The sequence below is a fragment of the Anolis sagrei genome, chromosome 1 (genome assembly GCF_037176765.1).
Source record: "Anolis sagrei isolate rAnoSag1 chromosome 1, rAnoSag1.mat, whole genome shotgun sequence".
Lineage (NCBI taxonomy): Eukaryota > Metazoa > Chordata > Lepidosauria > Squamata > Dactyloidae > Anolis > Anolis sagrei.
The window spans coordinates 71,061,294-71,133,382 of NC_090021.1; the positions used below are offsets into that span (position 1 = coordinate 71,061,294).

Genomic DNA, 72,089 nt, shown 5'->3' on the forward strand with positions numbered 1-72,089 from the left:
ACTCCTGCATATAAGTCTGCTCCCGTGTATAAGATGACTCCCGTGTAAAAGATGACCCCTGACTTTTGAGAAGATTTTCTTGGGTTAAAAAGTAGTCTTATATTCCAGAAAATACGGTACTTTCCCTGAACTGTTCTTTGATGTCAATTTTGAAGCCAATCCAAATAATAACCTAAAAGAGAATTCTCCTTCCAATTGCAAATGTTCTGTCATTTGGAATGGTGCTCAGTCAAAAGATTTGTCTACTATGGAATTTTTGTCCAGAGTCTGTAGATAGAATCCCATCTCAGTGTCATGCCCACAGACCATTCCTTTGAATTGTTCCATTGTTGTAAGCTTGATTCACATTTTATAATCAGAGATGCTCTCAGTCAATATTTGCAATATTTGAAGGGGAAAATCTATACCTGTAAACATAGGCACATCACTATTGTAGTGATTTCAGCTAGCACTGCGCTTAAGAGGTACATGCACTAAACCAGATCAGCCAGGACAGAGAAACAAGTTCCTCAGATTGAAGGCAAAGTAACAGAGATTTATTATGACCAGGAAGGATGCAAGTACAAGACAGAAAGAATGACAGCTCGTGGTTGATCAGTTCAAAGAAGAGATGCCATTTGGGAAGGCACAGTCCATGAGGAAATAATGATTTGGATATGCTGATGAGTTTCTAATTAACTCAAGAGTCTGGTTCCATGTGAGACAAAGGTGCAAGACAAAGGTGGTGATTGTAGACCAGTGTTTCTCAAAATGTGCTCTTCCAGATGTTTTGGACTTCAACTCCCAGAAATCCCAGCTATCTTACCAGATGTTAGGAATGGTGGGAGCTGACACCCAAAACACCTTGAGGAGCAGTTTGAGAAAAGCTGTTGTAGATAACCACGGGCTTTGCTGATGGCATAGAGAGTTATAATGAATATACTACGCCCCCTCTCCTACAGGAGCAGTAGATATTCAGCTTTGAGTTAAATGGACAAATCTCTGGATCTTATTTTGTTGATAAAGAGGATCACCAATCTACATACACATACAAAGATTTTGTTAGTTATCTGGCTTGAGAAATAGCTGGAGGGATCCTGGCCATCATCTCCTTTCCCAAGGGATTATGTAAATTGTGGGCACAAAGAGCTGGCTGCCTCAAAAAAGGTTTTTTTGATACAGGTTTATACTTAGGGATTGGCACAGTACATAAGAAATACAAGTTATACAGAAATAATTAAACTGATACATTTTATTAAATGGTTAGATATGATAGAGGATATAGCTGCTGGGTTGTTGTAGTTTTTTTCGGGCTACATGGCCATGTTCTAGAGGCATTCTCTCCTAACGCTTCACCTGCATCTATGGCAAATATCCATATATAGCTCCTGCTAGGTCCTTTCCAGAACCTCTAGCAATTCAGCACTTCACAACTTTGGGTCTGCGGGAAATGTTTTAATATAAAAAAGAAAATGATCATATTATTTGCTTGAAGTCTATTGATGAACTATATATTTTTTGGTATGTGTGTATGTGCCATGGCTTGACAACACTATTACCAATTATGGCACTTTTGTGTAAGTACGCCACTGTGTGTTCAACATATCCATACACCACCTTTCATCTGCTAAATAAAACGTGAACCTACCCTTCAAAATAGATGTTAAAGGGAGGTCATATATGCATATAAATATCTTGGTTTGGGACTCATTTTGTGAGATTCATCTGGACTGTTCTGTAGTCAGTTGACCTCTGAAGTTTTAATAACTTATTTCTTTCTTTGATAGCATACCATTTTCTCAGTTTTGTTCCAAACATTATTTTTCTTGACCCAGTGTTCCTGCAGAGGTTTGGCATTTATGTTTTACTTCTTGATATTTGTAAAAAAAAATTATAGATCAATATCATTTAGCTTCTTTTCCACAATATTGCACAATATTCCAAAGTATGTTGTTCTTACCTGAAGATAATTTCTTTAAAAAGTCAATACATGCATGTGATCATGATAAGTATTGGTATGTCCATGTGTCATTCCTCTGTATTTTCTGGATCTTTATGTCCTTTTCCCTGTTTGATTTTTTTAAAAAGAATCTCTATTAACCTTCAGTCACCTACTTTTCAGTTGCTTCTTTTAACTGTTTTGCTCCCATTTCTCCCCTTTGTCCTAGCTTACCTAAATTGCAGGCTGAGTTCAAAGTGCAAAACTATTGAGTTAACTCAGCAAATGGGAGAGGAAACTCAGGCAAAAGCTAACTGCTGCAGCTCCTCTTAAATTGTGTTTTCTTCCTCATGAATAACTTTTGCCATCTAGACCACACTCTAGTGTTGCTTGATTGCACACATGTACTGGTTTCCATCTGTATAGTCTTGATGGGTATGATGTAATAGATTCCAACAATGGTTTTACTCTAGACCGAAGGATCATCTTCCACAGTATATACTAACTAAGATGCTACCATTTTGTTCTGAAGAAGCATGAGTTCCCACAATACAGGTACTTAGGTTTTGCCAGTAGTTAGTTATCACTTCTTCAATTACTCATTTCGCTCCCTGGCCAGTTGTACTGAGAATCTAAATCCCATGAAGATATCAGATTCTATCTAATTTTGAAAATTAAGCAGGATCAGTTTTGGGTGGAAGACACCAATAAATAGCAGGTGTTTTATGTTATTTTTCATAAAAAAGAATTGGCAAGACCACCTCTGAATATTACTTACCTAAAAAAGAAACGCTATGAAATTCATGGAGTTGCTATAGGCTGATAAATGATCTCAAAACACATGCACACACAAGTTATAATGATTTCCTGGGTTCTCTCAAATGTTTTCTTTTAATTGAGACAGTTTGCTGAGGTGATCCTGTAGTGGTTTCAAGGAGAAATTTTCTCTTGTCTCAATTTCACTGATGCATTATAGTACTCACACTCTGAAAGAAAAACAAAAATGAGATGAAGAGAAGGGAACATATTGTTCCAATTTGTTATTGAATTAAATAGAAAACCACTTGTGGGAGTGGGTAAAGAATGGCAGCTGCTGCTGGGAATTGACAGAAAAGAGTCTGCCAAAGCAGAAACACTATTTGGTTGTTTTGGTTTGTTTAAAACACCAAGAATGGTAGAAATTAATCCAATCAATCTCCCAACATTGTGGCCCCACCCAAAGGACCTCTCAGTTTCAGAGGGGGTCAGTGGGGAAATGCAGAAGTCAAATTAAGGTAAGTAGGGTAGTGTGGTGTGGAATTGCAAGCTTTTATCTGTTTGATGTCAGGATAAAGAGATCTAGCTCACAAAATCTCTTCACACATACCTGCAACTTTGAAGGATTTGGTGATACTAGGCATGTGTGTGTATATGTGTCTTCAGAGAGCTAGTGTGCTGTAGTGATTTTAGCATTTGGCTATAAGTCTGGAGAACAAGATTTAAATTTCTGCTCAGTGGAAACCGACTGGATGACCTTGGGCAAGTCACACTCTCTACACCTTGGAGAGAGCCAATGGCAACTTAGTCTCCCAAGAAATCTTGCCAATAAAACCTTGTGATAGGGTTTCTAGTAGTCAGAAATTACTTGAAAGCAGATGGCAACGTGTGCCTTCAAGTTGACTGGTGACTTACGGTGACCCCCATGAATTTCAGAAGGTTTTCTTAGGCAAGGAATACTCAGAGGCAGCCTTGCCAGTTCTTTTTTCAGAAATATAATTTGCAGCATCCAAGTACTCACCAAGACCTTCTCTGTTTAGCTTCCAAGATCAGATAGAATCAGATACTGCAATGATACTGCAAGGCATACGTTTCAAAAGATCACAAATGATTTTCGAGCTCTAGGAGCAAAGCTAAAAGAATGTAATGTACAGGTGGTCTTTTCATCCCTCCTCCCTGTTGTAAGACACGGACCCACAAGAGCCAGAAAAATAGTACAGGTCAATGACTGGCTTAGAAAATGGTGTCAGGAGGAACGCTTTGGCTTCCTCGACCATGGCCTGCCTTTCCAGGAGGATGGCCTACTGGCAAGGGATGGGGTGCATCTCACACAAGTAGGAAAACACCTTTTTGCTCACAGACTCGCAAACCTCATTAGACGCACTTTAAACTAGGTCCACCGGGGGAGGGGGACAACAGCCTTGCGAACACTACTTTACCCATAATGTCTGGGAATCAGCAGAAGGCTAAACGGAGGGCTGCACAAACACAACAAGGACCAAGTACCAAAAACACAATAATCCCAATTAAACAGCTCAAGGGAAGATCCCAGGGGCTCACATGTCTTTACACTAATGCACAGAGCATGGGAAATAAACAAGACGAACTCCAACTTTTAGCACAACACCACAAATATGATATCATAGGGATCACTGAAACCTGGTGGGATGACTCCTATCGCTGGAATGTAGATATCGAGGGGTATAACCTCTTTCACAGAAACCGAACAAAGGGGAGAGGAGGCGGAGTAGCCTTATATGTCAAAAACTCTTATGCTTCAGAAGAGATTCAAGACAGCAATCTGGGAAACCAGCTTGAAATCATCTGGATAAGAATCAAGGGAACTGGGACTCAAAAAGATGTCGTTGTAGGCGTCTACTACAGACCCCCAAGCCAGGAGGAAGAACTTGATGAAGTCTTCTGCCAACAGTTGACCAAACAGGCACAGAAAAGAGATGTAGTAGTCATGGGCGATTTCAACTATCCCGATATTTGCTGGAAAACAAACTCGGCCAAGAGTACAAGGTCCAACAAATTCCTCGCTTGCCTGGCAGACAATTTCATGGTCCAGAAGGTAGAAGAGGCAACAAGGGGATTGGCTACTCTTGATGTCATCCTAACAAATGCGGAGGACCTGATCGATGCGGTCGAAGTGGAAGGATCCTTAGGGGCAAGTGACCATGTGCTCCTGCAATTTGAGGTACAAAGGAAGGCCGAAACTAAGACAAGTCAAACCCGCATTTTGGACTTTAGGAGAGCTGATTTCCAAAAAATGAAGGAAACGCTGAGCAGCATTCCGTGGACACAGATACTAAAAGACAAGGGAGTTACGGATGGATGGGAATTTCTCAAGAGTGAAATACTCAAGACGCAATTGCAAACCGTGCCAACAAAGAGAAAAAATAGGACAAGTGCAAAGAAGCCAGAATGGATGTCCAAAGAACTTCTAACTGTGCTAAGACACAAAAGAGACATGCACAAGAAGTGGAAAAAGGGAGAAATCACCAAAGAAGAATTCAAACAAATAGCCAACACCTGTAGGGAAAAGGTCCGCAAGGCTAAAGCACAAAATGAGCTCAGGCTTGCCAGGGACATTAAAAACAATAAAAAGGGCTTCTATTCTTATGTCAGTAGAAAAAGGAAAAACAAGGAGGCGATAGGACCTCTTCGCGGAGAAGATGGGGCAATGCTGACAGGGGATAGGGAAAAGGCAGAACTACTGAATGCCTTCTTTGCCTCGGTCTTCTCACAAAAAGAGAGTCTTCAACCTCAGCAAGATGGAGTGGATGAGGGATTGGAGGACATCCAACCCCAAATTGGGAAAGAAGTCGTCCAGGAATACCTGGCCGCTCTTAATGAGTTCAAGTCCCCAGGGCCAGATCAACTACACCCCAGAGTATTGAAGGAACTAGCGGAAGTCATTTCGGAACCATTGGCAACCATCTTTGAGAGTTCTTGGAGAACGGGAGAAGTTCCAGCAGATTGGAGGAGGGCCAATGTGGTCCCAATCTTCAAGAAGGGAAAAAAGGATGACCCAAACAACTACCGTCCGGTCAGCCTCACGTCGATACCGGGCAAGATTCTGGAAAAGATTGTTAAGGAAGCGGTCTGCAAACACTTAGAAACAAATGCAGTCATCGCTAATAGTCAACATGGATTTATCAAAAACAAGTCATGCCAGACTAATCTGATCTCTTTCTTCGATAGAGTTACAAGCTGGGTAGATGCGGGGAATGCCGTGGATGTAGCGTACCTGGATTTCAGTAAGGCCTTCGACAAGGTCCCCCATGACCTTCTGGCAAGGAAACTAGTCCAATGTGGGCTAGGCAAAACTACGGTGAGGTGGATCTGTAATTGGTTAAGTGGACGAACACAGAGAGTGTCACTAATGCTTCCTCCTCATCTTGGAAAGAAGTGACAAGTGGAGTGCCGCAGGGTTCCGTCCTGGGCCCGGTCCTGTTCAACATCTTTATTAATGACTTAGATGAAGGGCTAGAAGGCATGATCATCAAGTTTGCAGACGACACCAAATTGGGAGGGATAGCCAATAGTCCAGAGGACAGGAGCAGAATTCAAAACGATCTTGACAGATTAGAGAGATGGGCCAAAACTAACAAAATGAAGTTCAACAGTGACAAATGCAAGATACTCCACTTTGGCAGAAAAAATGAAATGCAAAGATACAGAATGGGGGACGCCTGGCTCGAGAGCAGTACGTGTGAAAAAGATCTTGGAGTCCTCATGGACAACAAGTTAAACATGAGCCAACAATGTGATGTGGCAGCAAAAAAAGCCAATGGGATTTTGGCCTGCATCAATAGGAGCATAGTGTCTAGATCTAAGGAAGTAATGCTACCCCTCTATTCTGCTTTAGTTAGACCACATCTGGAATATTGTGTCCAATTCTGGGCACCACAATTCAAGAGAGATATTGACAAGCTGGAATGTGTCCAGAGGAGGGCGACTAAAATGATCAAGGGTCTGGAGAACAAGCCCTATGAGGAGCGGCTTAGGGAACTGGGCATGTTTAGCCTGAAGAAGAGAAGGCTGAGAGGAGATATGATAGCCATGTATAAATATGTGAGAGGAAGCCACAGGGAGGAGGGAGCAAGCTTGTTTTCTGCTTCCTTGGAGACTAGGACGCGGAACAATGGCTTCAAACTACAAGAGAGGAGATTCCATCTGAACATTAGGAAGAACTTCCTGACTGTGAGAGCCGTTCAGCAGTGGAACTCTCTGCCCCGGAGTGTGGTGGAGGCTCCTTCTTTGGAAGCTTTTAAGCAGAGGCTGGATGGCCATCTGTCAGGGGTGATTTGAATGCAATATTCCTGCTTCTTGGCAGGGGGTTGGACTGGATGGCCCAAGAGGTCTCTTCCAACTCTTTGATTCTATGATTCTATGATTCTATGAGATGCCTTCTGTCTGATCTTGGAAGCTAAACAGAGAAAGAGAGGCCCCACTGAACGAGAGGCCCCACTGAATTCAGCTGTGTCATTTCTTTGAACACAACATTAGCAATAACATACCATTTTAGCATTCACACTTCAGGAAAAAGTTTATTAAAAAAGGCAACAGCATTATGCCGGGGTGTTATTAGGATGTGTATGCATGTGGACTACACTGAGTGACACTGTCAAAGGAGGACTACACATGGCCAGACAGGTGTTTATTGTCTGTCTGAAGAACCACCACTCCTCACCCAGAGTCCTGTGTGCAGTTGCCATTGAGGGAGTGATATACTGTTGCCATTGGCCACTTTCAGATCTGGCAGGGATGCTGGCCAAGTGGGGAAAGCAGCAAGAGGTGGCAGCAGCAGAGGTAATCACTAGTCATGGGCCCGGTTACCATTTCATTCATTTATTTCGTGTTTTCATTCTGTTTGTTTCATTCAGATGGCATGAAACAGTTCAACCCCTCATGATACAAAAATAATAGTGAAACAGAAAGGAAAGTAACAATGGTAACCATGTTGTTGCCTGCTTTTCTGTCCACGTGGCACAGCCCAGGGAGTATTTCCACGTTGCTTTACCTCTGACCCCAATCACGTATTGATATGAGCATGCATTGTTCAGAGTATTAGGGTGATCATCCCCAAAGTGCTCATTGCATGGCACGTGTTTGTCGGTCCTAGAGCTCGCTCCTGTGCCTGTTTGCCTTGTTGCCAGGTAGCTATTGATTTTGCCTTACCTTGGCTGCTTGTGCTTGGCTTCTGGCATCTTTTTGATTTCTTTATTTTTATTTCATTCTTTTTATTTTTATTTAAAGAGACTGGGAGTTTTGAATGGGTAGGGATGGGTTGCGCTGGGTGTCACCCCTTGGCACCAGTGCGCAGGGCTTTGGAGAGATGGGCATCTCTTTGCTCGCTACTCAGATTCTTTTCCCTTTATTTTTAAAATCTTTGGGTGGCTCACAGAGCCTTAGTCAGGGACACCTAATTGTGTTTTCTCCTCCCTTCCTCTCCTATCTCAAAGAAGGCTTGTGAAAGATATTAATTATAATTATATTACTGTAATAGCAATTCAACCAAAAGGAAAACCCTCCAAAACCAGTTTCTTTACCTCCCCCTCTAGTACTATATTTGCATTCCTTGCTTCTACTTCTGATATATTTCTCTCTGTGGGTAGTCTGCCTCCTTAAGTTTTTTTAACAAATAATTATTTTTCAAAGGAAAGTAATTGTTGATTTTCAGTAGAATAATTTCTCCATATTTGAAAACTAATATCTCTCTATCAAACCTTCAATCTCTCCCTATCTCTGCACCTGGCTTGCCTTGTTCTGCCCTCTAAATCACTGCATTTCTAGGAATAGTTAAATCACATCGGTAATACTATTAAAGAAAAACAGCCAAAGGGTTGGGAAAAGATGTCATAGTGTCACCTTCAAAGAAGTTTGATCATGCTTGGTCAAACTTCTGACACCACATTACACAGACCTCGTCCCTCCTGTGGGTCCTTAGAAAAACCTTGGCAAAACCTCTCTCTCCCTCTCCTTCTCTATCTATTTGGTTCCTGGAAAGCCCTTCCATTGCCACCAAATTTTCATTCTTTTGGATGCGGAACAAAAATGCCTATTTGAAAAGACACCCATTTTTGGAAGCACCACTCAAAAACAAAAAAAAACGAGGCCATATTAATTAAACACATAGAAATGGATGGTTCTAGACAAAGACTAGTGACCACAGATTCCCAGAAAGAAGCACAGTGCAGGGCAGGAGGAAAGAAGGCAAAGCAAGGCAAGGCAGGAAGTGATGTGCCAGGCAGGAAGAGGAGGGCAGATGGTGAGCATTCTCCCTGGGGAGTCTCAGTTAGGGCCTCATCCCATTCCTGTCTTTGCTTTGTGGATAAGGGAGCAAAGCAAGACTGGTGCTGAAACTTTATGTTTTATTCCACCCTCTTAAGGAAAAGAGCATTTGGCTCCAAAGGAGGCAAGAAGTAACAAGTTAGGGCCACAGTAACTTTAACCAACTCTCTTAAAAAACAAGAGCTTTAACCCCCACTTCCAATGCTGAAACGAGGACCTACTTCCATATTTATGAACCTGCATTCATAGAAAAAAGAGAAAAATATACTATAGAATAGTTAGAATATAGAATAGTAGGGTCTCTCAATAACTCATGATAACTCCCCCAGAGTCAAGAAAACTGGAATCCATAAAATCTCTTGGGCTGCATGTTATTAAGGATCACATCCCTCACTTCTTTCTTCTCATTATCATTTATTCTTGGATTTCCTGTTTCCATTGTTTTCTGTTTTTGTTCTCAGACTGATTTTAGCCAAATTTTATGGTAACTCGGATCACATTTTCAAAATGAGAGCTGGAGTTGTTGCACAGGTGAGGCTCTGATTTAGTTGATAGTAGCTTGTTCAATGAACTGTTCTTTTATGAAAAGGAAAAAAACCCTCCCAAACCAATTAATAAAGCAGTGATTGCATTAACATAAAAGTAGTTCATCATTGTTTGAAACTGCCACCAAATCCACCTCCCCCCCCCCCCCCCGATTTCAAAAGGAAATTATGATGCATGAGAGAAATAAGGCACTTTTTCATAGACATTTTTACATACCCCTGTACACATAGATACAAAGAGCTAATGTAAATTGATCTTACATAAATAATTGAACATTAGCTTTTTACTCAAGATAGGGAGTGGATTTCTTTACAGAGGCGTGATATCTTTAACAATAGATGCTGCTTACATAATTGAGCAAAAAAGCAGCAATGAAAATGCAGTTGTAGAAATTTCTGAGAAAGGATTGGCTATGATTTTCTTTACAACAAACACATTCATCTACATGCTTTTTGCTTCCTGGGTCATTTTTTTGTCCATTTAATTACAACATACAGTCAACAACAAATAGAAAATATTATATATTGACAAATTATCTATGTGATTATTATCATTGCTTATGCGAGAGACAAGACTGTTTTGACAGGGCAGGCTTTTTAAAGCTGTCAATTACATTAGGTGTTCTAAAGCCGAAATGCAGTATGGTTAATGGGACAGAAAACCTTACATGGTGTATGTATACCAAACTATGCTCAGTTTAGAAGAAATATGTAACTTCCTGCTGCATAAGCAATACATTTTTAAATTATGCTTATAAATGCTTAACTACTTTACATTTGTAATTATACACATGACAAACACACAGAGATTATTTAATAGGTGTAACAGTATATACACACCAACTACTGTATTATTTAAACATAAAGGTTATTTAAAAATCACACCAGGCTATCTGAATTAAGTTAAGTTGGACAAATGAGGCCTTTAGAAATGGAACATCACTATGTATTTCACTTTCAAAATAGCAGCAGTGTAGATCAGCAATGGTATTTACATGACTTACTGTTTCTTGGTTTTAGATCAGTGGTTCCCAACCTGTTTTTGACCAGGGACCACTTTGACCAGGGACCTTTCTCCAACATTAGTACCAAAAGAGCTTTGAATCAGCTTTTGGTCAACTTTAGATTCGGTTTGGTTATTTGGGGTGCTGATTCAGAAAATAGCATTAGATAGATCACATCATATCGATTTTCTGATACAGAATATATGCCATCCAGTAGTCTCCATCTGTTCACCCACAGAAAAACATATTTGATAATCTAGAACCATGGATCTTTTTGTCAGTCTCATGGTCCACTAGTGGACTGCAGCCGACAGGTTGGGAAACACTGTTTTAGATATATACATTTCTTGTTCTTGTTTACATATTACTTTCTTCTGGCTGCCTTAAATGAACATTTCATAATTTTGTAGCTAAAATACTTATATGGGACAGATCTTCCAATATTCAAGTCAAGAGAGAATGTGGATAGAGACTCTTCTTTGGGTGAAATCTTGTTTTCAGTGAAATGGAGGACTTCAATTTCATCTAATACATTAAAAAATCTCAGAGGTAGCTTTGATTTGTCTTGCTATTTGTGGCTAGCTTGTAAACCATCCCATCCATAAAAGAATGATATGCTATAAGCATTTGTATGATTAACAATCCTACATGACATATGCTTAGATTATGTAAACCCCTAAATACCAATAACAGGATGCACTATTGAGTAATAATCTCCTTCATGTAATCTTCCCTCATGTCTTCATTTTCTCCCTTTTGGTTCTAAAAGGATAGGGAGTAGTGAGTTGAATTTTTGTCATATTATAGTTAAGACATTGTTTAAGAAAAATTGGCATGAACCCAGAACTATTGTGTTTGCAATGGGTACATTCTTGGGGACTGTAAGTTAGTGTACTATAAGGTGGAAGTAAATTCTCATCTACTTTGAAGTCCTGTGTTCCTGTAATGTGCAATGGGAATTTCCTTTGAGGCAACCATTCTTATGCTATTTATATTTAGGCAGACATTTGCTTTGAGGTGGGATGAGCAAGAGATGGGGAACAATCCATCTCCTGTATTTTTCTGCTACCAACAGTGCTGCCACTCAATAGCACTGGCTTTGGTTGCTACACAGTAGGGGGAAGGGAGGCTGTCACAGCTGTGGCGTGGTGTCAGCGTCCAGAAGTTCCAACTGAAAGGAAAGAAATACAGTGAGAAATGAGCTAATTTCTCTACTGGGCTGTTTGCAAAAATGTTTGCAGAATTTGCTCAGCACCTGCTTCTTCTTTGCATTGAACTAAGCAGAGTGAAGTGATTCTGACAAGACAGGATTGCTCTTTCACATCACGTTGTAAAACAGCAGAGGCTGAGGACCTGGACTAGTTCCAATAACAACCTTGATGCATCACCTCACTGAAAGACGAAGCACAAATGGTCTCTGGTATATGGAGGCCTTGATATGTGTAGGCAAGCTGTTGTGATGCATTGGTCAGCTTGGTGTGTGTGTGTCTTCAAGTCCCCTGTAAATTTATGATGACCTCATGAATTTCACAGAGTTTTCTTAGGCAAGGAATATTCAGAGGTGGTTTTACTAGTTTCTTTCTCTGAAATATAGCCTACAGTACCTAGTACTCATTAGTGGTGCCCTATACAATGATTGCATAGGGCTGATGCAGGTTAGCGTCTAAGATCAGGAGGAGATCTGATGCTTTGACACTCATAATTAAAAACTCAATGAGCTCAACAGACAGTAATAGGTACATCACCATCTTCCAGCCCCATGCATCAACTTTAATTGGGCTCACAGTGATTTGAGTGAGCTAAAGCTAACATAGCCATTTACAACCAAATGCTAAAGACCAGCTATGGATGTAGACATTTCTCTACCTCTATCACTCTTAGTCATCTAGAGAACTTCTGCTCCCTGCAACGTTCACATTTCCTTTTCTCTTGCTCACCTATAAGCTTGTAACTATTTGCCAGAACACATGGTTGATATCATTCACTCTCTTCCTTGAAACCTTTTCCCAAACCCATTATCTTCCTGGTGCCTTTGGACCATGAACCTTGTTCCTGTGCTTAACCTTTCCCCAGTCTAAGAATATGTCATTGAAAGAACCTTATTTTTTTCCTGATTTATCTTTGCCACCCCTACAATTCCCATGCCTTACCCCACCTGGTTCTGAGAATTAGTGTCCACACCAATAATCTTTCTAGGCCATTCACTTGGCTGTTTCCTATGTTGCCCTGGCTCTTTTGTTTCCTTTTCCACATCCATGCTTCCCTTATTTGATGTCTATCTTTTGACATAGGATTTCAAGCCATACCCAGATGCCCCCATTACTTGGCAGGACTGAAGTGCCAGTTATAGCCTGGGGAGTAATTCTACTGGACAAGTAATGCAGGCACACCACTGCATGTTTTTGTGTACAACTGTACATTTGCTAATATTGGGAGTAAAAATATTATAGTATTTCAGATGGAAGATGAATGAGCAAAGGATGTGATCTATTGTTTGAGAAAGCAGATGGACACCTCAAAGACTAAATGATAAAATAAAATGTGATATATTAACCAAAATCAATGTATACGTTTCTTTTAAATGCTGAAAGTTTTTCACCCATGATGTGTCTCTCCTAGTTTACCAATCTGTTATTTTGTTTCCAAGAACACCAGTGAGCTCTCAATAAGTAATTTTCAATCTGTGTCTGCCCTTTCCAGCAACACATAGTTCTTCCTGCTCTGATGAATTAGGCTGATTGATTGAGGAAAAGTTTATTTGTAGAGACATTGAGCTCTGAAGCTGATATATTACTTTCCCTTTGGGTTTAGACTGTGAGACAATGCTTTAGGCTAATTGTCTAGCATATGTCTCAAGTGTTCCTCTCACCAAAGAACTAATGCACTTGTGAACTGCAGGGTTCTGAATAAGAAATTCCAGCAGTGGTAATAAAAGCTCTTATTCCAGCAAGTGGATAATTCAGGGAAGAACTGTATTCTGTAAACAAGCAAACTTCCACTGAGCTGACTACAGATTCACTGCTGTACTACTCAGATTATGGTCCTATAAACCCTAAATTTATGGAAGAAATAGAGAAATGTGCCCTGCTCTAAAGAAATGCATTAAATGTCAAGCACAGATTGCTAATTATTCTTCTGCTTTATGGGTACCTATACAGAATGTCCCAATAAAAACCTGATATCTGTTTTCTACAATAAAAATAGTGCTTGAAGTATCAGCCTAATTTTATATGTTACTTGTTATTTAAGCAACGAGCCTGTCCCTGTTGGGATGGCAAATACCCATTTCTTTTTGTAGTATTTTAAAGATCTAGGCCAGAGCAACTTCACTCACTTTCTACTAATATTGGTCTGAATTCCATTGGGATGCTTTGCTTGCAGTTGTGCTTTTTCTAAAGTTCCACAGTAGTGGTTGGGCACAGAAGACTACATCTGCCAGCCACAAGCAGCTGTTTTCCCCAATCCCTCCCTTGCAGTTTGACTCTTGAGCCCTGGAATTCTCCTCTTCTGTTCCTGGTGGCTAGGCTGACAGAATACATTCGGACATGAGTATATGACTGTCACATTGCTCCCTTTCAAGGCCTCAGAGGGCCAGAGTACCCCTCAAAGAAATTCAGATCTTCTCTGAATTACAGCTGTAAAGAAATTATCACTGCCTCTTCCTTCTGTACTCTCCTCCTTCCCTCAGGTATGGTATACTTGTATCTCAGAACACTAATTCAGAAATCAAAGTGGGTCATAGTTCACAAAAATGCATTCTAGAATAACATCTGTAATGGAGTCACCAGAGTGTTGTACTCCGAACAGGAACCTTTTCAACCTCATGAGCCACAAAATTGTTGGCTGTGATGGAACAAATGAGCATGTATATCTCTCTGGAGATCTCAGATATATTCACTTCCTTCAGCTACTTTAAAAGATTTTAAAGAATGGAACACTATGGTAGGACTTTTGTTTTGTTTAGCCTGGCAGCTCTGTAGCAAGAGGTGTGTACAGAAGGCTTCACCGGACCTAAAAATCAACAATTCATCTGCTTTGGCTATGAATCAAGGAGATTTGGGATGCACTCATGAATAAAATTGCACGTGAGACTGCATGTAATTTAGGTCTAAATTCTACTATTTGATTTAGCTAATATAAGCCAACAGAAATTATAATTGCCTAGGCCAAATATGGTTCTTAGCCAATACTTCTGAAAGTTTTTCTATTTAAAGAGCTCAAATATTAGTGAAGGTACTTTAGCTTGCGAAACATTGGAAATAACTTTAATGTTGGTGCTCTGGATGGGTGTAGCAGAACAGGGCCTTCAGCTGTAATGTAATAATTGGTTTGATTATAAAATGTTATAAGAATTTGAAAACTGGAGAATGACAGTGCTTGGACCAGGATGGAAAAGACCCAGATTCAAATTTGTTTAGCCATGGAATTCACTGGGTTATTCTAGTCTCGCCACTGCCTTTCCATCCAGCCTCACCTACATGATATATTCATTGGGATAAAAAGAAGATGTAGCATCTCATATCCTGCTTGGAACTCCCAGAGGAAGGGCAAAATTCTGTGCAAAATATAGAAATTACTTTTTTGGACATGTGCAGAAGCTCCTCAAAGTTTCCAGTCCATGAAAGAGATTTCACAGGTAAAGTACTTCAAAAGATGCACCCAGTGGCTCTTGGATTCTTAAACTGTATGAGCCATTTTTTTTTAAATGGGCACATGAATGCAACCCATTTTAGACATTCAAATTGCTTCTGATGATACCACATTCCAAATTATCATTACATAATGACATAAAATACTATACAAAATACAAAAATGTTATGACAATTTTGCCTTTCTAATTTATCATTTTAGCTCAAACACAGACAACAGATGAAGTATGTGTGCACTTTTCAGTATAATTAAGCTGAACAGGATATTGGCTTCCAAACGAAGCAATCAGTTTCATGTGTATGTATCTTTTTCCAGTGTATTGTATAGCAACTGTCCTTGTTTATTTAACTTGATGGAAATATTGGCCAGGATCCTACATCAGGGTTGTATAGCCTAAGTCTCTACATATTATATGTGCCATTCTGCATTTCTGTTGAATCGCAATGTTGCGGGCCTGAACCATGACACCAAAATGTGCAACTGAATGCACGTGCATACATGCACACGTAGTTCATATATGTGCAGTGTATAAGATGTGTCCATGTGTAACACACATCTGTATGCATAATTGCACTTCATTATGCTTCTCTAACATTAAATTAAATGTGGACTTTCCACATAAGACAAATTATTCAACTGCTCAAAGCATGCAGGGAACTTATATACATTTAAGACACCAAAAAGGATTTTGGTCATAATGTTGAATGGAAAAATGCATGATGAATTAGAAAACAAACCAGGTTAGAATTGCTACAGAAGGGGGAGGAGCCAACCATGGCCGAGTAACAGACGTCTTCTTGGTAGCTCCCGAGCAAAAGATCAGAATGCAGTGATAAATGGATCAAGGATTTCTCTTTATGGACTGGAAAAGAGGCGAAAGTGTGGTGTGTTTAAGGAGCTGAAAAAAGAGGAGCCTAAAGGTAAATTACTACCGTTTAATTGCTTTTGATTTATGAACTCTGGCAGAGGGAGTGGAAAGCTGGCTGGCTTCGGCTGAAAGTGAAACTAACCTTTTAATTACAAGTGCGTCATAAGCCTTGCTACTTAAATAAAAACTTTTGGAGAGACTGGATTTAATGATTTGGAAGGCAAAAAGCAATGATCAAAGCAATGATCAAAGGCATGCCTTTCCTATGAAGAAGGAGTGAATTATTATCGTCAGTTAAAGCGAATTCCCCGGTATAAGGGAAGTGTTGCAAGCGATACAAGACATATTTGGTTGGAAATTCTTGGACTGTGCTGAATGACTGAATGAGTAGGAGTAGGAAGACACACCAAGGGAAAGATACACCAAGAGAGACTCCAAAAAACCCTCTGTGGGAACGTATAAAACCCTCAGATAGATCTCTCTCAAGGCTTACTAGATTGGACAGGGTGGAAAAAAATCCTGAGGCTCCCCAGGCTCCTCAGCTCCCTAAAGATATGAGTGCAGTTAGACGCAGCCCCCCCTCAATGAAGGGGGGCAATCAGCTAAGAAGGACCCCCCCAAACAGGGAGTGGTACCTCTACGTCATTGCCATGTCTAACTGCAAAACCAGCTGGATCAGAAGGAAGAAGTGAGAGGGAAGAACCGGGGAAATTGGAGAAAGAAATGAGCAGTAGTCAAATGTTAAATAAAATAGCAGATCTGATCAAAAGCGAGACTCAGTTATTAAAGCAAGATATTCTGACCAGTACTAAAGAAATGAAATCACAGTTGGATATGGAACAAAAAAGCTCAGATAGAAAATTCCAGGCAATACAAGAAACCTTGAAAACAATACATGGAGAAATACAAATGAATAAAGCAGAAATTGAAAAAAATAAACAGGAACAACTTGTACTCAAACGGCAAACACAACAAAATGAAAATAGACTTTCAGATATGGAAAGAAAGTTTGTTTATATGCAAGACAATCAAAGAAGGAATAATGCAATAATTAAAAATTATCCAGAAGGGAATAAAAAAGAAGACCTGAAAGCTGAAATCCTGAGGTGGTTGCAAAAGATTACGCCGGTATTGAACTGGTCAGAATTGGATATAGAGAGAGTTCATCGCCTTCCGGCTGGAAGAAATAAAATAACACCCAGAAATATAATAATTCGATTCCATAATTTTGCAAAGAAGGAAGACCTGATGAAAATACTTAAGAAGAATCCTGATCACCTAAAGATGGGTGATTCAAAATTGGAGATATTTAACGACTACTGCCCAGAAACCAAGAATTGGAGATATTCAATGAAGCCTATCACGATCCAGTTAATGAAGGCTGGAATTTTGTATACCTGGGGATACCCTATCTTTCTCAAGTTCCAATGGAAAGGCAAGAGATACAGAATAGATTCACTGGAACAAGGTTATCAATTACTGGAGGAGCTTGGAATAGTAAGAAGACAAGAAAGAGATCGGAAGGAAGAGGAGGAGAAGGATCCGGATGGAGGAGAACTGGAGGAATTAATTGGTGCCGTTGGAGGAATCGAGATGTAAGAAGAAATTAAACACTGCAATTAAGTTTTTTTTATTTAAAATGAGCACTCGGGGGGAGGGAGACTCTGGGCCACGGGATGACTTCACCCCCCCTCCCCAATTGGGAAGGCCGGGGGCCATGATTGGGACGAGAAGTCCCGAAGATTGGAAGGGGAGGAAGGGGGGAATGGGGGAAGTGGGGGGATTGGGGGGAGGGGGAATGGGGAGTAAGGGTAGGGGAGGGAAAGGGTCAAGGGTTCACGTTGTTTCAAGCCACAAAAAAGCTTTTAAAGGGAAAGGGAAATGATGTCCCATAAATTAAGAATTTTAACGCTTAACACGAGAGGGTTGGGGACGGTAATTAAGAGAAGGCGGATCGAATCTCTACTGAAGAAGGACGCGGCGGATGCCATCTTCCTACAGGAAACACATCAAAATAAGCGGGGCTCAAATGAGCTAAAGTCGAGCTGGATAAGGAACTACGAAACATCTTTTGGGTCATCAAAGTCAAGAGGAGTAGCAATAATAATAGCAAAGAAATGTAATTTTGTCATAAACAAGGTATTGAAAGATGAAGAGGGAAGATATATAATAATATATGGGGAAATAGGGGAGGAAAAATATGTATTAGTAAATGTATACGCACCAAATGTGAAACAGCAAGAATTTTTTGAAAAAGTGTTAGAGCAAATAGAGAATTACCATCAACAAAATGTAATATTTGGAGGAGATTGTAATTGCTGTATGGATTTAAAGAAGGATAAAACTACGATAGCATCAAAAGCTAGAAACATTGAAACAACGGAATTAAGCAGAGTAATGAATAAATGGCAATTAAAGGATGTGTGGAGATTGGTAAAAGGGAATGAAAGTAGATATACATATTATTCATCGGTACATAAGGTGTATACAAGAATTGATTATATTTTTGTCTCCAAAAATATGACAAGTAAAGTGCTAAATGCTGATATAGGTATGATTAAGATTTCGGATCATGCTTTGGTTTCAATTGAGATTGCGTTGAAATGTGATTATGACAAAATGAAAAGGTGGAGGTTAAACACAAGAATACTAAATCATAAAGAGATAGTAGATAAAGTGCAAGCAGAATGGCAAGAAATATGGGGCTTCAACGAAAAGGGGGTGACAAAAGGAGTTCTATGGGACACTATGAAAGCAGTGACCAGAGGGTTATGTATAAAAGAGACAATTAACTTAAAAAGAAGGCAAGAAGAAAGGAAAAGGAATTTAGAAAGAGAAATAGAAGAGATTGAAAAAGCATATGTAATAAAGAGAGATACACGAATTTATGCTAGGTTAAGAGCAAAAAAAGAGGAATTGGATAAAATGGAAATAGACGAAGTACAAGAAAATTTAATTTATTTAAGGAGGGAATATTTTGAGTTTAGTGATAGGAATTCAAAGATGCTAGCTAAATCAACACAGAAAAAGAAAATGGAAGGAATGATAAATACGATAAAACATAAAACAGGTAAACTATGTAGAGCTATGAAAGAAAAATTGAAAGTATTTGAGGAATTTTATAAAGACCTATATCAAACCAAAGCAAGCCCCATAGAGGCAATTAGGAAATATGTGGAAGAAAATTGGGAGAGTAAGCTGGAGGAGAAAGATAAAGAGTTACTGGAACAACCTATTAAGAAAAAAGAAATAGAGGAAGTCATTAATAAATTAAAAGTAGGAAAAGCTCCAGGCTTGGATGGTCTAGGGACAGAATATTATAAAAGCTTTAGAGAAGTTTTAACCCCAAAATTATTGGAATTGTATAATGAAATAATGAAGGGAGATAAAATACCCGAATCATGGAGGAGATCATTAATAATATTAATACCCAAACCTGATAAAGACTTAACAGACCCAGGGTCATACAGGCCCATATCATTAATAAACCAGGATGCAAAGATATTGTCCGCGATATTAGCTAATAGAATGAATAAATGTATGTATAAGTACATAAAAGAAGATCAGTGTGGGTTTATAAAAGGAAGACAAATGTCAAATTTGATAGGGAGAGTACTAAATAAAATTCATTGGGCTAAAGAGGGAAAGGGAAAAGCAGGGATACTATCATTAGATATTTTTAAAGCGTTCGATTGTGTGGAATGGGAGACATTAAGGGAAATATTGAATAAATTTGGAATGGGAAATAAAATAAAAGGAGTACTAAAACAATTTTATTCAAAGAACTCAGCAGTGATAACTATAAATGATGGAGTGACAAACGAAATAAAAGTGACTAGAGGAACTAGACAAGGGTGCCCATTGTCCCCGATATTATTTGCTATGGTGATAGAACTTTTTGCTAATAACATAAGGAACGATAAAAATTTAGAAGGGTTAGGAAAAAAGGAGAAACAGAAGGTGAGCTTATTCGCTGACGATACATTGTTATTCATAGAAAATATAGTGGAGAAAATAGATAGAATAAAAGAACATTTGGAGATATTTGGGAAAGCAACGGGTTTACAAGTTAATTGGAACAAGTCAGAAATGATGCTACTCAATTATACAAGAGAAGAAGAAAAAAATTATAGAACAGAGAAAAATGGGAATAAGAATTAAGAATAAATTAAAATACTTGGGAGTAATAATAACTAAGGATATAAAAGAGATAGAGGAAGTAAATGTAGTAACTTTAAGAAAAGAAGTTCAGAAAAAGTTAATAGAGTACGAAGGTATACACTTATCCTGGTTTGGAAGAATAGCATTAGTAAAAATGAAAATACTTCCAAAAATAAATTTTATATTTAGGATGCTACCACTTCAAATCACAGAAGAAGAACTAATTAGATGGCAACAAATGATTAATAAGTACTGCAATGGAAGTAAAAGAAATAGACTAAATAAACAGTTATGGTATAGATCACAAAAGGAGGGTGGACTAGCACTACCTAATATAAAAAAATATTATGAAGCAAGTAGATTAAGTTTGGTTATAGAAGGAATGGTTAAAAAAGAGGGAATAGATTGGCTTAGTAATGATTCAGGAAAAGTGGAAGATGAAACTTGGAATATATTTTTTAAACAGCTTACTAGAAAAGAATTGAGGGAAATTAGAAACCCAATGTTGAGTAACATACTGAAAGTATGGAATAAATATAAGGGAGGTTAATAAAGGAGGGATCAATTATAACCCCAATAGTGATGGAAAAGAAATTCCCAAATTTTTTTTAAAAAAGTAATGGATAAAAAGGTAAGGGAAATAAATCTAGATAGAATAGGGGATTGGATGAAGGTGGAAATGAAGAGGGAAAGGATGTTGGAAGAGTTTAAAGAAATAAAATTATCATGGTTTCATTGTATACAATTAGAACAATGGTTAATAAACTGGAAAAAAAATTAGAAATGGAAGCCAACTCAATCAATTCGAACAAATAATACAGAAGGGAAGGGCAGTAGAAGAACACGAAAACTTGAGAGGTATAATTAGCAAAATCTATAAGATACTAATTGAAATGAAGGATGGAAAAATAAAAAAGTGTACCCTTAAGGAGATTTGGGAAGAGGATTTAGGGATAAAAATATTGAAACAGAGTGGCAACAGTTATGGGGACAAAGACATTTAAATGTCATAATGGTCATAATGTTGAATGGAAAAATGCATGATGAATTAGAAAACAAACCAGGTTAGAATTGCTACAGAAAGGGATCAGGGCAATATATTAGGATTGCTGCTATTTAACCTACAAATTATGAACAAAACAGTCTTTATGTTTACTGGGCCAAAACTATTTAAACATGAAGGAACTGATCAGGGTAAGCATATTAAATTGTAACATCATTATAATTATTAAATGAAGGTACAGCTATTGGTTGCCATTAGGAGTACTAACTTCTTATTTGTGTATGGAAGAATCTTCAGTTGCAGGTTGAGCATGGAAAATGGAAAAAATATGGTGTATCACTACTCTGCAAATATTACTTGGTTTAGGTCTTTTGGTACTTCACTTAAGACATAGTTTTGCTTATTCTTTTTCTCTCAAGTATTTTCCCCACTCAGTTACATTTGAAAAATATCAAAACTTATCATTCTTTCTTGAGAAAACATCAACAAAACTCTGTCCATTATGTGCTTGCTATTTATTGTGGACTAAGCTACTCAGAATGTATTGATTAGGGTGTGTACTGCTTCAAAAACTGGCGCATGGGGAAAGAGGTAGATACTACTTCATGTGTACCGTATGAGTATGGGTATCTCTTTAAAGCTTCAGAAACATAGCCATAGGGACCAGAGAGTTGTGATGTCTGAAAGGCTTTTTAAATTGAGGTGTAAACAGAATGGCTGTATCATGATCCCAATCCTAAAACAGTGCCTAGAGTGAGCTTTGTAGAATGTGACTTGGGCTTAGAATATAGATAATTAGTTACTCAAACTCCCATTTCTCAGCCATGCTTGGCACTGTTAAAGAAATGAAACCTAAAAGATTAATTTTTTATCCACTCTTTTCCCCACAGACTGAATTCCCACTAAGCTACAGCTTAACAAAGCTATCATTCTAGTAGCTTCGTAAGAAGGAATTTGCGCCAGCCCAAAGCTATCTAGTTCAGCTCAGACTTCAGTCATCAACTCAATATGTAACCCAAGTATCAAGAATTGACCCTCCCCCAAAAGTACAAGTACCAATTCTTCCTCAGGTAAATTTTGAACTAAACTAAACCAGAAAGAAATGATCCCCAGATCTGAATCTTGATTGAAAAATAGGTTCATGTATTTCCATGCTCCCTCTCCCTGTCCATAGCATTGGTATCAACTGTTGGTTCAGCTGCCATTATATGTAAAGTTGTGCTTTCTCTACTACCATTGCTTTATTCCCACCACTACTTTCTGTGGCCCCTTCCACGCAGCTGTATAAAATCTACATTGAACAGGATTATATGGCAGTGTGGACCCAGATAATCCAATTCAAAGTAGACATTTTGGATCATCTGCCTTGATATTCTGGGTTATATGACTATGTGGAAGGGCCCTGTGACAGATCAAAAAGAGGAGAAATTGTTCTTAGGACAAGAGGGTCACCATGTGTAGAGTAATATATATATATATATATATATATATATATATATATATATATATATAGGAATGAGAAAGACTGTGCCAGTAGATGGAGAGCAGTGGAGAAGACCCATTGATGCTCCAAATATTTTGACCGAAAATACCCATCAGACCCAGACAGACGTGATAGAAAATTGTCAGAGTTGTAGTCCAATACATGTGCAGAGCCATTGTTTTTCTCTACTGGTATAAAGGAAAAAATCCCAAAGTGCATGTGAGTTTATGTTTATGTGTATCATGTGTGGGGCAAATTAATTATATCAAATTACTGCTTAAAGTGAAAGGGACACAACTATATAATTGAGATCACAATTCTGTCAACAGCTTTTCTTAATCATGTGGACTTAATTGATTGTTGAGGATATTCATATGAAAAGGAGAAATGAGCCATGCACTTTTTCTGAATTTAGCCCACATAAACATGTGCACAAAAATCTCCCTATTGTGCTTTAATTCATGTAGGTCTGCTGATTCTTTCTGGTGAAAGTACTGTCTAGTCACTCTGTGTACCTGCTCATAAAGACATGCATGGAAAAACAGGTAATCAAAGTGTGTTCATGGAGGAAGGGTCATGATTATGTACTTTTGCCCACAGGTTTATAAAACATTTATAAAAGCGCATCTTGTTAGACAGTGGAGCTGTCAAGATAGGGTTTGGGCTAGATGATCAGGGCCCTGTATATTAGAATGAGCCAAAGGCCCCTTAATCTGAGAAGAGTTGTCTTAAATACACATTTTGACTATACACATTCCTTTCCAAAATATCATTAAATCAAGAGCATGGCTGTCAATTGACTGGCTGATCTTGCTATGAGGCCTGTTGTCACTAGGACTCTCAGTTTGTAGTTAATTGCACTAGTACTTTGATTTAGTGCAAGCAACTCTGAATATATAATTTCCACAAGATTGAGGAATAGCATACTTTCTGCAGAAAAAACACCATAAAAGTATGTCCTTTCCTATCTATAAGATAAATAACACATTGATTTACAGACAGGGCCCAGTCCATTGGGGAACCTTCTAGCTTCCTGGAATCAATTTAGGCTTGGCTCAAATGAATTAGTTTTTCCATTAATGTGTATCAGTTCAACTAGGGAAGGAAAATCAAACAGGCACTATAAAACTGCCAAAGACTACACTTCAGTAAAGGATGTAATTTCAGAATTCATGTCATCTCCAGGGGGATTTTCTGAATCCAGAGATAACATCTCCACTGCTAGTCATACCTGCTGGTTAGTTCTATCCACTGTATTGGCAGTGGAAGCATGGTCACGTGTGTTTTGTCGAACACGAGTGGAGTTTTGCTGCTCAATGGTTGAAGCTGTTGGGATGCAGAATTCTCTGAAACACCTTTTGAAGTTCTCATCTAGAAATGCGTAAAGGACGGGATTAAGGCAGCTATTTGTGTACCCCAAAGCAATGCAGACATGCCAGGAGACTGTCTGGAAAGTAGTTTCAGGAATATGGACCAGGGCTTTAATTATCACATAAATATGGATGGGAGTCCAGCAGACGATGAAGACTGCCACTACCACGAGGACCATCCTGGTGATTCGTCGGAGATTCCTGTCCTTTTCCTTGGAGCCAGAGAGCATTCGAACACTCTTCAGGCGTAAAATCATGAGTCCATAGCACACGGTAATGATTAAGACAGGCATGATGAAGGCAAAGAGGAAAACACAGATTTTCAGAAGGTTCTCCCAATACCATGCTGGATGAGAGAATGTAAGTGTGCAATCAATCGAGCCTATAAAAAGAAGAAAAAGGAGTGCGTTTTAGCAAACTTAATTTTATTCCAATCTTTCTTCCCCCCTACTTCAGCACCAAATCCATAACTATAACATGAAAATATATAGTAGATGTTATTAAGTGCCTTCCTAAATTGTCCATACTTGTTCTGTAAAATAAATAAATAAAAATGAAGCACACTCACATTTAGTTTACTGTTGATAATGGGATATATCTAGGGAATGAAATAATATGTGTAGTTTATGCAAGATGAAGGCAGACAGATACGATTGTGAAGAGAAAACATTGGGATATGCAAGCCATAACCATTCCAAAATTATATGGACAATGTTTATTTAGAGTAGGCTTTCAAAACCTGTTGCCCTCCAGATGAACTGAACAACTTCCATCACCACTATCCATAATAGCTCACAATCTGTGGGCACCATCTTGGGAAACACTTCTTTAGAAGCAGAAGTCAGTTGAAAATATTTATGAGAATCCAGTCATAGATGCTGTGTAGGGCTGGGCGGTTTCGTTTCGCTAATTCGTAATTCGTTAAAAATTCGTTATTTTTTTTATAACGAAGCAATAACGAACCATTCTGGAGCAACTTAAAAACGAAATGAATTTTTAAATTCATTTCGTAAATGCTTCGGATTCGTTATGTATTCGTTTCGTTATCGGTTTGAGGTCGTTTCGTTATTATTTCCGCATGTCTGGGGCAAGTTTTATAGTTGTTTTTTGTTTAATTAGTGAAAAAAAATTATAATATCACACCAACAGTCAACAACAGAGGGAGAGGGAAGCTTCAGAAGTTCCCCCTGTCCCATTTGGAGGTTTTTTAGCGTATTGCGCGGTCGCGTCCGCCATTAACGAATCGATTCGTTATTGTTTCGTATTTGTTTCATTAATGTTTTGTAATTTTTTTAACATTTACGAAATTTCGTAAATATTGAACTTTTTAAAAGAAAAATTTTGGAATTCTTTTAAATATCGAAACGCAAAACCCCCCAAAAAACGAATCGATTTTAGAAACAAATTTTTCCGTTGTTACCCAGGCCTAATGCTGTGCTTTGAACTCCTAGTGAAATACCAACTCTCTTTTCTAACATTTACAGTCCAAACAACATTCTATATTTGGTTGGATTGTCCCATTATACAACCCGAAATCACCTTTTTCTCTTTCTGTCTCTCTCTCACACTTGACCATGTCTCCCTCCTCTCTTCCTTCCATTCTCCCTCTCTCTCTTTCTGTCTCTCCTTTGGGGCGGGATACAAATAAAGTATTATTATGTCGGACACTTCCCAAGTGTCTAGGACTGTGTGATGTACACACATACCCACTATCACACACCATCCTGTCTCATATACACAACCATAAACTGGAGCATTGCAGCACACCCAAATACCTGGGAGTTACCCTGGATCATGCTCTGACCAACAAGAAGCACTGCTTAAATATCAAGCAAAAAGTAGGTGCTAGAAACAATATACTGACTGGCACAACCTGGGTATCATAACCAGATACGGTGAAGATATTTGCCCTTGTGTTTTGCTGCTCTGCTGCTGAGTACGCTGCTGGAATGCATCTCACCATGCTAAAACAGTGGAACACTGAATTCAGTGTGTTTACTCCCAAATTAGATAGTTTCAGTTTGAAACCTAAACCAAAAAAATCTTGCGTCATAGATTAGTAGATATAGACAATGGCTACACTTGCACCTGGAGCCATAAACATCCTCTCTCTGAGATCACACTCTGGCTGAAGTAAAAGGAAGATTACAAAACACATGCAATCTGGTTGTTCTGTCATGGAACATTGACCTCCTTAGTTTTGTAAGCTTCTTTTAAGGGATTGTTTTACATGACCTGATCCTCACAAAGTGTTGATGCAATAATCTTGATCTGCAAATTCTAGACACAATTATCTTTATTAAATGGATCTTTGATGATAGAGAGTATTCCCCACCCTCTCTTCTTTTTTACTCACCTTGGCTCTCTTTTGTAGTTGCCATCACCATAACTGGAATGCCAATGGCTGAAGAAACAATCCAGTTGCAGACATTGACAATTTTGGCATTTTTGGGGGTCCGGAAATCCAGAGCCTTGACTGGGTGGCAAACGGCTATGTAGCGATCCACGCTCATTGTGCAGAGGGTGAAAATGCTTGTGAACATGTTATAGTAATCTATAGATATAACAATCTTACAAATAGTGGTACCAAATGGCCATGTTCCCAGGAGGTAATTCACACTTTGGAATGGCAGCGTGCTTGTCGCTAAGGCATCTGCCAAGGCAAGGTTGAAAATATAGATGTTGGTGGCTGTCTTCATTTTGGTGTATCTAAGAAGGAACAAAACCATAAACAAAGATCAACAGAATCCTTGCTAGAGCCATTCATATGAAAAATGGGAAGCAGGGTGTACATTGTGTTATGCATATTGTTGTTCCCTAATACAGAAAGAGATAGGAGGGGTTTTCTGCACAATGAAAATATCTGCAGTTTGATAAAGATAAAAAAAAAAGACTTCCAGATGTTGTTATACTACCATTTCCAGAACGCCTTACCATTGGCTATTCTGGCAATGGTTGATGGGAACTGCAGTCCAACAAGATTCGAAGGGCCAGATATTCTCCAGGGTGTTTTTTTTTAGAGCCACATGGAGAATACCTGTCCCTTCAGATCTTGTTGGACTGCAGTTCTCATCAACCATTGCCAGAATAGCAAACGGTAAGGACACATCAAAAACAAGAAAAAAGAAGGTATTTCAGATATTGAGTAAGAAATAGTTTGATACTACTAAATTAGGAAAGAGGTTCAGTTATCGAAATGATGTCACATTGGATCTCTAGCTGTTTTGTATTACACATTTCCAGAAGTTCTAATCAGTTTCACTGATGGTAAAAAGTTATGGAAATAGTAGGCTGAACTAATATTGGGGTTAAATACTTTATGGATATGTTAGTGAACTTAACATATAGTGTATGGCTATGTATTCCTACTCCTGCTAAAGCATTCCCTCAGAACAGAGTGTCAATCCTACTTAATAGAATTGTGTTCATTTTGAATACTTTGCTTTAACTCTGTACTATCAGAGAGTAATAAATAAATGTCTAACATAAGATGTCCTTGAATTGAAGGTAAAGAGTAAAGGAAACAATGTCCAGAATGAGCTGAAAGAGGAAAATCTAATGTCTTTATCTTTAATTACAAAAGACCTCTGCCCTTTATCGTTCTTGGCAGAATTTTGTGAGCAACTGAGGGCAACAAATCAATAGCAGTAGTCATATTTTCAGATCTTAAGCAGTGTTGTAATTCATGTACAATATGACCTCCCCCACCCCCGTATCTGTGGGACAGGTATCAGTGGTTTCATTTACTCTCATCTGACAAAATAGATACTCCCTATGCATTTCATAGGCACTCCAGCATGACTCTGTGGTATTTCTGCTACAAAACATTGTTCGGTAGGATTTGCTATTATTCATAGTTTTTGCTAGCCTTGGTAAGTCTGAGAATGTATTCCCCATGGATATGAGGGGAGTAGTAAATGTCATACTCCAACTTTATCTAATTTTGGGATGTAAGGGTCAGACTTGTTTAGTGCTTGGTTGAAAGGCCACCAGAGAATATTAGAGTATTTCCAAGCTGAGCTAAGAAAGAGTCATTTCAATAGAAACATTACACTATAGTGGAGAAGATTCTGAGCAGATAACCTATGTGGCTGCTGATTGTGCTAGCTGCTGAGTAAAGTCCAAAGTTCTTGTTTTTCCTACTTGGTTATTTATTTTTAAACCAGATTTGGTCTAGACAGTGAAATATTTATGTCTACTATTCATTCATGCACTGATATATCTTAGAAAAACTACCTCAATTGCTTGTCTACCAGAAAAAACTTCCCATTACAACTGGCTCCCTTGGAGAGCTATCTACATAAGTGTTGGGTCTAAATCTAACAGCTGGCCATAATTGGTTCCAAATAGAACAGAGCCTTGAATCAATGGGATCTGCATATGTTTGTCTTTTTTATTCAGCAGCTTATTCAATGTATGTATTCTAGCAACTAGACTTAGCCCCAAGTACATATATTGTAACATGCCATAGTCCACTGATTTCAGTAATAACTTTGGCATTTCATTTATTCTTGTATTTTATATATTGCTTTTTATGTTCATATAAAATGGATCATGTAGCATTTCCTCTCCTTTTTGTTATGAAATAATCTCATTTTCTCTAGCTAGAATACCATCTAACTTTAATATAGCTGATTTCCTGTTTACAGGAAGAATGTTTACAAGCTTACACTGTTGTAACCATCTCAGAATAGAAAAGATTTTAAAAAGCAAGTGCTTTTTTCTTGATAAAATATGTAGCAGCTGTTGAATTTGTATATAATGAAACTTACTTTTCCTTTGTCACTTTCTCATTTTTCATGTTTTTATAACAGATTTATAGTAGAGCTAAATAGTAATAAAAAGCAGCACTGTACATTTTATTTGTATTTATTCATTGTAAGCCTTACAGAGTCAGTAGACAAAGGATAAAAAAAATATTTTAAAATCCACTGTCTTCCAACATAAGCTCATAAGATGCTTTGTAGTTGTTAGCTCAATTGCCCTAATTTCATGTAGCCTGGTGGCTACTGCTGGGTTTTAATGTTGGTAAGGTCATGGAATCTGCACTAGGTTTAAGTCTGAGTTTTAAAGAGCTGTTCAAAGTGCTGAACCTAATATGTGGAAAGACTTGAGCAAAGACTGGATCCTTAAAGCACGGAGTAAAAGCGGAAGTAGATGCATTGCCCTATTGACCACCAACCATTTTTGCTAGAGAGAGTGAGAGAGTGGAAGGTGTCAGAAGAAGAAAAAGATGAAAAAAGTTAGACTTGCCCACTTTGGTTCCACACAAAGAAAATACTTAATTCTTGATCAGAAACTGCAAAGTAGGTGTCGTCTTTACCAGTGTGTATATAGCTAGCTTTCCATATCTACAGATTTTACACCCACAAATTCCACCATCCATGGTTTTTTTAAAAAAAATCAAAAAGTGAACTTTACTTTTGTCATTTTATGAGTGATACCATTTTACCTATGCCTTGTATATAATGGGAGTTACACATTCATAGATTTTGTATCCACTGAGAGTCTTGGAACTCAGCCACAGAGGATACCAAGGGCTCACTGTATTTCTCTTCCAGGCATAAAAAGCACAGCTTCTTTTTCCTCACTTCACTTTCCTACATTTTCTCTAACCCTTCACCACACAAATAGAATTCTTGGATCACAAACAGCAGAGGCTGGAAAGGCACATGGTCAGCTATCATTGTCCCTAGCCATTCATTTCCTCCTGTGAATCTGTTACAATATTCTACTTTCATAACATTGCAAGCAACAAAAATGGCAAAATGTCTCTTTCAAATGCAGACATATCAGCTGTCTGCTACAAGTCATAATTTTTCTCCTTCAACTGAGTTAGAAGGAGGTTTGAATGTTGAGTTAGTTGATCAGAATATTAATGCTAAAATCTGGTCTGTGCATAGATTGGATATTGTGCTAATCTATGTTCTATGTCGATGGGGCCCTCATGCAACTGTCCAGCATGCCCATGCATAAAGACAGCACTGATAGAAACTGTTCTTCTCATATGGTCTTTGAAGAGATTGTAGAAGCGATCGATTCTGGAAGACCTTCAGCTGCTGAGGCAATTAATACGTAGGTTGTTTGATTTTTATTTGATGGCTGCAAAGCACAGAGATTTTAGTAAGTAATTTTTTCAACCATATATCTTACTCTGTTATTTGATTTATTTTGAATCAATAAGTCAATCAATCTTTCTTCAGCATCAACCTGAGGGTAATTAATTTATACATTGCTCTTCTAGCAATCCAGTTACCTAGCAGTGAAATAAAAATAAAAATGTAACTTAAAAACAAAAATGAATAAAAATGAATATTCAAAGAACCAACAGCCTTGAGTGCTTTTCTATTTCAAATATACATTTTCTTTGAATAGAAATTGTTTCATTTAACCATGGACTTCTTCCAGAGTGCCTTAGTATTTCTCCACTTAAATACAACATAACTCATATATCAATATCAAGGATTAGTTCTAATGTTTGAAATATGATTGGACCTCCCTCTCAGGGAATACAGCTCAGTGGTAACAAACATATTTTTCAACCAAAATGCCCAGGCTTTAGTTTTCTGAGTCTCTATTAAGAGAAAAAAAATTAGTTGTAGGGAGGTATTTCTGATATGGAGGGGTGAATGGAAACATAAATTGAAGGCATCCCCCCCAAAGTAAAAATTCTGCCTTTCCATGAAAATTTCTTTCATCGTCAAATTTCTCACACTCTAGAATACTTTTTTCTATATTAGTGGTAGAAATTTTGAGGAAACAATGTTTATTTCCTGCTGGGCAAAGACCTCATAGAAATCCATCAGACCTTGAAAATTAAGCACGCTCAGCTCTGGTCAGTACTTGAATTGGAGACTGCAAACGAATACCAGGACCTAAAAATGTGGATGTGCCTTTGATTCATTGGTTCACCAGATGAATTGGTACTTCTAGCCATAACGTAATATCTGGCTCTTGTACTTTACTATTGACCTTGCTCCTGTAGTTGTATTGCACTAATTGACTTGGCCCTCTGGCCCTAACTTGTCATCAGGTTCTTGCACTTTTCTATTAGCCCTGTCCTTGTAGTTGTATTGCACAAGCCCTTGCCTCACCTCTTAGTTCTGAAATGTCCACTATGCTCAGCTACTGATTGTTGTATGATGGTTTATGTTTTTATGATGTTTTGTACATGTATTTTTATTGTGTTATATTTTAACTCTATTTGACTGGGCTTGGTCCCCATGTGAGCCACCCTGAATCCCTTCAGGGAGATGGTGGCGGGATACAAAAATAAAGTAGCTATCATCATCATGTAATATTTTAGAGGAAGACACTGGTAAACAACCCCTGGGTATCTCTTGCCTAAGAAAACTCTATGAAATTCATGGTGGCACCATAAGTTAACAGATGATTTTAAGCACATGCATAAACCTATATATACTACATATTGGGTAGCAAACAATGGGGAAAAGATGGGTCAATATGAACAAAATATGAACCAGGGTAAAATAACAGGGTCATCAACTATTCACTTCATGCTATTATCCCACTTTCATAGTCCCAATCTGCCATTCAGTGTCTATTCAAGAAGCTAGGATCACAATGATGGTGATGACTACCTCATATCCCACTTTCTCCATATATAAAAAAAGTCACTGTAAAAATGTGACTAAACATTATATAAAATCAAAAACATCAAAAACAAACCCATGAAAAGGCACTGTTATCTAAGAATCACTTCAGGTTTCGGCATGGATTTACCATGCCAACCTATTCCCAAACAATCTCTGTTTAGAATATCTGTTTCTGGTGAATAACAGAAGTCACTGAAGTGGAATAAATGAGGACATTTTTTGCTTCTCCCACCCCTGTGACCTCCAACAAATAGTAGCTTTCCTACTACTGTATATGTTGATATGCCTTAAAGTTTCCTCTTGACTTTATGGTGACCCCATGGATTTTATAGGGTTTTCTTAGACAAGCAGTATTTAAGAGATAGTTTATCTAGTTCATTCCTATAAAATATAGCTTTTAGCAATATCTGTGGGAAATTGGCTATCTTTGAATAACCATATTGTGACATTTCAGTATAAAGGAAAGTGCATTGAATAACATTTTTTCTCTCTCCACCTCTTATAAACATTATGCAAAGAGCTTTCTGCTTTCCTGGAGATGCAAAAAAAGTAAATGGAGGAAAGGTAAATCAATTCATCAACTGTCATTCTGATGATAAGAGATGCTTTGCTAGAATCAATGAAGACTTTGCTTTTCATTTGAATTGGGAGAACTTTTGCTTGGATGATCTAATATGAACTCTTACTAGAAGCTTTCAGGTGGATGTTCCATAACTGTATTGTGACATATTAATATAATAGAAAATGCATTGAATGACATTTCTATTTCTCTGCTGCATGATGGTTCAAGTGTACAAAAACAAAATGAAGTTGAATGGCAATCGATTCAGGACAGTCCAATTGCTTAAATAGCTTTTTTAAAAGTATGAAACACATTCAAGATAGAAAAGCCCTCATTCTGAGTGAGGTTTTATAATTTACTTTTCAGATAATCAATGTTCATGAATAGCCTACCCTGATTGTTTCTGGAGGGAGGGAGGTGAAGGAGGCTGACACTGCTTTAAACCATTATGCCCAGCCTATGACATTTTCAAACATTTCTTGACGGCTGCCCTTCAGCAAAGAATGGTGGTTAGTCCATGTAGTCCAGCAAAATACCAAGGAAAGTTCTCTCCAAGCTTTCTTACAGGATATTTTGTTATTGCAGATTAAATGATCTAGAGACTATCTATATATTTATCATATATCATCTATCACTGTTCTTCCAACAGGAGGCCAAAAAAGACTTACAACAAGTTGAAAACAAGCTACAGCTAAAAATATGAAAAGAACGTGAATGCACAATTAAATGCATTGTTCTATAGTGGTGCAATGGGTTAAACCCTGTCCTGCTGAACTGCTGACTTGAAGCATGGCAGTTTGAATCTGTAGGGCAGGGTGAGCTCCCACTGTTAGCCCTAGCTCCTGCCAACCTAGCAGTTCAAAAACATGCTAATGTGAGTAGATAAATAGGTACTGCTTTGGCAGGAACAGGCAAAAAGATTCTCCAAGCAGCTTGGCCAGCCACATGACCAGGAGGTGACAACACAGGCGCCTCAGCTTGAAAATGGAGAAGAACACCTCCCTCAGAGCCAGAGATGAGCACTGCCTCCAAAAGCCAGAAATGAAAGGAGAAGCCTTTGCCTTGTCTATAAATGTGTGTCTAATTGTATGTGATTATAAAGCATTGAATGTTTGCCTATGTTTGCTGTAAATGCTGTAATGTGCTTTGAGTCCCCTAGGGGAGAAGGATTGAATATAAATAAAGTGTATTATTATTATTATTATTATTATTACTACTACTACTACTACTATTATTATTATTAGTGGTTTTAACACTTGTGGTTTTATTTACAGATTTGATTAATATGTTCTTTCTAGGAATCTCTACATCTTCCAGCATGACTCTATGGTCAGCTTCAAGAGAGGTAAAATTAACATTAAGAGTGGAACCAAACAGGGATGCCCCCTCTCCCCAGCTATATTTGCATTGGCCATTGAGCCATTAGCAAATTCAGTATGGAATGACCTTGTTATTAAATGCTACAAGGTGGGCAAGGAAGAAATTAGGATCAATCTTTATGCAGAAGATGTTATGGTAATCTTAGGGGAGGTGGAGGAGGCATTAAAATCAACAGTTAAAATAGTTAAGAACTCTGGAAATTCTTCAGGCCTCACAGTTAAGTTTGAAAAATCAGAGTTACTATATAAGAATCTAACATGGGAAAAATTCAAGAAGGTTCAAAATATTATGGGAGTGAAATTGGGGGAAAATAATATAAAATACCTGGGAGTAGATACCCCCCAAAATCTCAATAACATAATATCAATAAACTTTAACCATCCATGGGAAAATATAAGCAAACAAATTAACACAAGGGGGAAATAAATTTTGGGATATTACCACAAGGTTAATTTTTTTATAAGATGATGTTGCCCAAATTCTTATATTTGTTCCAAACTCTCTCAGTGAATATTTTTAACAATTTGCTTCAGAAGTGGGATAACTCTATCAAAAACGGGGAGTGGGAGGAAATAAAAATAGAATTTCCAACTTTTTATTTTACAGTATACAAGAAATATGTGGATGGGGGTGGGGGTTCTTTGGGAATATACTATGAAGCAAGTCAATTAGCCAGGTTAGAATTCAAATGGGAAAGGTCAAAAAGGTGTGTGCAAGTAGAAAAAGAAGCAAATAGTTGGGAAAGAGGGACATGTATGGGAGAGAGAAAAGACAAAAAAGACTTAAAGAACTTAAATGTTGTCCCCTGCCTATCAATGTTGCTAATTTGGAAAAATGGCAAAATAAATTATAAATAAATAAAACCGATCCTTTCCCATTAGAACCCTTGGAAAATAAAGACGAGACATTCAGAAACCTAATAAGGGCCCTGAAAGAAAACAATATTAAAAAGGTAGGGGATCTCATGGAACCCAATGGAGAAATAATTAATTTGGGACAAGATAAAAGATAAAAGCAGACAAGGGAATTGGATAACATAGTTAGGCCTGTCCAGTAGAGCTCAGGCCATGAAAAGAGGAGAGGTAGCAGATGCCCTTCTAGAAAGAATAATTAAAAGGAAAGTAGAAAAAGAGAAAGGAATTATCAGGTTAACATATAAGGAATTAATCACTTTATCTTATGACACAAAAACCACCCTTGTAGAGAATTGGAAACAAGAAAAAAACTTTAGTGAGAAATTAATTAGGTCTTAGATCAACAATATTCAAAAAGTTAAACAAATTAGGATCAAAGAAACTTAACAGAAAATGATCTCCAAATGGTATAGAACCCCACTTCAATTAACACATATAATGGGAAATATTTCCAACAAATGTTGGCATAACTGTGGGGGGATAGGTTGATTCTCTCATATGTGGTGGGATTGCAGAAAAATTCTGAACTATTACAGTAAACTCAGAAATGCAATGGAGGGAATAATAGGGCAAAAGTAAAAGTGGGCTAAAGCTAGATTTATGTCGCTCACTATAGAGGCAAAGGAAAATAACAATAAATGGTCAGAAATCCTAAAATATATGATAACTGCAATACAGGCTACGATAGCCCGAGGATGGAGAGACAATACAAGATGGAATTTGGAAACTTGTGGTTTTCTCTCTCGGAAAAAGCAATTATATGAATAGTTATACAAAACAAGACTGGCATAGGAAATGGTCTATTCTAGCCGACAAAACAGATGATGATAGATATAGGATTTTGAACCAGGCTTTCCACATGGTTAAATCTATGCAATGGTATTATTCGGAATCACTGTTCCAGGATGGGAGGGGGGGGGGGGGGGAGTGGGGCAGGGTATGGGAAACTGGTGGTACATATCCAAAGAATACATAATGTGTCAATTAAGGTAAAGTGACTTTTGGAACAACCAGCAAATGCACATTTCAACAAAAAGTTCTTCAGCTTCTGGAAAAAGAAAAGCAGAGAAGTTCCCAGCCCAGCCTCCTGTTAGAGGGAAATTCACAGCCTTATACAAAAAGACATGGACCAAAAATTAATTGGGAAAAGGTTGAGGTAGAATAAAGTTTCCCACTGAAAAAAGAGGTGGTGAATCATTTGTATCAGTCCCTCCTTATCCATACAGTCCTCCACTGACTGCTATACTGTTCTAGGTGGTCTACCAACCCTTCTCAGAATATTTTTGAAGGGCACAAAGAGCTGGGGTGGGGAAAAAAAGATAAAGTTGAATTACTACAAATCCTTTCCCCTCACCCTCCAGTGGGAGAATCCCATGTGTGGAGTTTGGCATTCCATCACTAGCAGTTCCTTCTCCAACTAGGGATACTTGAGATTTCACCACTAGGTAGCCGCACACTCTGTTATAGTTCTTTAAAAAGAAACAAACACAACTATTCTTACAAGTTCTGTATTCTCTGTGATAAGCAAACAGAAATACAGTTGAGAATTTTCAGTTGATTATAGCCTTCACTCTTGAAAATTGTATTTTCATTTAATTTGATCCCTTCCAAGTCATTCCCACCCACCCACTCTCCAAACATGCATGTGCACACATATGTGTACACACATAGTGCTTTTCACTTGTTTATTTTTTAACAAACTGAAGCTCACATTATATAATTAAGTAATCTTGAGTGTTAGTTTTAAAATTGTGTCTTTTGCCTCTCACAGAAATGGCAACCCTGGTCTTAGACTTTCAAAATGAAAGCTTGGAAAGCAGTATTGGGTTCTGCGACTCAAATGCTATGAGTACTATAGAGGCATTCACAAGAAGACAAGGGTAATGTGACATAATTATGAACATTTTGCTGACCTTTTAACATTAGATGATTGTTTCAAGAAGTTTTGTCCTCCTGACTAAAGAAATGAAGTAGGTCATTATGTTCTTGATTCTCAGTAGACTCCTGCTCTAAGTTGTGACTGTATAGTTTCAAAGTATGGATCTGGAGGAAGCTGCACAAAGGAAGTCATAGACTGGACTTCCCTTATTTATCTCCTTAAAGGTGTCTTAAAATATCAAGAACTCTGATTCTGAAGGGAACATGCAGTCTTCATAACTTGTAGCCTCTGGACGTCTTAGCCTCTATGAGTTTATTTAATTTCAAGTCATCTGAAATGATAGTTATCATTATATAATAAGGTCATGAATTTTACAATCTTACATTGTATCATATGAAAAATGCTATGAGTAATGGATTGTCTTGATAAAATAGAAAGATGAGCATGATTTTCAGGCTTTTCTACTTTTTGTGTGACACTGAAGAAATACCTTTTTTTTGGAAGTCATCACACTAATTTTTCTCAGATATAGGAAAAATTGTACTTGTTTCCATTTCAGCTCCCATAATCCTCCTAACAGAATGATCAGTTGTAATGAAAAAGGAATTACTCCATGCTCTGGTGTTAATCTAAAATGTCCTCTCTGTCCTCTCTGATTGTGATAATTGTGACATTGTAAAATTGTCAGTGTGATTTCCTTTTACCTACAACATCTTAACTGATATTGTATTAGTAATATATGCAGGCATAACTGAAAAAGAAGAAAACAATGTATGTCGATTTTTGGTCATGGCAGAAGAAGGAGTTCAGCATCTCCATCAGTTACGTCTTACTACTCATGCCACCAATCCATTTTCTGGTGGGTAGATCCCAGCTCATCTTGGAAGTCAACCAGGGTGCTTTCAGGCTTTATTTTAGAACAAGAAACTAGCAAAACTACCTCTGAGAATTCCTTGCCTCAGAAAAACCCTATGAAATGCATCAAGTTGGCATTATTTATCAGATAACTTCAACACACACACAGCTATATCTTCCCTTGTTTACTTCCTAAACTACATCTTGTCCCATTTTCTTACCATGGAAGAGGTAGTATGTCTTGAGGGTATGAAAAAGTTCACATCTTAATCAAGCGTGAAGCTTTCATCACATAATTTCAGGAAATAAAAAGCAGCTTTGAGTTTTTAATATTCTTCAGGCATAAAAAACCATTAAATATATTTAAGTAGGTGAATTAGAAACTATTTCTTGTGAAAGGCAGTCTTTACCATTAGGAAACTAGAAAACATTTCTACAAATCCCTTTGATCTGCAGAATGTTTTATCTCTACAGCAGTTCTATCCCAAAAGATAATGGCTCACCGAAGAACGTTCAGATTATATATGATACTTATTTTTAAATGAAAAAAAAGATAGGAAAAGTTCATCCATGGGAGTAACAGTGTGAGGGAAGTAGGGTAAATGTGTTTCATCCTTTTCCCTAAGGCTGCTTGTCCACTTTAGATCATTGATCTGAAATATATTTTCTTTCCAGAGGGCAAGAGAATGTGTGTGTGTGTGTGTGTGTGTGTGTGTAGGTTTCACAAGAACAGAAGAAACTGACTTATACTGAATCATCATTTTGGAGAAGGTTTAACTCATTATCTTCGATGGCCTCAGCTAGAGGCAGCTAGAGGCAGCTCATGGAGCAGTGAGAAAAGCAGGTGGGTGTCTTACATACTGGGGACACGTATGTGTAGAAAGTGTAGAAAGTAAGTCAGGAATTTAGGAAATGGTTACTCGGACTCAAACTGAGTTGCTAAATTATTTCAAAAATAAGGAGCTGGCTACATTCTAGACCAGATTTCCTGGAATTCTCCAAGAGGTTTCATGAGAATACACACACACAGAGTTACGACAATCATTATATTTTGGTTCTCGGAGAACCCGAACTTTATTTCAATGTATTCTCCAAGCTAGAAAGGTTGCGAAGGGCTGTGCCAGCTACTTAACCTGCCTGTAAGTCAACAAATCTTTGTTGTTTCATTGTTCTGTCTCACTTTCTGGAAACCACCCCTGCTTGACCAGCATTAAAGCCATTTTCGCGTCCAGTTATTACACCCATGAAGAGGTTGAGAGGTGAGGGATGAAGTGAGCAACAGGAGTCTAAGGGTTGTTCTTTGGATGAACAACCTGAAGAAGGGAATCCACCTACCATACCTAGTTTAATTGACAATAACAATGTTAATTAAACATTGACATACTCCCTGATGTCAGGGAGTATTTCCTTGGTGAGGAGGAAAGTTGAAATGACAAGGATTGAAACTGAGATATGAAGTGGTATTATAGTAGGATAATATAGACAGATCTGACCAGACTGCATTAGAAGATTCAAAAAGTAAAGTAGCATAGGAGTTTAGTCTTGTAGGTATTACAACAAAACATTTAGTTAGGCTTATGGAAAATATTTTCTGGTTAGATTTAACTATAGTGATATTTTAGTTAAAATTATAAACTCCTGCTTTTCAGTAGATGCAAGCCACTTGAGAAAATTGTCATAACTGGATGACACATTCTGTGAATGTTAGGGAGATTGTGGATTTAAAACTAGCAGTGTGATTCTATACATTCAGAGGTAAGTCATCTTTCAGTTCATTGGTTCTCTTTCGTATCAAAGTGAGAAGCAGGGGACAATGTGCAGGCCTGGGACCACAAACATCTCAAATAATACCTTTGCAATGCTCAATCTGCATAGATTGTTATTTTCTTCCTAGCCTAAAGTAATAAGAAAAATCACCTTTCCTAGAAGCTCCTAGGAGCAATGGTTCACCAGTTCAATAGGCTGACCCCTATGTACCATTTCAGTTTTTTAAAAACAAAAACAAACCATCTCTGAGACCATGAAGGGGGTGTCTCTCTGCATTTTTTTTGTTTCCAGCTCTTTTGGTTATCTTTGCATGCCCCTAGAAACAGAAAACCTGCTCCCTCAAGACTGTTGCAGTTGTCCATCCTACAGCAGAGTCTGCATTTTAAACTTAAATCATTTGTTATCTGACAATAAGTTTAAAAGCTGCTTATGTTTCAAAAACATAAATTCACATTTTATTTTGGGTAGCATAGGTTTTCCTTATTTTATTTTCACAACTGTGCCTAAAACAAGACATGACATAAAACACAATATAAAATACAATTGAATAAAACATATATGAAAGGAGGACAGTGTGGAGGCTTGCCTAATCTCCTTAGGGAGGGTGTCACAGAACGAGGGGGCCACCACTGAGAAGGCCTTCTGCCTCGTCTCCGCCAACCATGCTTGAGACGGTGGCAGGACCGCTAGGAGGGCCTCCCCAGCAGAACTTCGAGCCTGTTCTGGTTCATTGGGGGGGGGGGGGTCACGAAGATAGACAGGACCCAAACCATTTAGGACTTTTAGGTGATAATCTGCACTTTGAATCGAGCTTGAACACTTCTTGCCAGCCAATGGAGCTGCGTTAGTAGGGGCATAGTGTGCTCTTTATAGATAGCTCCAGTTAGTAGCTAGTTGCAGTTTCCAAGCTGTCTTCAAAGGCAACCCCACATTAAATGATTATGATGAGAAGAAAGTAAGACTAAGGCATTGATTGACCTGTGATTAACTTGTGCTATTACACGGAGAAAGTGTGAATGTAATCAATTTGGGGGGGGGGGGGGATCTGGACTACCACATGAAAGCTATTCCAAATTCCATGAAGAAAGAACTGAATATACCATGGACTCTTGGTATCCACTAGTGTTAGATTCCAGGACCTTGCATGGTTTCCATAATTTGTGGATGCTGAAGTTTCATTATATGCGATGGCATAATAAAATGGTGTCCCTTATATACAATGGCAAAATCAAGATTTGCTTTTTGGAATTTTAAAGTCATGGATGTTGGAATCCACAGATGCAGAATCTGTGGATATGGGGAGCCAACTGTAAATGGATATAATTGCAAAGTAATTATAGATAATCCAACAAATCATATGTGGTTACTGTGTCCAAAGATGGCAGGTTTCTGGAATACTTAAATTTTAAAAGAAAAAAAAACACACATACATTTTATTATTATTAACTATTTTGAAGGAGTTAAGGCAAATACTTTGCACAAAGATCTTAATGCTCTATTGCCAGGAGTTGCATTGTTAGAAAAAATGTGGGGAGCTGTGGAAGATCTATTCTCTAACTTCATTGTTGGTAAAACTGTATAGGAAGTTGCTGTTTCAGAAAAATTGACATACAACACAGATTGAGCAGAGAGGAACTGTACGTTTGCTGCAATTTGGGCCCCTTTCATTTCACCAATCAATAAGCAAGATGTACAGAGATTATTTTAGGCCTCATATTTTTATGCTATGCTATCAAAAACATTTTGTGTAATTATTTTTGTCTAGAACTGTATTTAACATTAATATTTGTATTGCTTGGCCAGCTGTGTTGCTGTTAGTCATTTAAAAATAAAAATAAATAAAAAGAAGTCTGGATATGCCACATCACTGAATGTCAGAAAATATTTTTATAGGGGGATTACTTAATGCTTTGCATTTTCAGAATGCTTCTGTGGAACCAGAGATCTTTGGAGCAGGCTGAGAACTTGGCCAAATATTTACAGCACTGCATGGATATAGTATTTATTACTCTATAGCATTGAATTCAAGTACTGAGTGCCAAAGATTTTGTAATCATAACCTCCCCAGGATTTTCAGGAGACCAAAAATGTGGAGAGACAACTCAATGTTCAGTTGATAGCAAATATCAACTGGAAAAGGAAAATGGAAAATGAGTGTTGGTGAAACGGATAGAATTCATATTCTATAGCGGGCTTCCCAAAGCTGGCATTTTAACTACGTCTTGGCCAACTTCACTTACCTCTAGCTAGCATTGCCCAGGTTGGATCTTGACATCCCATCACATTGTAGTCCAACACATCGGGAGTACAGGAACTTGTGGGGGGTTTGGCTTATAATCCACCAAAAAGAAGATATGCAGCTGATGGTAACCTTAAACACCTTGTGTGGTGATAGCCTACAAGGTTCTCCCTTGTACTAAGCTTGAAAATATAGGATTTTAGAAAGGCTCCTGTCTTTCCAGACTGTGATACTAGTGAAAGAAGGGTTTTGCAAAGACAATGAATATGCTCCTGTCTATTATTTCTTAAGGTGAGACCTTTTCAGGTGGCTCCAAGCAGTTGCAATTTCTACCTGTTGTTATTAATCATTTCAATAGATGGTGCTATGTTCTTATAGAAAGTGAATGCAATCTCATTTCTTCTAAATGTTAGCCTGGGTGCTATGAACACATTGAATTGCTTTTTCTAGCTGACATTCATTAAACAAATCTAATTGAGCAGTGCTTCTTTTATTAAAAATGGACCATTATTTGACATGCCTTTGCAAATAGCTTCTATCCTATATATTTTGGGGAAAGCATTTACTGTTGTCCAGCTTAAGAAAAAAATTACTTGCCCATCAGATACATTCCACCTGTTTCAATGAGGAACATTTAAAAATCTGAATTAAAAGGAAAACAGGGCATTTTACTGTAGATTTCAATAGCATCAAGAAATAAACATTGGAAAACACTGGAGTGTGGTGGAGGCTCCTTCTTTGGAGGCTTTTAAACAGAGACTGGATGGCCATCTGTTGGGGGTGCTTTGAAGGCGATTTTCCTGTTTCTTGGAAGGGGGTTGGACTGGATGGCCCATGAGGTCTCTTCCAACTCTATGATTCTATGATTGTATGAGTCTATGAATAGATATGGCAAATTGCCATTCTTAGTGGATTTATTTGGGAAATGATAGCAGACGTTCAGCTGTACATGTGTGAGGAATTTATTGCCAAAGTAGAACACACTTACATGGAATTATGTGCTGTTGAACTTGGTCTGATGCACTTTTGGGTAGACATATATCCAATTACCTTGGATATATGTCTACCCTACTAAAATCTTGAGCACACATCTTTAAGTTATTTGTAAACATTTTAAATGGATTCTCAGGGCTTTAATATTAAATATACAGTTATATCTTAGAGTAATTCATACACTTCTCTGTAAAATATATAGGCAATCTCTGTGCGTACTTTGCTTCCAGGTGTTAAATAACCAGTACTCTAGAAGAGAGGAGCAGAATTCAAAATGATCTTAACAGAATAGAGAGGATGGGCCAAAAGTAATAAAATGAAGTTCAATAGGGACAAATGCAAGATACTCCACTTAGGCCAAAAAAATGAAATGCAAAGAAACAGAATGGGGGTTACCTGGCTCGATAGCAGTACATGTGAAAAAGATATAGGAGTTCTCGTGGACAAGTTAAACATGAGCTAACAATGTCATGTGGCAGATTAAAAAGACAATGGGATTTTGGCCTGCATAAAGCTGAGTATAGTGTCTAGATTCTGGGAAGTCATGCTACCCCTCTATTCTGCCTTGGTCAGACTAAACATGGAATAGTGTGTTCAGTTCTGGGCACCACAATTGAAGGGAGATGTTGACAAGCTGAAATGTGTCCAGAGGAGAGCAACTAAAATGATCAAGGGTCTGGAGAACAATCCCTATGAGGAGTGGCTTAAAGAGCTGGACATGCTTCGCTTGAAGAAGAGAAAGCTGAGAGGAGACATGATAGCCATGTATAAATATGTGAGGGGAAGTCATAGGGAGGTGGGAGCAAGCTTGTTTTCTGCTGCCCTGGAGACTAGGACACAATGGAATGATGGCTTCAAAGTCAGGAAAGGAGATTCCACCTGAACATTAGGAAGAACTTCCTGACTGTGAGAGCTGTTCAGCAGTGGAACTCTCTGTCCTGGAGTGTGGTGGAGGCTCCTTCTTTGGAGGCTTTTAAACAGAAGCAGGATGGCCATCTGGCAGGGGTGCTTTGAAGGCGATTTTCCTGCTTCTTGGCATGGGTTTGGACTGAATGGCCCACGAGGTGATTCTATGACACTTTATCAGAGTTTAGAATTCTAGAAGATCCTGGTCTGTTTGTTTTAATTGTTCAGGTTATCAATTACATTAAAAACAATTAAGAAAATGCAACTTATTCCTTGAATATGTAAAGTGCTCAAGGTTTCCTTTTTAACTCCATACTCCTCCCTCCATATGTTTTATCTGATTGAATTTACAAACAAACTTTACTCCATTCCATATCTTTCAGCAGAGCATGACAGAAGGCTCCTAACCAATGCATACATTCTCCATTAAAGTGGAATGGGAACCCAAGCAGAAGAACCCCTCCCCTTTCAGAATGCCCTTTTGTTTTCCCCAAGCACCCCACCCACAAATGAATTGGCTGCGATGCCCACATCTGTGAGCTGTCGCATTTTTTTTCTCCTGAGCAGAGACCTCCTCGCGTTGCCAGCACAGAGGCGTTGAAGCACACATTCATCCTTTGACATCCAACCAAGATGTATTGACAATACCGTGCCTTCCGAATATGTTTCTCCCCTTCCACTGCCAGTTTCTCTAAAATTGTTCTTTCTTGACGGGGAAAGCAAAAAGGGAAACCTGGCTGTGAGTTGGTGAGGGCCAGAAGAACGCGGTCGGGATTTGCTCCCTGCCAGGGTTTGCTCTTTCTCAGCTGCTCTCATGAGGGGCGCAGGGAGTACTTTCCCACGATCGCTCTAACTCAAGAAATGCCAGTTTTTGGAGCAATAGAAGATCGGTTTAAAACGAACTATCCAAGGTGCGCAACTCTGCGCCGTCCTGAAAGGTTCAGCATCTTGGGCAGCCCCGGAAAGAATGGACTCACCCGGACACACAAGCTGGGGACATTTGGGAAAGAAAGGGCTAGAGGAGCCTTCTCTTTCGCTCCCCAAGAGAAACGCTTCTTGATACCATTACAGGCGGAACCATTTCCCTTTTGGCCACTTGGCTGGAAACGAGGCTGATCCACCTCTCTGATAGTAAACTCCTCATTGTTATTATTTATTTATGTTTATACTCATATTTTAATGCGCATTGTTGCAATTTGCATTGTGTCCTATTTATCGTCACTACCTCGAGTTTCTATATTATGAGGGAAAAAGGATAAAAAATAAAGTAAATAAACAAAAATAAGCAGAAATTGAGCATCCCCCTCAAACTTCCGACTTTCCCTCTTTCGCCTCCCCACCAGCTGCCCCTTCTTTCCTTCCTTCCTCTGGGTCCTCCTCTTCCTCTTCTTCCTCTTCCTCCTCCTTCTCTCTCTCTCTCTCTTTCACCCGCACCCCTGGCTCAGCCTTACCTGACGATGACATACATGACCAAGAAGTTGCCGAAGAGTCCCACCACGCAGACGACGGAGTAGAGGGCCATGATGACGATGGCGGTGACCATGGAAGGGCTGCCGGGGTCGCAGGGAATGGCCCCGGGGCCCCCCAGGCTGCCGTTGGGGCCGCTGCCGCACCAATGCTGGGTGCTGTTGGGGTTGGGCTCGCTCAGGTTCCAGCCGGCGCCCTCCATGCTCTGCGTCCCGGGCTGGAGAGGCCAAGAGGAGGAAGCCAAGGAGGAGCCCCAGGAGCTCTCCCTGGTGCTGAACCAGGCGCGCTGTCCCCGGTGCTGATCCCAGGGACGGACAGGTAGCTGTCCCTGGTGCTGATCAGTCAGCGGTGCCGCTCCCCGCCAGGAAAGCCGCCGACGGCGAGGAAGAGGGAGATGAGGAAGCCAGCGGGGGGCGAGGCAGCACTCCCATTCAGGGGCTCGCTCTCTTTCTCTCTCTCTCGGACTCCCGGAAGCCGCCCCGCAGCCCTCCCACCTCAAGCGCCCCAACCTCGGGAAAAGCCGCTTTCCATGAGTGAGAGCAGCTCCCTCCTCATCCTTCTCCAGGCACCACAAATCAGGGATGGTGTATGTGTGTGTGGGGTGAAACGGGAGAGGAGCGTAAAGGGAATGAGAAAGAAGCCCGAGGACAGAGAGAGAGAGAGAGAGAAAGCCAAAAGCTAACCCCGGTTCTTTCTCCTCCAGATGTTCCCGCGTGCGCGCACTCACACGTGCATTCTCACCGCCGGCTCTGACACGCACAGGCACACTTGCGCGCGAGAGAGAACCCACGAACACGCACACGTGCCCGAGTTCAACGGAGGAGTCAGGAAAGAAGGAGGAGGAGGAGGAGCCTCAGGCGGGGTGGGGGTGGTGGTGTTGGGGGGGAGGAGGGGATGGGGGCTCTTTTGATCCCAACCTGCGCGCGGGGAGGAGGCGGCGGAGGGAAGCCCCCGCCCCACTCTATTGCAGGTAGGCACAACCAACACGACTGCCCTGCTGGATGAAATAGTGACAGTCTTGGGCAAAATAGTGGTGGTGGTGGTGGAGGAGGAGTAGGAAGCAAGGAGAAGCAGGTCTTAAGGGAAGAAGTGCCGGTGCAGTTCTAGACATTCCTACTCAGGAGTAAGCTCTACTAAATCCATTTGGACGTAAGCACGCCCCTGTTTTGGCAGTCTCAACAACTTAGTAGCCTCCTTATTCGCAAGGTTAGGTGAGGTGACAAAATTGGGGACTTCCCTCCCCCCTTTCTTCCACTTTTCTTGGAACAAGAACAAGACTGGAAAATCAGCAGCCGCATCCCGTGGTTATCATCCATTCTTTTCCAGGAAAGGTTTACAAAAGAGTCACGTCCAATGTTAGAATCAGTCACGTAGGGTCCCAACAAACAAATCACGACTCTGTATAGTGCCATGAAGAGATAAAGGGACAACTGCAGTGCCTCTACTGCCTTGTACCACGTTTTACAATCTGGTGAGGTGTCCACTTCAGTGCCAGAGGGAAAGATTACAGAGATCAACAAGAAAGAAATCAATTTTTCTTGCTGAAAGATGAAAGATGGAGGAGAGTTTCTTTTGATCCCAAAATTTACTGTATTTATAGACCACTTTTCTCACCTCTCAAAGTGGTTTCCAACATAATGGCCAAATTCAATGCCATGTGAAATACACGTGAAAACAAAAGCATAATATCTAGACAATATCTCGAGTTGCACAAAACGTTAGAGTGTATTCATCATTGTGTGTCAGTTGATTCTCATTGTTTTGCCACATGTTAAAAATGGTTGTAAACAGCCTGTCATTAGCCTATTGTTGAAGTTAAGTGCCTCAAGAGGTTTAATAATATAGTAACAAGAGCAGTGACTAATTACTGCCCATATAATCCTTGTAATACAAATTTGAGTATACAGCAGCTATTTGGATCAAGAAGCAGACAAAACTCTCAAGTCAAATGGCATATTTTAAAAGTGGCAATGCTAATAGCATACAAAAAATGCCATGGCATGAGAAAACACTTGATAATTAATAAGGAGAATGAGAGTATGGGCTTCTGAACAATTCATTAATTGTTCTCTAAAATGGAAATTGTAGCACATTTTTGTACACACTTAAGGTGCACGGCAACAGATAATTAATCCTTCTCTGCTTATATAGAACGTTATCATAGCAGCCCAGAGAGAAGAGACAGGAACAGTATGTAGGAAGGCAGTCCTTCTAGAAATATGACTTCAAGGTTTGAATCTGTATTAGAAATAGTCCCACTGATCCCTGGTTCTGATATCAACCTAAATCCAATTGTTAGTTCCAGCTCCATTAAACATACTGAATCAGTGATAACTGGTTAAGTCAACACTTACATAAATACCATTGATTCAATAGTTCTGGTGATGGGCAGTGTGATGTTATCATCATTGGTGATCACTCATGGCCAAGTATGATTGTCTTCCAAGAGCAGTCTTGGTACTGGGTCCATAAGTGACTGCATAAATCTTTTCTTGATCTGTATCATCTCTTGCAATGAGGGCATAGATTACCTGTGAGTTTGTTTCCGAACAAAGTACAAAGTGTTGGTTTGACCTTTAAAGTCCTCCATGGTTTGGGTCCAGGTTACCACCAGAATCATCTTCTCCTGTACAATCTGCCCCAAACACTTAAGTCTTTTGGGAGGTAGCCCATAATTCACTACTTTTGGGTATAATGTTCTGGCTGTTATCAATTACCAGCTGTGTTCTAACAATTGAAGAAGATACTAGACGTGGTCACTTGTGAGTCTTTGCTCTCCAACCGGCGAAATCACCAGACAAGACCATGCTGTGGGTTAACTATGGGCAACTTTTATTATATGTTACCAATCAATCTCTGTGTGATCATCCAATCCAATTTATCAATCAACATAAACTTGACATGAATTTGAACTTGACAGTGAACTTGAACATGAATTTGAACTTGAATTTGTTATTAATCAGATGAGGCGGTGGTCCCGCCTGACCACGTCATCCTCCGACAAGGGCGAGACACCATAATTCCCGGATGCAACCCACATGTTGCTCCTGTGGGAACTCTTCAGGTAACAGGTAGAGACTGCAGCATACTCCCCCTTCCTGTGGTGCACACCAGTACCTGCATGTGCCTGCCATAAATTTGATGCCTATTTAAGACCCCCCTCAACCCAATTTGCCGAAAATGCGCAGTGTAGGGTAGGCGAAAAAACCCCCCAGAATATGAGGGGGAAAAAATTCCTACCCGGCCCCTAACGGCGACCCTTGATAAGTACACTGCAGCGGTGGCGGGTGGGTGGGTCAACTGACTAAGGCCAAGTGAGGTGGGCTGAGCTCAATTCACCTGGGCCCCGCCCACAACAAGCCCTTGCTGGGACTTTTAACTCTTTGTCTTCCCTTCGCCGAAAGGGAGCAAAGTACTTCCCCACCATCATGCTGAAGGTAGGAAAGGAATTGCTCTCCAACCGGCGAAATCACCAGACAAGACCATGCTGTGGGTTAACTATGGGCAACTTTTATTATATGTTACCAATCAATCTCTGTGTGATCATCCAATCCAATTTATCAATCAACATAAACTTGACATGAATTTGAACTTGACAGTGAACTTGAACATGAATTTGAACTTGAATTTGTTATTAATCAGATGAGGCGGTGGTCCCGCCTGACCACGTCATCCTCCGACAAGGGCGAGACACCATAATTCCCGGATGCAACCCACATGTTGCTCCTGTGGTGACTCTATCAGGTAACGGGTATAATGCTCATCCCTCACTCATGAGGGTTTGTTTTACCGCCACAGATTAGTGGCAAGTGTCTACTTAGTCACTATCGTTCCCCAACTTTTCAAAACAACCCGAATACCTGCCTGGAGATCACACAGAAACTGACTGTTACCAGCATCAGACAGGTGAATGCCATCTGCTCTATAAAATTCATGCCTCGTGCGAGTGACTTCGGGGTGTCTAATGAAATAACCCAGGCCCTCGCTGAAAGCCTTCAGCATTGACCTGTTGACCCGTCTTCGGGCCTCATCCATTTGCTTTACAGTGCCGCCGCCCAGCCATTTGTGACGGGGTATAATTGTGGACCAGACCAGTCTTGTGTGAGGCCATGCCTCCCTTATTGTCCGAAAATCAGCCAGCGCTTGTTCGCTGAGTGCTTTTCCCTTCAGCAACCCTAGGTCGTTGCCTCCCAGATGAACTATCAGCATGTCGGGCGGGTTGGATCCACGTCCAGACGGAAACAGAAGCGGCATCAGGCCTTCCCACCGTAGACCTCTGCGGCCCCTCCATTCTATCGCCACATCTGCAGCTAGACCCAGGTGTTGGCCAAAGGATGTCTTGCTCGCATGCCGTTCGGCCCAATGGATGTAACTGTGTCCACAAATGAGAACCCGTCGCCTTTTTCCCAGCTGGGCTGCGCCTGCAACAGCAATTAATAGTCAGTACAGTGTCACGGGGCGGACATAAGTCCGATAAGTCCCCGACTTCCACCTCCCCAAAGCCTTAATTTTTGCAGCATCATATCCGATTGCCGCTGCAGCTGATGCTGCTCCTATTCGAAAGGAATGTGTCCCAAACTTCTGCCCCTTGATGCCCAAGGCCTCCAGTGCCTTTGATGTAACTGTCCAGAATGGGTATTTAGTAAGAGGGGCCCCATCCCCATGTATGAAGAGGGGACCAGGTTTGTTCCCTCTGTGGCCCACGTATGTAGTCATGGCTCTTATCGGGCACAGCTCTTCATCACTGCACATCGAGAGTTTCAGCACGCTTCCCTTGGCCTTCTGGTCGGTCTTTGACTTTCTTATAACAATTTGCAACTGTGTTGGGGTCAAATTGATATCTGACCAACGAAGTGCTCTGTCTGATTTGTCAGCCTTCGATCCCACCACCAATTCACTAACCCTTAATGCTCCAAAAAAGGCCGTGAGAGAGGCTGCATGAAAAAGCGCTGCCTCATAAGGTGATGAGCAAACCGATGGCCAGACCTTCAACATACCCTTCAAGATGCCTGGAGAAATCGGTTGTCTATCGTCACGGGGCTTGCCACGCTCCCTGGCCCACCCCTCCAGGTATTTCCTAATACGAAAGTCATTTGTGGCATCTGGCCACCCTTGGGCCTTGAACCAAAAGGCCAATGCGGACATCTTGCCCTGAATGGAACGTGGAGCTAGCCCTGATCTCCTGAGCAGTATACAGAACTGGATAACATGCTCAGGGGGAACCGGAACCATCTCACCCAATCTATACTTATTCCTGAACTCGCTGAACTCGCGAACCGTCCTGATGTAAGCCCTCTTGGAAGCTGGAGCCAGGGCTAGGCCCATCCCCCTGGCTAACTCCTCGTTCCAATCTGCCAAAGATGGTCCGGCAACTTCTCCTGCCTCAAATCTGCGTTGGGTGCGAGTTGTCTGAAGCGTTCGATCTGCATACGAGAAAGAGCATCAGCCAAGGTATTATCCATCCCCGCAATATGAAATGCGCGGAACCATATGTTGTGTTTTAGGCAGTGAAGCGTGAAATAACGCACCGCCTCCATGACCCTCTTCGACTTTGAAGACAATGAGTTAATAACTTGTACAGTGGCCATGTTATCGCACCAGAAATGCACCGTAGAGTTAGCAAACTCCCGCGTCCACACTGATACTGCCACCACAATGGGAAAAAATTCCAAAAAAGTGAGATCCGATGTTATGCCCTCCTTGTGCCATGAGGATGGCCACTTCTCTGCACACCAATGACCATCAAAATACACTCCGAATCCTATTGACCCCGCAGCATCTGAGGCTACTTGGAGAGCCTTCCCTAGTAACAGTTCCTGCCTCCAAAATGAAATCCCGTTGAAGTCCATTAAAAACTGCAACCATACTCTCAAGTCAGCCTTAATGGCCCTGGTTATACGAATGTGGTGGTGTGGCAGTGACACTCCAGCTATGGCATTGCATAACCTACGCAGAAATGCCCTTCCAGGAGCCACCACTCTGCATGCGAAGTTAAGGTGGCCAATCAAAACTTGAAACTCCCTAAGCGTGCCCTTACCTTTCTTCATAAAATGCTGTATTCTGTCCAATAATAGATTGATCTTTTCCCTAGGCAGCCTTGAAAACTGCTGCACTGTGTCGATTTCAATACCCAGAAATGTCAGCTGCTTGGCTGGCCCTTCTGTTTTCTCCTCTGCTAATGGGACACCCAATTGGTTGGTCAGCTTCTTAAATGCCCAAAGCAGCTCCCTGCACTCATATGTGCCCGCTCTCCCAATGAATAAAAAGTCATCTAAATAGTGAACCACCCCGTTTAAGCCCGTGTTTACTTTAAGGGCCCATTCCAAAAAGGTGCTAAACTTTTCAAAAGCCGCACATGAGATAGAGCAGCCCATTGGCAGAGCCCTGTCCATATAATACGCCCCACCGAATGCAAAGCCCAAAAGCTCAAAATCATCGGGATGAACTGGAAGAAGCAGAAATGCAGACTTAATATCACACTTAGCCAGATCCGCAGCCACCCCTTTCTTCCTGATAATATGGACTGCTCTATCAAATGATGCGTAACGAACCGTGCATATCTCACTCAGGATGGCATCATTCACCGACCCCCCTTTTGGGTAGGAAAGATGATGTATGAGCCGAAATTCCCCTGGGGCTCTTTTTGGGACTATCCCTAATGGTGAAACTCTAAAATTATCTGTGGGAGGTGAAGTGAAGGGACCTAAAACTCTACCTTCCCTAACCTCCTTGTCAATCTTTTGTTGAACTATGTCTTCCATTCCTAAGGTTGATTTCAAATTTTTTGAGGTAAATGGGGCCCTTGGCCCCTGTGCTGGAATGCGAAACCCATCCTGAAAACCGCTCCGTAAGTACTCTGCATCTACAGTATCAGGATAGGCTTCCAGCCAGCCCTGCAGCTGGATTATATTAATTGGGCTGGGGCCCTTTGGGAAGGGCAGCAGCCCCCTGCCCCTTCCTGATATTTTGATTGTCCTTTTGGTGGAACTTGAAGGGCTTGTCCTTGTTGCAGTTCCTAGCGGAGTGTGCTCCCCCGCAATTTGCGCAACAGTGCTGAAATCTACAGGCCCTTCTGCTGCATGCCCCCTGGGCTGAAAATTCCCAACACGCTGCCTTTTGTTGTTGTTGTTGCTGCTGCTGGGGAAGGAGCTGACGAAAGGGCTGCACCCCTCTGGAGTTTCTGATGGAGTGCCCACTATCCGTCTTCTCCCCTTGTATTGTCTTAGCCGCGGTCATAACCTGCAACCATGTATGGCCGTGGATCCTGTCCCATCTAAGGGTAGGCTTAAGGGCCGCCAATGCTCTAAAGCGCCTATCATATTCCAACCACGCGATGCCAGTATAGTCCACCTGTGCAGAGTGAATAATGTTGAGATAGTGCACTAGAGAACGGCCCCTAGATGGGTATGCTTCCATAACAACTGACATATAGATTAAGTACCCATTGAACCAGTTGGTCCAACTCTCCTCCACTTTCCTCTTTTTAAACTTTTCCCTTTGATCATCCCCCAATTCCTCAATCTGTTTCTTATCCAGATCCCTGTATAATAAAGAGAACATATTGACATACTCTGCATTCCGGATTTTTTCTATGGTCTTTGGGGAAAGATGGCTGTCTATTTGCAGGATATCAGAATCTGGGTCTGCCTTCTGGGGCCATTCTGGGGTGCCCCAAAATTGCTTGTTACCCAATTGTTTCTCCTTATTACTTGACAGTTGTGCCTCGATGGCCTCGGCCTCCACTGCCTGCACCTTGGTTGTAGGGGGCGCCATCTCTGTGGACACTTGTGCCCCGTTAGCCGGAGCAGTGACGCTCCCCCAGGGATAAACTGTTGTGTCTTTACTACCTGCACTTCCATCGCCCTCTTGCTGCGACGTCGTTGGTGTCTCTGTGGATACCTGCGACGATGTGACCGGGTTGACCCTGGACACCGCAGACTGCTGAGGAACTGGGTTGACCTCAGTTCCCACCACCGGCTGTGCCGAAACCACCTGTTCAGTCATCTGCTGCTCAGCCTGGGCAGCTCCTGGTGTAACTTGAGGCTCCTCAGCACGGCTATGGGAAGCGACGGCTGCAACTTGCTGCACCACCGATTCTACAGCAGAAAGACGAGACAAAATGGCATTTAATATGTCTTCCTGATTGGAGGTGCTAGCTGTCTTAGCCCTGGCGGCAGGGGGCGCTCCCCTCTGTACTGCTGCCAACAGGGCCCGAAAGCCACTAAGGGCTTCCGGAGATATTGCTTCCTCTCCTTCGCACGCATCCTCAGTGGGTGGTGGCCTCTTCGCTGGAGCTCTGACTAAGGCCAAGTGAGGTGGGCTGAGCTCAATTCACCTGGGCCCCGCCCACAACAAGCCCTTGCTGGGACTTTTAACTCTTTGTCTTCCCTTAGCCGAAAGGGAGCAAAGTACTTCCCCACCATCATGCTGAAGGTAGGAAAGGAATTCTTTGCATATTGTCATAAACTCATAAGGAATAGAGGAGACTATGTCAAGGAATATGTGAAGGAGGAAAGAGAGACAGAAGCAGACAGACATCAAGCAGTAGAAGACACATTGTACATATACAGCACTAGAAAGTCAGATTACTTGGATTTTAAAAAAACCTTATAAAGTTAGCTTACCCTTTATACCATCTTAAACTGGGAACTTGGAAACATAGAGAAAATAAACTCAAACTAAATATGGGATCCATGAAAATACTAACCGGGGCAACATACAGGGAGCATACCACCCCCCTGCTATGCCGGTCCACCTCCGAGCCCAATTCAAAGTGCTGGTTTTGACCTATAAAGCTCTATACGGTTCTGACTCAAGCTTACTTGTCCGAACGCATCTGCCTCTATGTCCCATCTCACAACCTAAGAGCATCTGGGGAGGCCATGCTCTCGCTTCCGCCAACATCTCAAATGCGTTTGGTGGGGATGAGAGACAGGGCCTTCTTGACTATGGCCCCTCGCCTATGGAATGCACTCCCAAATGAAATAAGATCGACTCCATCCCTCCTGGCCTTCAGAAGAAAACAATTAAAATCATGGTTTTGGGACCAGTCCTTCAGGCAGCAGACATAATTTGCACCATAATGGACATTGAATGGTGTTGTGACAGATGACATTGTGACTTTGTTTTATTGTTTTAATGAATGTTATATGTTTTGGTTTTAATTATTGTTGTATTTGATTATGGTATATTATTGTAATTGTGATGTAGCGGTCTTGCACCATTACTAATGTAAGCCATCCTGAGTCCCCCTTCGGGGGTAGAGAAGAGATGGGATACAAATGCAAATGCAAATGCAAATGCAAATGCAAATAATAATAATAATAATAATAATAATAATAATAATAATAATCCACGATGTTAAAACTAGCTACCAGATTAGGGTGATGGCATTTTAGAGTAGGTCTTACATGTCAAATACTTCTGGATGGATGTTTTAAACTAGAAAAATGCCATGTGGGGATTAGGTTACTGGCCTCTCTCATGTAGGAAAGATGTTTATAATTCTATTTTTTTTTTTAAAAAAAATGGTAGTTTCCTTTATAGACAAGAAGAAAATATTAGGCCAGAGAGTGTTCATCTGCAAGGTGTGACAAGATGCATTGTTATTTTTGCTTCAGCAAATTAGCATGGCTGCTTCTCTCGAAACCCTGTATATGAAGCTGCTGAGCCAGGCAGACAAAACGTAGGGCAAAGTCAAGGATGAGCTGCAAATTGGTTTGGGCATAGCCCATTAACAGTTAGAAGAAATGTTAACAAAAAACCACAGTCACCCAACATGATGTTTGTGACAAGGTACTTTGGTCTGAAATATTACTGTCGCCTTGTCGTTGAGTATATGGCCGAACTCAAGAAAGAAATCAACAGCATGCTGCAAGCTAGGCATTGCTTCTTTGGATTATATGCTGTGTGGTAGAAAGAAAGTACCTTTTGAAGCAACCATTGTGAGTTTTCCTTCCAATTGCTAGCTTATGATACATGTGTTTGAGTAAGACCCAGGATTATTGATTGATGATGTCATGTACATCAATAACACAAACAATAACAGACTGTCCTGACATTCATATATGTCTTAATCTCAGTTGTAACTTTTAGAGGTTATTATTATTTCACTCTGTATTTTGAGTTTGTCAGCATGACGACAAGTTTTAGTCTACTGCTGCCCATTCTGATCTTGGATGTAAGAGTTCCTTCCATTGTGTTACCTCTTTGAAATAATGGGCTTTCTCTTTCCTCTATTTTCAGATGCATTTGAAAGCTTGCACTAAGTCCCATGTCAGTTTTGTGTTATGTTGCCTTGAGAGACTTAGATTTGCACTATACAAAGCAGCATAGAAGCTTGGCAATTTGAGAATGTGCAGAGAGAAACTGGTATAGTCAGAAGACTAAATCCAGTAATCAACAACCCCACAGTGAGTCAGGTTCACATGCTGAGGGAATTGGGAGGTGAGTGGCACACAGAGATCCTTATCCAATGCTTGAAAGAACAGCTCCTCCAAGCTCAGACTGAGCTCTTTCATGCACCACTTGTTCTTTCTATTAGGAAAGTGAACATAGCAGAAGCCCTTCTTATTTGAGATAACAGAAGAATTACTTTCAGTATGCCATTCATAATCCCAAAGGGAGAGGTGCACAAGAATTTTCTCCGAGGGATTCTTTCATATGTCGTGTGCCCTCCCAACAGTTCAGCAACATGCACTGTTATCAATATCATAAGAAATAACAGCCAGACTCATGTATGGATACTTTAGCTGAAATTCTCACAGGACATTCTTTAGCTTAAGTTCCAGGAAGTAGTATTTTAAACAAATTGTAGGGTTTTTAGAAAGAACACCTGTGATATCTTTCATGGACTGGATTAGGAGGTCCTTGCCCCATTCAAAGACATAAAATTTGATGGAACATTTTATATCATGGACACTGCAGTTTATTTTATTTTATTTGCAGTATTTGTATACTGCCCTTCTCAACCCTGAAGGGGACTCATGGTGGTTCACAGTGTTGGCAACAATTCAATGTCATTGGTAAAATTCAGTATAAAACATCAAAATTGACCCTCCCCTCACAAAACATAAAACATTATTAAATACAGCACATAAAATCACACAAAGACATAGCCATTGTTCGTAAACAGTCCTGGGTCATTGCACTTTCAATTTTCACTATGATGAGCCGAATGCTTGGTTCCACAGCCAAGTCTTTAGCTGTCTCCTAAAGGTCAGGAGGGCCGACCTGATCTCTCTGGGAAGGGAGTTCCACAGCTGTGGGACTGAGAAGGTCCTGTCCTCATCCCCACCAGCCATACCTGTGAGGCCAGTGGGGCCAAGAGCAGGACCTCCCCGGAATATCTTAATCTACGAACTGGTTCATAGAGGCAGATATGTTTGTACAAGTAAGTTGGACTGGAGCCATTTAAGGCTTTATAGGCTGAAGCCAGCACTTTGAATTGTGCTTGGTAGCTAATACCTAATAGGTGGTCAGAAGGAAATATTTTGGAGCTCCACAATTTTTTATCTAAGGACTTCCCCCAAATTTTGTACGGCCGGTGCTTTTTCCATTGTGCCAGCCCATGGCAGAGCTTGATAATGCATGGAATTTAACATCTTGAATGTTGTTCTTTTAAAAATTAAACATGCAAATATCAAGTTTCTAGTATTTATGGCTATGGAGATATGGTTAAATATATATATATGTGTTGTGACTGGTGAAGTAGCAGCTCATGCACATGTGCATCCATGAAGGAAAGAAAAGAACTACAGTGGGTATGGTGTGATGTTTTAGTGGTCTGTACAGATCTTCTCTCTGCTGAAAACTAACAGAAACAAAATAATGGAGTTTATTTAGACAATGGATGTATTTGGTTTGATATAAACATTTTCTCTCTGATGAAATAATCTTACTTCCCATCTTCTATATATTTGTCCTGGACAAAGTCTGAAGAAGACTTTCACTGGTATTCATGATCAATGCAACAGCTTCTTCACATGAACTGCAATGCTTCCTAGCACCATGTGAGGCTTACAGACTTCAAAAGTGACATTAACAGTGACATTCCTTACGCTTCATCCTACCCATTCATTTTCTAGTGCAAGGGCTGGAAGAACCATATCTTTAGAAAATAATGGTCCTGTCTGAAAGAATACAAGGAAACGAAAGCATATGAAACCGCTATGGTTTTTTGACAGACGGGAGCTTTGTCATTTCCCTTTCAAATTGCTGAGAAATATGTATCCTGCAAAAAGTTGTTTGGCAAAAGGACAGAATCTTTATTGGACTTTGTAATCCCTTGACAGAAACACTTGCTTTTGGTTGATTTGCTTTCCTTCACAATGAATACATTGACTCCCGAAAGCCTTCTCTTTAGTGCTCTTTTACAGGAATTCTGTATGTCAGGAAACAGGTGGAAAAAGGAGCTATTGCTGTACCATGCCAGGAATGTACCTCACTTCAAAATGATTTTGGCTCACATCCCAGTTTTTGCCTGTCTGTGTTTTTGGTAAATTGCAGATTAAACCCGAGGAGACAAAATGGAACATAAAGAATGAATGTTAAACTGACAGTGCCAAATATTGCAAGGAAAAGACATAACCTCAATTCTACAAGGGCAACTCTGGGCAATTCTGCCAGTTTTCTTAATGCCACATTTGAATTTTTGGTGAATTCTGATATACTAAAATAGGGCCAAGATGATGCAATGGTCAGAGTGTTGGACTAACTGGGAGACCAGGGTTCACAACCATACCCGGACATGAGAACACACTCTTGGCAAGTCACAAGTTCTCAGCCTTTGAGGAATGTAGTGGCAATCCATCTCTGAATAAGTTAACAGAAGGTACAGTTGACCTGTGGGAATAGAAGAAGATGACAAAGTCCTGATTCAAAATGTACTGCAATGGCAAGGGAGGGGCAAATCTCTCAGTTTCTCTTCTTGCCATATCAGCATTCTGCAAATGATGGTAAATCCTAATAAAAAGACATGGAAACAAAGTTCTCAGTCATGCCAATCTCTAGGTCACCTAAACACTCATATGATGCCATCACATGATATTCTCAGGATATTTAAAGGCTGTCAAAGGTAAAATATTCAATGGTTGGAATGCAGAATTGCAGTTATGAATGCATACACTAGAGCTATCAATTAGAAACTGATTTATATTCACAATCACTACATATTTAATACTTTAAAGAATATGTAAGGATTGTAAACATCTTCAAATCATAACTCACTTTTTAGCAGCTGCCATGAGTGACAAGTCTGTGTATTTGTCAATCAAGACACTATGGATTGACATTTCCATCCTCCAGTCACTAGCAATCTCTAGTATGAGGAGGAATTCTCATGGGGTTCTTCCTTCTGAATGTCACACATAAAATTACTCAAGGGAGGTGATGGAAACATTAGCATATTTTGTCCCAATTGACAGGAAGACAGACATGCTCCCTTGCCATTGTTACTTGCAATGGATTTCCCCTTAAAAGTTAGGTTTAGGAGGTGTGGCTGGGGTACACCTTCCAAACAGAGTTGTAACTGTTGTAATCTGATCTGATTAAAAAGGAAATCTAAAATCTTAGCTTATAGTTACACGCTTGCAATTGCATTGTGGATGCTATAGTGTGTTAGCTACTGCGAGTATGAAACAAGTGGCTGATAACTGTTAAAAAGATACTTCATGTATGATATCTTCAGAAATAAATGCTGCATGGTTCCTATAACTGACTTATAAACACCAAAAGACAAGTTGTTGTTAAAACAAAGATAATGAGAAGATGAACCTTAATTTTTTTCTTGGAAGCATTTCTGGTTTCTTTAAATTCTGGATTATTTAAGAATTAAAATGTGTTTTGTACATGACATGACATTTTCAGTGACACTTTCTTAAATTTTGTCATAGTTTTCTTTTTTCAAGTCAGCTGTGAATGTTTTTGTTGCCACTGAAGTATAAGTCATGTCACTGAGAAACAAGGGAGATTTAACCTTTGCTTTTTTTGCTTGCTGAAAAGGGCAACTGATATTATCAAGGGACTGGAGTAACTCCCCTCTGAGAAAAGGTTACAAAGTTTAAGATATTTTATAGCTCAGGTGGGAGAAAAACATGCTTCACATGCTTACCTCATCATACTTGTGTTCAATGTCATCTAGTGAAGCTGAATGTTCAGAAACATAAAAGTACTTCTTTAAACAATGCAGAACCAAACTGTGGAATTTGCTATCCACAGAGGTTGTGATAGATGCTAACTTTGTTGGTTTTAAGGGACAATTAGAAAAGTTCATGAATGATGAAGCTTTCAAGGTACTAAACACAATGGGTGAGAAACTGTATGTGAAGATGTATCTTTAGCAATCAGCTATGTGTCTCCCAGCGTAACCCCCCCCCCCACACACACATTCCCTTTTCCAGTGGGGCAGCTCCCTCTCCTCATAAACAGTAGTTGGTGTAGGAAAGCTAAGTCCTGCTATACTTCTTTAACTGGAGACACTGAGAAAGGTATCTCCAGGGATCATCTGGGGTCCTCTGAATTGCATTACTGCTGTGCATCCCACTAAAAGAAAATGGCTGATGGAGTCATTTCTGCATCAGAATGGACAACAGTCATTTAAGGGAGGGTATGTACCAGTGAAAATGTGGATGGGTTTTTGGAAAGAGGAGTTTGGTCATTGTGTAGCTGGAACAGAATTCTGACTGCTGCATCACTATCACTGCCAGCATCAACCAAAGCCAACCTGTCTCCACAGTAGGTTCAGTTCTTTGAGTAACATTTGTACAAGGAAGATTAATGTTCAGGGTGGGCTGAATGACCACTGATGTGGAGCCCGTCAACAGGTTAGTTTAAATAAAACATATATATATGTTTTTCTGTTTATCTTGATCAAGTCCAATTAATGTGTTGGGCTTTTAAAATCAAATCCATCTAAAAGCACTTGGTGTCCATTCCCTTTTTGCTTGCAGATTTATAATTCATGCTCCTGGGTTTCTATTCCTGCTGCAGAGTAGGCTGTGCAGGGCACAAGATTCACCTTTAGTACATAGCTGCAGCCCATAGCAACTGCTCCCTGAGATAGTACGTTTCTATCTTTAAGGGGAGGGCGTTTGGTTTTATTTTCAGTCATAATTCACAGCTAAATGCATACAATGCCAATAGGATACAGAAGAAAGAAAAAAACAATTCTAGCTTCTGTGGTGGAAAAAATGTTTTAGGCAATCACTATAATTCTGTTATTATTATTTTGTCAACACAGGAGCTTATCCCCAAGGGTCTGCCAGCTCTTTCATATTCTGGACAAAAGTAGGAAGCAGGAAAAGGAAGATTGCCTGCCTTTCTTCAGAATGCAAAGGAATCTTGTAGCACTTTTGAGACTAACAAACATTGTTCAGAATGTAATTTTCATCCAAGCTCTGAGAGCCATATAGCAGACAAGCAATGACTTGGTGGCAGTTTTACCTGTAAACAAATCCTTTGCAACTTTCCTGAGGGAATTTGGAAATGATGATTTTTCTGCCCAAGTGACTCATTTGATTTGTGAAAAAGCTGAAATTATGTAGAGGAGCATAATCTTTTGATGTCAGGGCCAATTTCCCTGGGTGAAAATTTGGGGAAGGTATTTTCATAAAAAGAAAAGCACCACATGTCTGAATCTCTGCTCACTACTGCCACCACCACCAGCATCTTCAATCTATCACTTTTTCCCTTTGATTGGATTCTTTAGTGCTTCCTTCCAGTCCTCAGCTGCTTGGTCTCAAGTGAAATCAATGGGCCAATCACAAGGACAAAACAAAACAAAAAGCAAATGTTCTGGTAGATGCACATGATTGAAAACAACAAACTACTTCAGATACTTAAAGGAACTGTCCAGTCTTTTTATGTGTTGCAGGAATGGGACTAGAGCGAGACTTGCACCCCTCTTCAGGCTACTTTTGGGGGCATTGGCATCTACAAAGACTCTGGATTGCTGTTTTTCTCTCAAAAGAGGCCAAATTGTCTATGCTGAATATCTCTAGGATAAATAATTCACCCTTTAAATAGCCTGCTTTTCCAGTTGTGCTTTAAAGAAAAGGAACAGTTGATTTTAAAAATAAAATCTCTCTCTCTCTCTCTCCCTCCCTCCCCCCCTCTCTCTCTCACACAAACACATTTAGTGCGCATTGGGGGGGTGGTGGCAATCTGTTCAGTCTACATATGGTTAATGGCAGAAAATTGACCCCAAGGCTTGTAGCAGTTGCCCATCCCTGAATTTAAGGAGAGAGAAACCAGAGAACGACTGGTCCCAAAGCCCTTTCTATGTAATCTCTCCTCCTCTCCTCCACCAAACTCTTTTAGAATGGTAAAGATTGTGCTAATGAACTCTCAGGTATTAGGCTAGTATTTATGGAGAGCTTGTATCAAATCTGGAAGTTAGATAAACAGCCTGTCCTGGATAGGGTTACACTCCCTCTGAGAAAGCAAGTGTGTAGTTTGGGACATAGGTCTTGTGTCCATCTGTATTACTGTGACTTGTGGCTTTGGCTACTCTGACAACTTTGACCTTCCCTGGACAAAGAAAATCTAGCAGTAGATCTCATGCACTGACAACCTGCTGATTAGATCAATGCAGCATATTGGTTTAGGTGCTGGACTATGACTGGAGAATTATCTTAAAAGAGATGAGAAGTGTCAAACAAGGTTCAAACTCCCTGTCAACCATGAAAACCCACTTAGACAAGTCACATACTCTCCGTCTTAGAAAACCTTGTGATAGGTTCCTCTTAGGTTAGCATAAGTTGAAAACAACTTGTTTACTATAAGTTTAAGACAATTGTTGTCACAAGTACTATAGATTGACTGGTTCAATTTTTAAAAAGTCTAGAAAAGACATCAGCATGAATGGTGAAGGACTGCTTTAATGGAAGTAAAGAGGACATGATGGGGATGTTTACTTAATGGCAGAAATTAGGCTTACAAGAAGAAAAGGAGAAATGTGAGCTAGGTTTGCTCTACTGCTAGTTTTGCTCCATCCTTCTCAGGAAGATATAGAGAAGTCACAAATGTTGAAAAAATGAAGAATAAAAATTCACCCTCTTTCCTTTCATTAGCTAGGGGAACATCTACACTGTTGAACTAATGTAGTTTTACAGCACCTGAACTTCTGTGATTCAGTGCTATGGAATCATGGAAATTATAGTTTGGTGAAGCACTGACACACTTTGCTAAAGATATTGTAAAACTACCACTCCCATGATTCCATAGCATTGAGCCACATGGTAGTTCAAGTGCTGTCAAACTGCATTAATTTGACCCGATAGGTACATGCTTGGTCTCTTTTCAGATGGAATGAAATATGTTAACCCAACCAGGAAGGAATCTGAATAATCTGCAAGTTTGTTTCAAATTTCCTGTCAACCATGAAACCCCAAATTCCAGCCCACTTGGGCAGTAGAATACAAGTATATGTGGCTTTTAAAGAGGACTTTGGAAGTCCTGGAGTTGACTTCTTAGAATTACTGCCTAAACAAGCTATGTCAGATCTGAATGCTGAACACATATGGGACTGTCACATTTCACTGAATGTAAGAAAAATGTTATGAAAACATATTACTAAGATTTAGCTGGGTTATCTGACTTCCATTTGATTTCTTTTATTCTGTATGCTTAAGATAGTTTCACTTGTTCTGCTTCGTTAATAAAGGACATGAAGCATAGTTTTGACAAAGGTCAGGACTTTTCAGTTCAGTTGCTTTCTGTGATAGTAATTTGAGGACACAAAGTCCACAGAACTAAGAAGTTCTTAATTTTTCTCAGAACTTATAATGTTTTGGAAGGAGCTCCAAATGTTCCTGATATTTTCTAGAGCTGTGTTCAGCACAATCAATGGAACAAAGTGATCAAAGGGGGATTGAAGTTGAGTGTTGGACATGATCCAGTCCAAATGAAGTAAACTGATAGGTTATATAAACTTTTTTTGTCGTGTCAGGAGTGACCTGAGAAACTGCAAGTGACCTGAGAAACTTAATCTCCCTATATCTATCCAAAGGGAGCCAAATGAGCTTAAGTTTAGTTGGAACACATTATTTGTTTTAATAGTACCATTCTGAGTTTTTATTGTAACCAAACTTTTGCTGTGTTTGTACCGTTATGCCCAAAACGTAAGATCAGGGAGAAAATATCTTCAGAAGACTGCAATATGTTTTATGTTGGGGCAGACTCTTGGTATCTAATGGCAGTGGCTTTCTGAGATATTGAGCATAATTTTCTCCACCCCCCCCCCCCCAACCATGGGAAAGTTTTAAAACTGAAGATACCACAGAAGACCGGGCCAAACTCCTACATACAAAGCATATGCTCTGCCATTGAGTTACACCCCAGTCCTCATATCCTTTGTCTCTGCAGATTGTTTTTAAATTTTAAGTCTTATGTAAGTCTTATGTTCCACCACATATGGTGGATCAAATTTATATAAAAAAATAGACACAATCCTCCACCTAAGATTTGAATTCAAGCCCGTGTATTTCCTACTCAGGATCACAGATTTCAAAATGGACAAAAACACATACAAGATCTTCTCCCACCTTACAACAGCAGCCAGAATAATTCTAGTGCAATTTTGGAAAACACCAAAAATACCCACTATGGAAAAATGGATTTTGAAAGTGATGGATATCATGAATATGGACCTCCTCATCCAAAAACTTGCACAAAACAACCAACAAAAGCAGGGAACAGGCTGTGGAAAATTTATGGACTCCTTAAAAAAGGAAAATACTGGAATTTATATAAAAATGAATTAAAAGAAACTCAAGGACCCAGGGGAGGAAGAAGAAGAAGAAGAAGAAGAAGAAGAAGAAGAAGAAGAGGAAGAAGAAGAGGAAGAAGAAGAGGAAGAAGAAGCTGACACTGCAAGGACTAAAAGAGTTTAAAGTAGAGATGGTCCTTCAGCAAGGTTGAACCTGGAAGCAAACTCCCTCTGAAACTCAAACCCACTCTTTTTTACCCCTCCCCCTTTTTTTCTTTCCCCCCTTTTTCCTTTTTCTTTCTTTTCTCTATTTCTTCCTTTTCTCTTCCTCTACCTCCCCAAATTTCCTACCTCTCTCTGAATTCAATGTTCCCCCACTTTCAATGTTGTTGTTCATTCGTTCAGTCGTCTCCGACTCTTCGTGACCTCATGGACCAGCCCACGCCAGAGCTCCCTGTTGGCCGTTACCACCCCCAGCTCCCTCAAGGTCAGTCCAGTCACTTCAAGGATGCCATCCATCCATCTTGCCCTTGGTCGGCCCCTCTTCCTTTTGCCTTCCACTTTCCCCAGCATCATTGTCTTCTCTAGGCTTTCCTGTCTCCTCATGATGTGGCCAAAGTACTTCAACTTTGTCTCTAGTATCTTTCCCTCCAGTGAGCAGTCGGGCTTTATTTCCTGGAGGATGGACTGGTTGGATCTTCTCGCAGTCCAAGGCACTCTCAGAACTTTCCTCCAACACCACAGCTCAAAAGCATCGATCTTCCTTCGCTCAGCCTTTCCTAAGGTCCAGCTCTCACATCCGTAGGTTACTACAGGGAATACCATGGCTTTGACTAGGCGGATCTTTGTTGCCAGTCTGATGTCTCTACTCTTTACTATTTTATCGAGATTGGACATTGCTCTCCTCCCAAGAAGTAAGCGTCTTCTGATTTCCTGGCCACAATCTGCATCTGCAGTAATCTTTGCACCTAGAAATACAAAGTCTGTCATGGCCTCCACGGTTTCTCCCTCTGTTTTCCAGTTGTCAATCATTCTTGTTGCCATAATCTTGTTTTTTTTTTTATGTTTAGCTGCAACCCGGCTTTTGCTCTTTCTTCTTTCACCTTGATTAAAAGGCTCCTCAGCTCCTCCTCGCTTTCGGCCATCAGAGTGGTGTCATCTGCATATCTGAGGTTGTTAATGTTTCTTCCAGCAATTTTCACCCCAGCTTTGCATTCATCCAGCCCCGCACATCGCATGATGTGTTCTGCATACAAGTTAAAAAGGTTGGGTGAGAGGATGCAGCCTTGCCGTACGCCTTTCCCAATCTTGAACCAGTCTGTTGTTCCGTGGTCAGTTCTTACTGTTGCTACTTGGTCCTTGTACAGATTCCTCAGGAGAGAGACAAGGTGGCTTGGGATGCCCATCCCACTAAGAACTTGCCACAATTTATTATGATCCACACAGTCAAAGGCTTTAGAACAGTCAATGAAGCAGAAGTAGATGTTTTTCTGAAACTCCCTGCCTTTCTCCATTATCCAGCGGATATTGGCAATTTGGTCTCTCGTTCCTCTACCTTTTCTAAACCCAGCTTGAACATCTGGCAACTCTCACTCCATGTATTGCTGGAGTCTTCCTTGCAGGATCTTGAGCATTACCTTACTGGCATGAGAAATAAGGGCCACTGTACGGAAGTTGGAGCTGTCTTTTGCATTTCCCTTTTTTGGTATGGGGATATAAGTTGATTTTTTCCAGTCTGATGGCCATTCTTGTGTTTTCCATATTTGCTGGAAAATGGCATGCATCACCTTGACAGCAACATCTTTTAAGATTTTAAACAGTTCAGCTGGGATCCCGTCGTCTCCTGCTGCCTTGTTGTTAGCAATGCTTCTTAAGGCCCATTCAACCTCACTCCTCAGGATATCTGGTTCTAATTCATTCACCACACCGTCAAAACTATCCTCAATATTATTATCCTTCCTATACAGATCTTCTGTATAGTCTCGCCACCTTCTCTTGATCTCTTCAGCTTCTGTTCCCTGCCATCTTTGTTTCTTATCATACCAATTTTTGCCTGAAATTTACCTCCAATGTTTCTAATTTTCTGGAAGAGGTCTCTTGTCCTTCCTATTCTGTTGTCTTCTTCCACTTCCATGCATTGCTTATTTAAAAATAGTTCCTTATCTCTTCTGGCTAACCTCTGGAATTGCGCATTTAACTGGGCATATCTCCCCTTATCACTGTTTCTTTTTGCTTTCCTCCTTTCTTGGGCTACTTCCAGTGTCTCAGCAGACAACCATTTTGCCTTCTTGGTTTTCTTTTTCTTTGGGACGTACTTTGTTGCCGCCTCCTGAACAATGTCTCGGACTTCTGTCCATAGTTCTTCTGGGACTCTGTTTACTAAATCTAGTCCTTCAAATCTGTTCTTCACTTCCACTGTATATTCGCTAGGAATGTTAGTGAGATCATATCTAACTGGTCTATGTATTTTCCCTGATCTCTTTAGTTTTATTCTAAATTGGGCAATAAGAAGTTCGTGATCTGAGCTACAGTCAGCCCCAGGTCTTGTTTTCACCGACTGGATGTCCGCCACCTTTGGCTGCAAACCTTTTCAAATTTATTTCTTTTTTTAAAAAACCCCTAATTTGCAATAAAAAGCATTTTTTTTTAAAAAAAGTCTTATTTTAATTGCAATGCTTTATCTTGGAAAACAAAACATGTTCGAGTCTAAGGATGTCATCCTATGAGGGAAGGAAAGCCTCATATTACCGTGGCACTATGTCCCATTGCATTAGAAAGCAAATTGTACCATATATCCGGTCCCATCACACCTGGTTCTTTCTAGCCTTTTCTCCTGAAATGGGCTGTTTTCAGGTTAATCATATGAGCAAGTGCACTTCCCACCCACTCATTTTTTTAAAGAAAAAAACACTTTGAAAAAAGAACTTTGAGGAGATAGACTTTTCTTTCTAATCCTACTACTCCCAAGTAGATTTGAAGCAATATTGTTATAATATAGACACCACTTTGGGGATTTAAGACTTTTCTTCCAATCCTGTTACTCCTGAGTAGACTTGAGGCAATATTCTTATAAGATAGACACCACTTTGGGGATTTAGACTTTCCCTTCCAATCCTGCTACTCCTCAGGAGACAGGAGACATTGATTTGGATCTCCCTCCCAATTTCATTGCTCTATCACAGAAGTCCAAAACAAAGTTTAAAAGCTAGCCATAGTGCAATTTCGAAACTCAAGATTACTATGAAGGACAAATGACAGGAAAAACAAAGTGGTTATATTCTGAAATTTTGGTATTTTTAATGATTAAATTAATTTTGAAAATGACCACGCCAGGCTCATGAAGCAATATTTTGAGAGAGAAATAGAAATGTTTAGTAGGAGACTGCCCATAGGAATGCCCCTTACATGATGTCACTGAAGCAATTCAACACGGTCAAATTTGACAGATGTTTCCCCCCATTTTCTCCTGTTCCATAGCGACTCCTGAGATCAGAAAATGATATCTCCCCACTTTCTTAACACTTCCTAAAGTGTGCATTTTATAGAAATATGCTTTAATGTTTTATTATGTTTTATTGAATGCATTTTATTATGATGATGTACTTTAACTGTGTTGTTAAATACATCATTCTTACACCTAGAGCTGTTAGGACAGGCAGGTAATAAATAGAAATATATGATTGTTGTTGTTATTATTGGTCCTGGATCCACTAGGAACATAATTTGTAAATGTAACTTTTTGAAAGCAATTCCTGGAAACTCCTACCCAGCCTGTGCCTATGTCACCTGGGGCAGTGCTTTTCAGGCTATTCAATGTGAAGGGTCAGTAATAGTTTCTCCTTAATGTGCCAGTGGACAACAATTGTTTCTTTTTTGTGTTTTGGAAACTCATCCAGAGACCAGCAAATCAACCATGACTCAGGGATCAACAGTGGTCCAGGGAAGACCACATTCTACTCCCAAAACAGGAGTGAATCCCAAGTTCTGCTGATAAGCAGAGACTTGAAAGCATTCCAACGAAACCCCCTTACATGTGGCAATGAGCTTTCCTTGCATTGGCGGGGGGGGGGGGGAGTTGTATTCCTCTTTAGCTTTCCTGCAGTACTCTAGAATAAAGTTGTTGGTTGCTTTGACATCATGGAAAAGTATACCCGCAGGGACAAGAAGCCCTGTGGCCACCCTCATAGTCATTGCTGACACCATACATTTGTAATCTTGGAGACTGAAAATACTGATGGCAGTATTTTTCTGTCCAACCCGACTCACATGCTTTTTATTTTTCATTCCTATAGATTCTTCTACAATAAAACATTGCCTGAAATAATATACATATTAAATAAGAAGGGTTGAACAAAAGGAATGCCAAACTAAAAGAAACTCCTCATTTCTTTCGGTCTTTTTGCACATTTATCCCAAAATATCAGCATTGATTCTTTTCCAGCATGACTCTTTTGCAAGTATGTATTTTAATTAGGCCTATAGGGCACAACACAGGAAACATTATTCAAACCATAAAAGATTTTGAGAAAGTAGCTGAGTTGTCTCAATAAAACAGTGGCTGTTTAACTCTGTCTTACTGTGAACAGATTTGTCACTGTGGTTCTCCTTAGGGTATTGCTTAATGGGGGTCAGAGTTGATAAAGGGACTTTAATGGTCCATGTTAGACATAGCTGTAGGTATCTGACAACCATTAGGTATTTATTTAAAGGACAAATAAATAGTTCAAAGAAATGTCTGGCTTGTATTCAAAAACAGCAGAACGAAGACTTGCAGAGTTAGGACTGCAGAGTTTTGAACAGCTATTTGGCAATGCTGGCTGGAGGATTCTTGGAATTGTACTCCAGTAAGTTATGTTTCTGAGTTCTGGAGCCAGGAAACTGCTGGAAGGTGATGCAAAGTTTTCTTCTATTAACTTAGTATTTATGCTACCTGCTGAAAGAATGCATTGACTTCCACTATATTCTGTCTGTGCATTTGAAAACAAAGCAAATATATTAGAAAGACATAATACATTTGCAGTAATTTCTCAGCCAAAGAATGATACGTTTTATAGTGTTGTCTCTGGATCTCTGATTGCTCAGGAAACAGGGGAGTTGCTGTTTACTTGGTTTTAGAAATGAGAAATCTTTTTTGTGAGCTAACCTATAAGTTAGTACAACAGTTGAGACAATGGAAATGACAGGTCTCCAAAAAGCACCTAGACTCACCAAGTGTCACTCAACAGCATTCCCAACTCTACAAGTAGAATGGGCAACTTGTATCTCTCTACAAATTTTTGGACTGCAGTCATTAATAATATCCAGAAGCCGACTTCCCAGTTTTACAGCCAATGGTTTCATAAGGAAAATGTAACTTTGCATAATTTTTCTTGAAGTTATCCTGAAGAAGAGTCTGGATGCTTCATGTAAGGACATAAGCTTTTGTTTCATAATGAGCTACAAGGCACCATAACTGAACCAGAAGCCCCATATAGATGAAAAGCTCTCATGTGGGAGTTCTACAGCAAGCAGTAATCAGTTGAGAAAACTACATTCAATTTGTGCACTATTAAAGTCTTAATCTGTAGATATTTTGTATTATTTCAGTACTTAAGCATAAATGACTTTAAATCACTTGATTGGCTTTGGGGGGAATCTTATTTTTATACACAGACCATATGATACAGAAGGAAAGAACAAAAAGGATTAATTGGAGGAAACTTGTATTATTTTTTTTGCTGCTTCAGAGACTAGGGCATGGACAAATGGATTCAGGATTCTCCCTAAACATTAGGAAAAATTCCTGAAAATAGGAGCTCTTCAGATATGCTGCCTTGAAGTGTGATAGCGTCTCAATCTGTGCATATTTTTTAAAAAGAAATTTTGTTAAATTTTATATAGAATACAACGAAAGAGTGAGAACAATAAGGTATAGGAAAGTGAAGAAAGAAAGAGAAAGGCCAATAAAGTAAAAAATAAAAAAGATATCCTAAATAAAACCCTATATATATATATATATATAACAAAAATACATCCACAAAAAAAAGGTGACTTCCATTCTATCTTCTTGGAAAATATATTCTTATAAAAATTGTCTCTCTTGTTTCTTATTTTCGCAAATTGTCCAGATAGTCATGAAGATTGTCCCAATTCGTTCTTTTTATTATCATGCCTGTATTTTTCTTCAACAAAAATTCAATTCGTCCATGTCCTTTATTTCTCTGATTTTTTCCACCCAGTCCTGTACGGGTGGTACTGTGCCTTGCTTCCACTTTCTAGCAAAAACAATTCTAGCAGCAGTCGTAATATACGTAAAAAGTTTGTCCTCTTGTTCCGTCAATTGTAAATCCAAATCTGTAAAGCCTAACAAGTAATACTCTGGTTTTCTTGTAAAAGTTCTTTTAAAAATCTTTTGCGGCTCTTCATGAATTACCCTCCAAAACTTTACTGCTTCTTTACAAGTCCACCACATGTGGTAGAAGGAGCCCACTTGTTCTGAACATTTCCAACACTTATCAGAAACTGTTTTATACATTTTAGCAAGTTGTTTCGGTGTGGTATACCATCTGTGGAACATTTTTATCCAATTTTCTTTTAAGTCCGTTGCATATGTATATTTTAATGTTTTGTTCCACATCTGTTCCCACTCAATCTGTGCATATTTTTAAGCATAGTGGCCATCTGTCAGATGTGCTTTGATTGTATGTTCCTCCATGACAAAGATTTGGACTGGATGGTCGTTGTGGTCTCTTCTCATAGAATTCATATGATTCTATGAATACTTGCACTATTACTAAGTCATGGACAAATCAAAATAAAACAAGATAAAAAGGTCTATCCTAGAAATGTGTATCTTCAATGCATTTTGCATATATGTATAAAAATGAGCAACAGTTATTATAACACTGGTTGCTATTGTCCTGTGTTGTCAAGCCAGTTTTGATTTACAGTGATTTCTATAAATGAAAGAACTCCAAGAAATGGTGTTCTTCACAGCCCTTACAAGTTCAGGGCTATGGTTTCCTTGATTGAGCCTATTCATCTATAATGCAGTCTACTTCTTTTTGTGCTGCTTTCAGCTAACATTGGTAATGCATTTCTACTCTGGATGTGCAAAAACTGGAGACAGTGGTTAGCACTATAAAATGTTCAGAACCCTTATGGCCATTGATTCCAGTGGAATCAATGGCCATAAGAGATGCCTAACAGTGTTGGAATATGACTGGTATGGTTAACTTAGGAATTTCTTTGTGTTACAGCTTTGTAGGAAAAGGCTGTTCATATTATTTTGAATTATGAAAATTTTCTGTTGTTGTGCATAGTTTCATTCAACTGTATTTATTATTTTTTCATTCAGAAATGGAACTTGGTATATATCGGTTTTCAGTTCCTGTGAATCATATTCATAAAAGTAGATAGTAACTGGAGATGGATTCTTGCCTGACATAAGATAAAAAAATGCTAGCAGGGATAGTCTTCTCCCTTCATGTTTGCAATGCTATTTCCCTGGCTTCATTTTTCAAATTAGAATCAAGTGCACATGAGCAGTACACTAAAAAATAGTAAGAAGCCAAAATCCAGAGCAAACAGTTGGTTTCATTAATTACTGAAGGAATATTTGCTCAAGTACTTCTTTTTTGGAATGGCTGTGGTAGTTTCATAATCATATGCAGAACAGAGAGGGTGGAATTAGCATTTGTAATTGCAAGTAATTCAAAGTGATTTCAAATATTTGATATAATTTAAACAGATGTGACCACTAATATTGCAGATGTATCATTTACAGAGTTTGACATAGCAAACATAATTCAATGCAGCGTCATGTGCCCTTAGGTCTGTTGATTTTTATGCCAGATTGTCTGCTAAATCCAGATCAAAACAGTGGCTTCCTAATGCCCTGAATAATATCACATTTAAATATAATTAAGATGGTCCAACTCTTATCTCCTCATTATATAATGTAGAAACTATTAATACACATCTGATTTATGGGACAAATTTAATATAGAAGTAATCACTCCATCACTATGTTTATATACAACATGCTGTCTATTTAGCTTTAAGAAACAGGTTTTAAAAGAGAAACCAAACCCTATGAGAGTTGGATATGTTTAGCCTGGAGAAGAGAAGATGGACAAATAGAGCAGGCTTGTGTTCTGCTGCTTCAGAGACCAGAACATGAACCAATGGATTCAAATTACAAAAGTGATTATGCCTGAACATTAGGAAGAGATAGGAACTATTTCACAGTGGAATATACTGTTTTGGAGGGTGATTGATATTTTTTCTTTGGAAGTCTTTAAATAGAGTTTAGATGTGCTTTATTTGCACATCCCTGGATGTCAATATGTCTGGATTAGATGGTTCTTGCAGTCCTTTTAGTGCTATATGATTCTATCATTGATAAAACTAAAGTGCAAGCTCTAATATAATCAATGGGAGTTATGAGTATTTACTGTAGGCATCCACTGTACTTCCTTTTGGTCTACTTAACCAGTTATGTCTGTGACACTAAAACTTATCAATAATAATGATAGATTTTACGTTAGTACATATTCCAATTCTTCAGTGAAAAAAGTTTGACCATGCTCAGTTCTTGTGGGTTTTTTCGGGCTATATGGCCATGTTCTAGAGGCATTTCTCCTGACGTTTCGCCTGCATCTATGGCAAGCATCCTCAGAGGGTCTGGTTGCAATTAGTACAATGGGTTTATATATCTGTGGAATGGTTGGGGTGGGGCAAAAAAAACAGATATATAAACCCATTGT

At 39.7% G+C, this 72,089-nt stretch overlaps 2 protein-coding genes across 2 annotated transcripts; both read right to left on the reverse strand.

Annotated features, from left to right (window-relative positions):
* Nucleotides 1-8,862: 8,862 nt before the first annotated feature.
* Nucleotides 8,863-45,451, reverse strand: OPRM1 (opioid receptor mu 1). The gene is made up of 4 exons (XM_060753609.2): nt 44,621-45,451; nt 26,415-26,767; nt 23,920-24,440; nt 8,863-11,694 (listed from the first exon to the last, which is right to left on the reverse strand). The coding sequence occupies exons 1-4, from the start codon at nt 44,836-44,838 to the stop codon at nt 11,656-11,658; spliced, it is 1,131 nt and encodes a 376-aa protein (XP_060609592.2). The 5' UTR covers nt 44,839-45,451; the 3' UTR covers nt 8,863-11,655.
* A 1,996-nt stretch (nt 45,452-47,447) lies between these two features.
* LOC137095853 (integrase/recombinase xerD homolog) lies at nt 47,448-56,702 on the reverse strand. Its single transcript, XM_067463178.1, has 3 exons — nt 56,696-56,702; nt 52,484-52,936; nt 47,448-50,059 (listed from the first exon to the last, which is right to left on the reverse strand). The coding sequence occupies exons 1-3, from the start codon at nt 56,700-56,702 to the stop codon at nt 49,077-49,079; spliced, it is 1,443 nt and encodes a 480-aa protein (XP_067319279.1). The 3' UTR covers nt 47,448-49,076.
* Nucleotides 56,703-72,089: the final 15,387 nt, after the last annotated feature.

Excerpts from the sequence above, each read along its gene's own strand:
- OPRM1 (XM_060753609.2), bottom strand. The coding sequence starts at position 44,838 with ATGGAGGGCGCCGGCTGGAACCTGAGCGAGCCCAACCCCAACAGCACC. Across the intron at positions 26,768-44,620 it reads GTCATGTATGTCATCGTCAG|ATACACCAAAATGAAGACAG; the intron begins GTAAGGCTGAGC and ends GTTCCTTCTTAG. Across the intron at positions 11,695-23,919 it reads TGGATAGAACTAACCAGCAG|TTGGAACTTCTGGACGCTGA; the intron begins GTATGACTAGCA and ends CTTTCCTTTCAG.
- LOC137095853 (XM_067463178.1), bottom strand. Across the intron at positions 50,060-52,483 it reads AGAGGGCGATGGAAGTGCAG|ATCGAACGCTTCAGACAACT; the intron begins GTAGTAAAGACA and ends TCTCGTATGCAG.